The following is a 60948-nucleotide window of genomic DNA, read 5'->3' as shown; positions in this document are numbered from 1 at the left end:
CAAATACCCTTAAAAGGCAAATAAATGAAAGGCAAGACCATAGCCATAGTCGTGTTAGTTGAGTTAATTGACTTTACACGCACGCACATTGATGTTATTTAACCAATCAACAACCTTGATCCACGAAGACGCATATTCCTTGCATTGTTAGTCAATGTATACCTTTGGATAATCAATTTATTCTCCTTGAAAGCAGATAATTTTAAAAGGAGTTTCCTCATCTAAAAACAGGGATAATTACAAAAACTTTCTTATAATTTAATATAAATTTCACTTTCTCTATGTATTTATATCTTTTATTATTATTATTATTAACGTAAGTATGCGGCCAGCTTACGTGCACCTCGACTAATCCCATGAATCCTGAAATTAACAACCATGTAAGCCTCCAATGATCATTATATTAACAACCACATGGTTCGAATTTGAGATTATAGAGGAGCAAACCTCTTGGTCTCAAATTTTTATCACTGGACCACCTACTAAACGATTATTTAATTCGGAATGTAAAATATAATTTATAAAAATACAGAGAGAAAATAAATTAATGTTAAATTATTAGAGAGAGTTTTTGTAATTGTCCAATAAAAATATCATTTACACCTTGACAATTGATGCTCCACTAATTTATAAATCCACACCAACTATATAGGCCCCCGTAATGGAGCATATATTGACTAACAAAGCAATTTGCAATTCTATTTCCCCGAGAGATTAATTAAATTTCATGTATGGCGTTTGCTTTATTGGATACCTAAGGTGTCAAATCCTCTATCCATCCTAATAAATTTAATAATTATACATTGGAATCTCTTGTTTGCAGGAGGGCAGGCGGTGGAGGTGACATTAACATCTTTTCCAACCCTCCATTTAACTCTAATTATGTGTTGTAAGTTGCGACAAGTAGATTGGCACTAGCATGTTTAAAAATGTGATAGTAGTAGTTTTTTATGCTGAAAATAATAAAAATATATTTTTGATATTTAAAATTAAAATAATAAAAAAATATAAAAAATTAATTTTAAATAAATGTTTTCAAATTTTACCCTATCCTGCCTGATTGGAAGTGTGGTTGCGGTTACCTTTCAAGGTGCTTTTCGTGCCGAAATGCATCAAAATAATATTTTTTTATTTTTTAAAAATTATTTTTGAGATCAGTACATTACAACAATCCAAAATATATAAAAAAATTAAATTTTTTTTTTTGATTTTTAAAAATATTTTTGAAAAAAATTAAAATTTTGTTTTATTTTTTTTTGTTTCAAATTAGTATTTTTTTAGTGTTTTCAGATTATTTTGATGTGCTGATGTTAAAAATAATTTTTAAAAAATAAAAAAATATTATTTTAATATATTTTTTAATAAAAAATATTTTAAAAAACAACCATAAACGTACAAGAAACCATTACCACTCGTATCAATGGGAAATTGCCCTTTTATCACACCACATAGTTTTCTTTTATAATGATTTAGAAATAGAAAACGGACAATGCCGTGGAGATAGTCGCACTCCTAATTATTATAATCTCTTGTCTAGATGACACAAGCATCTAATATTCCAACATATTTTTCAGTTTCTTCAAGACAAAATCCAATTCACTCATCACGTTATTTCTCAACTCACCTGCATGATCGAAAAGCACAAATTGAGTGATATGAAATAAACATCGTGACCTCAACATCCACGCAAAACCCGATCCGGCTTATAACTCGGTTTAAAAACCAAGTTACGAATTAAATAGATTAATTCAAATTATTATTATTTATTTGTTTTAAAAAATTAAAACAATACTTTTTTTTATAAAAAAACTAAACAAGGTTTAGACTTATTTAAAAATTAATTCGTCAAGCTAATTCCGAGTCGGTCCAACCATGGAGCCGAATTTAGTAATAGCGGTGCAAGCATGTCAAAACCGATATAAAAGAGTGTTTTTATATATAAAAGCGAAACCGCCCACGCAATGTAAAATTTACGCCGCCCAAGCAATAAATAAGTTTGTAAGAAAAACATGAGCGCAATAAAACAACATCCTCAACAGCATCATAATAATAAACTAACAACGGCAACATATGCAGTCAAACAGAGCCCATGGAGCATGTTAGCCCTACAACATGGAGTATCTACTTTTGACACGCCCCCCCCCCTCTCTCTCTCTCTCTCTTCTCTCTCTTCTCTCTCACGTGACTTGAAAATTTTTGCCCACAAAGGAAAGAAAAATTATTATTATAATAGACACATTTCTTCACTCATGTTGCTGGTTGGTACTGTAGTTTAATTATGTTTTTTTTTTAATTATTATTTTTAAAAATAATTTGTTAATATTATTAGTTTATTTATAATGGGGTGATATAAAAAATAAATTTTAAAAAATAAAAAAATTATTTTAATATAAAAAATACTTTAAACCTGTTTGAAATTACGACAACAATGATGGTTTAAAGTGTTTTTCATTTAAAAATATATCAAAAATAATTTAAAAACCATCATCGCTGCCACAATCTCAAACAGGCTTAAAGTATTTTTTATATTAAAATAATTTTTTTATTTTTTAAAAATTATTTTTAATATTAAAACATTAAAACAATTTAAAAACATAAATCTTTTTATTTTAAATAAATTTAAAATTTTTTAAGAATATGTTACCAAACTCACTCCTAAATAAGACCCTAACCAAAACGCCGTGTTTTGTGGTCCCCATCAATCAGGAATGGGAGGGAAAACAGTGTGGAAGACTGTAGCTATCATGGGAACCAGCTCATTTTTCCTTTTCTTCCTTCTTTCTTTCCTTCTATGAACAGAACAAGAGGTCCTTATCCAGGACGTTGTCTGCTACTCAATTTAATATAATGGCCCAAAAAATATTGCAAAAGAAGAGAGAAAGAAATTGGGTCCTACACTAGAAATTGCAAACACCATAATGGGTCCTACACGTAACCATGGATTTTGGGGGACTGTCTGAAAATTCATTAAGAAACGTGGCTTACATCCACATTTCAATGTTAAGCTCTCTTACTAACTTGTTTTAGTTAAGTTTCTCATTTTTTCTCCCTCTAAAAACTGTTAACGACACAGCACGTCTTTTGTTTCTTTTTAGTTTAAAGGGAAACATATCATGTCTAGAACCATTTATTAGTGTCAGTGGTTAAGTTTCCTTCTCCTTTTGTGTGTTCTTTACGTGTTTCTTTGGGTGCTAGATAAGCTAAAAAATCTAAGCTCTTGGCTTTCTTGGGAACCAGAGTGTGATTGAACTGGGTTTTGGTTCTTGGATCCGTTTCTTCTGGTAAGCAACAAAAGCTGGCCTCTTGCTTCATATGTGTTTTTCTTTTACCACCATATATACACACCACTAGTTAAAGCTTGCTACTTTATTGGTGTTTGCTTATGCATTTCTTTTAAGTTACTACTTTGATTGCTGGATTTGTGATTTTGATAGCTTATGGGGTTGTGGATTTGTTCCTGGAAAGGTGGTACAAGAAGAGAAATATTAGTTTTTTTTATTCTGGTTCTAGTGATTTCCTTTCAACCATTTTAAGGTTTTCTTTCCATGTTAAAATTTGGAGTAAGGTTAAATTAAAAGGAAAAAGGAAAAAAAAAAAAGAGTTGGGCTGAGAATAGTAGAGTTGAAATGAAGTTAGTTGGGTTGATAGAGCGGGCCTTGTGTGCAATTACACCTTTTATTGAATTTGAGCAACCCCATAATTGTTCCTGAACATGTATGTGATTTGTGAACTTGTTCTTCCTCTCTTTATCACTCTGTTGGATCCATGTTCAATTGATTTCATGTGACATTGCGGAAGATGCAGTTCGAATGTTTTTTCTCCTTATATTTCGCACTCTCCCATCATTTCTTTATTTTTTGATGTAATTCCCATTTGCAAATTGCAGTCTTGGTTTTCTTTTTCCTTAAGAACCAATATCATAATTATGGAGTCTTAAAGAAAACTAATTGTTTACTGTTATAACTCTTGTATTGATTGCTACCTTGACATGGTTAATTTAATTGTCACAAGAATCTGGTTTTGCCTCAATTTCCTGTTTGACGTAAGAAACAAAGTAAAGTGACATCAAGAAAGGAAAGTACTTTGATATTGGCATTTTGGCAGAAAAGTGAAAGCTTCAAGATTTACTCAATTACATGCAATATATTCGAGCCAGCATGGATGCCCATGGTTCAAGTTTTTGACAACCAATATTGATTTTGATTTTTTACTTTTTATTTCTTTTTTCCTAATAATTGTAATTTTTTCAGAGATTCTGATGTGAAATGTATGAATATTAGCTTTCTTCTCTTGGATGCTTCGTTTTGCAATGTGCTGATGGTAGCCGTTCAAATTGCTTTTTTCAGATTCCTTTGGGATACGACTTTGGCAATAAGAGGCTTATCTGATATGCTGGAGCTTTCCAATTTATATCAAATACTTGGAGACAGAAGATGAAAACAAAGTTGTCTGCCATTACTGTGCTTTGTTAGATTGGAGGCTCAAGATGGATGATACATTTGCCAATGCTCAAAAAGATGGCCTGGGCAAAGAGGATTCATTGCATAGCTTAAGCCATGATAGAGAATTATCTGGTGACCACGAGCTGGATTGTTCCCAATCAAAATCTAGTAGGCTGACAAGAAGGGTAAATTCACATCATTATCTGCATTTAAAAGCTAAGCAACTGCAACGCAGTAAAAGTTGCATCAAAGATTCGTTCCTTCGAAGCATTCATGTCTTAGACAATTGGATTCCAAAGCATATAATAACAATCGATGAGAAATATCTTCGTCGTTGCCTAGAATTCATACATGCCAGTACTTCTCAAGCGGCTCCATGCAACGCCTCTATGTACTTGGATTGGGGAAACATGGGTTTTTTCTCTGATGGCCTGAATATAGCTAAAATTGGGAATCAAAATACATGTAGTTCGGCTGGGTTTGATTTTGACTGTCCATTGGCTGGGACCGGGAGTGTAGTCATTAGCCCTGCAGAACAGTGGATTGCTGGTTCAATCATGGGTAGCAAGAGCATGGTGAATATACTGAAGAGTCCTTTATTGCGCAGATATGGTGCATATGATGGTGATGCCAATTTTGAGAAAGTGACTTCCAGCGATGTTAAAGGATCAATATGTTACGATTTTATGAACTCTCCTGGTGGATTAAGTAGTTATTCACCACACAAGCTCGATAATGGAGCACTAACTCCAGGAAGCCATAAATATGAATCAGAGAGTTTGCACAAAAGGTTTGTTTCTATGTCGAGTACAAACTCTACTTGTTCTGATCAGTCCTCTTCTTCTCTCCCTGCTGCTGTTACTCAGGGGACGCTCCAATGCACGTGGAAGGGGGGAAACCCACATTTCATCTTCTCCTTAGACGATCAGAAGGTGGTCTACGTGGCCAACTTTTATAATGTTAATTCAGCAGATGATAAGGCTCTAGAGTACGTGTATTTATTCCATTCTAGAAAAGGTGGCCAAAGGGAACATATGATTCATGATAAAGAGTCTCGCCTTGTAGGTCAGATGAACGTATCAACTTCTTTTTCTCTTTGCCCAAACAATTGTAGAATCATGGAGAGAGAATTTGTTTTGTTCGGTTGTTATGAAAATTTAGTGGGAGAGTTGCAAAGTTCAAGCCATGACCTCAGGAAGAACAAGGGATTGTCAAGCAGGGTGGTGGAAGTGTTCAGGACCAACAACTCATTCAAGAAGAGAACTAACTCCAGATTTGATGGATCTGGTGCTATACTGGAGAATTCTTCTTGGGAGCCTTTCCAAGAGAGAGAATACAACATGGACGCACTTGGTGGGGCCAATCTCTTAGAAAATCATCTTCCACCAAATCTTGAATTGGGGGCCATTTTGGTGAAAAATCATCTTCCCGAGAAGCGTCCAGAGAAGACTGGAGGTTGGGGTTTGAATTTTCTCAAGAACACGGCTGTAACGCAAGCCAAAAATACAATGAAATCCTCAGTACTTTCTGCCTGTTGTGCCCGAGATACCGGTGATTGCTCAACAAGCATTGATATTCTCATTCCAGCTGGTCTTCATGGAGGTCCAAGGACCAGAAATGGTGGTCCTTCCAGTCTTATTGATAGATGGAGATCAGGTGGGTGCTGTGATTGTGGTGGCTGGGACCTAGGGTGTCCGTTAACAGTACTCAAAAGCAGATCAGCCAACAAGGAGTTTTCATCCTCAGCAGATATGCAGGGGGAGTGCAAGTTAATTAATTTGTTCATACAGGTGAGCCACACTCCATGCAAGCTTTATCCATTAATTCTTAAGGTGGCCATCGTTAGTGCTGTCTCAATGGACAGAAAGAACAGCAACGGATATAATTTGCTTTTTTTCTTGTTCCTTTCCTTTCATTTCCTTTCAAAATTTGTAGTTTCTCCATTTCTTCACCGCAATTTTGTAGATTCTTATATGAGTATTAATGTAAGCATGACTCAACTCTTATTTTGCAGGGTTCAGAGAATGGTGCTCCCCCCTTGAGGATGGTGAACGTCCATGATGGCATGTATTCTGTGCATTTTCAGTCAACATTGTCAGCTCTGCAGGCTTTCTCAATAGCAGTGGCATTTATCCATAGCCAAAAAGTCCTGCACTCCAACCAGAATATGTACAGGAGTTAAAGTAGGAAGATTCATGTCTCAGCTTGATGTAGTTGTAACTCTCTTACTGTACCGCAGCGCTTCGTAAGTCAAAATTTACAGTAATTATACATGAAGTAGATTGTTAATTTTGTAAGTTTTTGTTTTCTTTTTGCTAGTGTTTTAGTGTTGGATTTTTTTCAAAAGTTTGTTTGTTCTTGCTGGCGACTGGGATTGGTTATCCTTTGATTTTCCGACAAGAATATCATGTAATCTCTATGCTATGATTGATTGTACAATTGTTTCTATGAAAGATGTATGAATTTTTGTAAGAAGAATTATAACTACACGCCCATCAGCATATGGATTACAATTTATGTAATGCACTGCAAATCAGTGGGAACTCGAATTTAAGCATAAGAAGAATTAATATGAAATTTGTTTTCTGTGACGAAGATCTTACATTTGTAGTTTGAAGAGGATAGGGTTGTGATTATTTTCCTTTTCTTTCTAATTTAGTTCTCTACGCGACATGGTACCTTAAAGATAATAGAAAGTGAACATTCTATTGGGTGTGCACTTAATGGCTGATTGGGTATGGAACACTAAATATTGGTTTCACTGTAGTTCAATACTATACTGTATTGATAATCTGAAAGGATTTTGGTGCATTTGGCTATCACATGCACATCTCAAGGGTAGATGGAGGGCATGTGCTTCTTAAATGGCTGAAGTCACGTTGCTCCACAAGAGCGCAAGTTAAGCAGTCAAAGTTATCGATTTTCAAGTGGAAATAGCTGGGATCTTTTTGTGGCTCATGATGCTTTATATTATTGCATGGTTCCCAATCATGAATCTAAACCTGTCAATGTGCGGATTGCAGGCCTCTTTCATTTGCACTTTGGAGGTAATGTGAACTCCAGCTGTTGCTATTTTGCACTGGTTATTTTAGATAAGAGTTTTTCTCTGCTTAATCATATACACACATTAAATGCATGTCCTAAGGGGCTAATTGTAATTTTTCTTGGTATATGAATAACTCCCACTATGGTGGTAGATACTGCAGTTTCCATTGAGCTTTGTTATAGTTACTTTGAGTTTATTTATGTAGCCTTACTGTGCTAACATACAAGAGTAGCTTTTGAAACTGTGTCCTTTGGGGACTCTTTACTTTTTTCAAAAATTCTATATCTTATTCTTTACATTTTAAGCAGCACATTTTGAACAATAACATGTTTAGCATGCAGTATCACCCATCAGGCACATGATCACGTTCAAGAGTCATTTTTCTGTAAAAGTTTTAGATATAGATTGTAAAGATCAATTCTGGCATTTCCTGGCATGACATGATATTGAATTCCCACAAGCATACCCTCGTGTTTCCTTTTCTAAGATATTCTTCTCACTGTTAAGTATGAGCAGCTCATTCTAAAACCCACGTTGTTTTGAGAGAACTGGGATAGTTAAGTTCCAACTTTTCTTATATCTGTGCAGTGTATGTTTATGCTGCTGGTTCATCTTCAACCAGGCTTTGTTTTTATGTAGCCTTGGGTTGGTTGACGTGGTCAGTTCTGCTTTGAAGGTTCAATATCTCAAGGTAAGCTTAAACTCTTCCTGCTTTTTCTTTCACAGTTCTTATTTTTTTAGTATTATCAAGTCTAGTCCATGTAATCAAAAGATAACAGGAAGCATGTTTCATCATATATAATGGAAAATGTGAAATATAGTATCCTTTGCTTCAGATGTTTCCAGGGCAAACTTGAGGAGCTAATGGCTGGGCTGATCTCAAAAGCTGGTGGGAAGTGGCACATGGTTAAAGCCTAAAGATTCTATTTCACTCGTTTAATGATCTTCTATTATTATATCTATGCAGTGTACTCTTTTTTCTGAACGATCTAGGCAGTGTATCTCTGTGCATATTTTGTTGTTTCTCTGTGGACGCAAGTGAGACTTGTTTCTCTGCTTCTATAACGTGGCAGGTGATTTTTGACACGTTCCATGGTCCTTCAGTGCCTCAAGTTGAATTTATTGGTTGTCCACTAAAGAACTGGACAAGTTCTTGCTTTTGTTGACCATCACATGCACACACATATTTGAGCGCGCGCGCACTTAAAATACGATACACCCTGCTGTGTTATAATTTAGGAATAGTTTTTTCTAGCAACATTTTTTCCTTTGCACAGACACCCTATAATGGACCACGGTGACATTCTGTGTCTTTTAGCATTGAAAGCAGCTCCCCTGACCTTTTCATCTCCCCTTGGTAGCTTCTGGAAAAGAAGGTAGCGCTTGGAACTAGGAAAGAAAGTAGTAGGTAGGAGATTTTGGAGCTGCTTATCCATTAATTAACCATTTTAACTGTTATGCTTAACATGAGTTGACTTCTTTCCTCTCTCTCTTTTTTTTCATTTGTTTCATACACCATTATAGATAAACTGCACAACATTATATGATAAATAACTTGAAATTGTTCCATGAAGCTGAGTTGATCATGAGTGAGCTGTGCACAAGCGAACACACATTGGTTACTGGAACAATGGAACTGTTTGAGGTATTTGTTATGATCTCTGATCTTGATGATATATATGGTTTTTGAATCCCTTATAGGTCATCATTAAGTAGCGATGCTTTGTATTCAGCCAAACGTTGAGGATTTTGTAGCTAGCATGGATGTTCTGCCAGGCTATTCTCAAGGTTGTCTTTAACTCTTGTCCACTGGAACGATTTTATTTTGGTGCAGGGGAAATTACACTGCAAATCTTCACAATCAAGGCTCCTTCTGGGCAGTTGGCATTGAAACAGGGAAAATAAACCTATTGTGATCAGGCTTCCTCAAAATTGATGTCCATTGTCTCAGGCACAGAACCATCGTGTATGCAATATTGTCATGACATTGCATGCATCTAAGCTTGCTATAATCATATCTCATATGGTCCTGGCCTCTTGCTAGAGTTTGTCGGAGAAGAAGGGAAACGATCATATCCAAAGGCAGAGAACTGCTACATATTATATTTGCAAGTGTCTTTTATCGGTCGTGGTAAAATGGCCCCAGAAATTGCTGTCTAGAATTTAGGTTCAAGTATTCGAAATTGCTACCAGCGAGCATTGCTCGGTCACTGTGTGGAGTTCAAGTCCGTGTTCCTGCACAGCTTGCTAGATCATCCATTCCGCTGCGTGCATCTTATGACTAGTTAAAACACAAATCATTTAAAGCTAGATCATTCTTTCCACAGCATGAGCTATAGATTGACCAATCCATTTTCCATCGGTTTTTGCTGGTCCTTGAGTGATTGCCCCTGCATCTGACAAGATGTATTTGTGTCTTCCAAGATCATGCCGCCTCAGGCTAAACAATGTTATACAAATCATAAAGAAGGTTCCGAGTATTCGAATGCTGGGCATGTCAAGGCATTGGGGTCAAATTTCATGTATTGAAAGAAAAAGAGAAAGGACTTGTGATCTACTAGGCTTTTCCAGTCATCTTCGTAGTTCTCACGTGTATGCAAGTTTCGTGTTAGAGGCTTTAGGTCCACCTTTTCACCTGGTCTCGTCGTCTTCCCATTACTCTTCAACTCTACGCTCTATCTATTAGAGATGATAATTTGTATCTGCTTTTTGGGTATTTTTATATCTATATTTTATTTATTATTCATTGAATAAAAAATTTAGATATTTATAAATTAGTACTTGGGTTTTGAGTAGTGTTTGTGTGTGTGTGTGTATAAATGATAAAATGATAAATATTGTCCATATATGTGTTTTATGTCAATATTTAAGTATGTGTATATCATACTGTATTAAAAAAATTTAAATATTCTATAAATTTATTTATATAATATAAATATATGTTGGGTTAGGATCGGGTGGGTTTTAGGTAGAATTGATAACATTCATATTTTATCTATTATTTATTAAGTTTTTTAAAAATACTTATTTATTCAGGTCAGATGCGTTGTTAATATCTATTGAATTCAGATTAAATTTTTATTGTTTTTAAAACAGTTTAAAAGCACAATTGCTTTTAATAATTTTTAAATTAAAAATGATGTTTGGTTTATATTTTGTTTTTGCAACAAAACATGATTGAGAGTTATCTGATATTTCTACGTGTAATTATCAAGTTTAAAAATATTAAGTAAAGAAGTAAAATAGGTTGATAATACACAACCACATGTATGTCATTTTAATAAAATAAATAATATATAATTTTTTTTGAAATAGAGTTACATAAAATACTGGTAAATTTTCCATGTATAATTAAAAAAATTAATGAAGAAAATTTTTATTTTAATTAAAAAATGGATTCTACAATAAATTAGTTGTGCTTTTAGCTGGTATTTTATTAATTGATTGAGTTTTTATGAGAATAAAGTGTTGAATTATTAAAAAAATCTATTTGTTTCATTTGAGGTTTCTGTTTTTAAATTTATGAACATAGAAATTAAAAAATATTTTGTTTTGTGCAAAAAAATAAAAACAAAATCAAGACCAACAATAACAAACATAAATTTCTTAAAACCACATTGTTTATTAGTTTTTAAATTATTTTATAATAAATATCTAATATTCACATTTTTTAAACACAAAAAACAAACAAGTTTTTTATTTTTATTTTCGAAATTTGCTTTTAAAAAGGAAAACGAAAATGATATCAAAACAGTTAAGTTAATGGGCTTTATTTGGACAGGGCTTGGTTTGCAAATTACAAGTTTGGGTATGACTCGGTGTTTCGTGAGGAGTGGTGGCAGAAAAAGGATGCTGGGCCCATTGCGTCTGGCCCATGCTTCCGAAATCGGGAATATAAAATTTCACGAGGCCCCTTGTACAATCTCGGTATTAAGCGAAAACGAGAAGGATATAACCGGAAATATGAAAAACACCAAAACAAAAACCCTAGACTTAGAGAGCCATCTATATAAGGCCCCCAAACCCTAAATCCACTCTGTGTTCCACCAGCAGTCGAAAATGTCGAAGCGAGGTCAGCTCTCTCTCGTCTCCTTACATATTTATTTCTTCATAATTTCCTCTGCGATCTCTTAGAAAATGAAATAAAACAATTTAAAATCATCACAAATCTCTTGTTTTGTGTCTGCTAACACTTAGATTCTTAACACCGCTACTGATGTTGTTGGTTTGAATAAAAATACAGGACGTGGAGGATCAGCTGGTAACAAGTTCAGGATGTCACTGGGTCTGCCAGTGGCAGCAACAGTGAACTGTGCTGATAACACTGGTGCTAAGAACCTTTACATCATCTCCGTGAAGGGAATCAAGGGTCGTTTGAACCGTTTACCTTCTGCTTGCGTTGGTGATATGGTTATGGCCACTGTCAAGAAGGGGAAGCCTGATCTCAGGAAGAAGGTTATGCCTGCTGTCATTGTTAGGCAGCGTAAGCCTTGGCGCCGAAAGGACGGTGTTTTCATGTACTTTGAAGGTCATTCTTTCCCTCTGTTATTCTATTTTGATGTTTCACCATTTCTAGCTGTGTTTGTTTACCTGTCAGGTGTTTATTTACTGCCTTCTATGTTTATCTTTTTCGTATTAATAGGTTGTTTGTCGCTAGTGTATCATCTCTTGATTTATGTTGTTATAATCATCTCTCTTACTAGAGATCCAACTTCCACTGTTTTGAAATTGCTTGTAAAAGTGCATCTCCTTTTTTGATTTCGGCGTGTTTTCTGATATTATGCTTCCTAAGACCAGCTATATTGAACTAGATGGTCAAATATTTATCGAGTATGATTTCTCTAATGTAGAATCACTTTATTTTGCAATTCGATAAACTCTTTAACTCAGCTCTGTATTTGGAAGTGTTTCCCAGTGCCTACCTTAGATGTGCTTAAGGTGTTTGTATGATTTATATCTGGTGATGTGGTGTTGAGAATTTTCGTATTGCAGTTTCTTTGCACCTCCCATACCCAGCAAGATTATATGTACTCCCCTTATCCCAATGCGGATGGTAATTTTGTTTTGTCATCCCTATCAAGGTTGAGACATGCATAATGTGTTTGGTTTAGTTAGAGGTATATCCTTTATTGCATTGATATATTTTTTGTTCATCAATTTCCTAAACGAGCCTGAACACATTGGTTTTTAATTTTGCAATTCTGTGAATAACATAGCATAATACATTCAGGTGCTAGTATGCAAACGTGACATGTTACCAGACATAAGTCAAGTATCCTCCTGAAAATTTCTGTGGTTGATACAGTTACACGTCTGGTAAATTGACAGAGTCCCTCGTTACAGATTTGCTGTCTCTTTTAATTTGCATATCTGCTCCATTTGGACCCAACATTTGTATTTTAAAATGATTTTTTTTTATGTTTTAAATTTGTTTTGGTTGTTACTTGGAATATATTCAATATGATTGGTTGTTGAAACAAGGGCACTTTTATTGATCGTCATTTGGAGTATCTTCAATTTGTTTTGTTGTGTATCTATTTTGTGATATGAGGTTATTTTGCATTGCATGTCAGTGAAATTCACTCTTGCCATGTCTCTTTTGTTTGATAACAACAGGAGACAATTCTTATGGCTATCAAGAGGAGACAATTCTTATGGCTGTTTGCTTGATAAATAACAAACTTGTAAATGTTTATTTGTTTGTTCCTGAATTGGAACTCCTTTTCTTTTATCTGCAGATAATGCTGGTGTCATCGTGAACCCTAAAGGAGAAATGAAAGGTACTGCCTAATACTTGTAACCTCTGGGTCCCCATGGCTGCCACCATTCTTCCAGTGTTTTGAGATGTACAACTTAACTTGTCCGATTTCTTGCACGTTCTTATTTCTTGTTACTTTTGCTTCCAGGCTCTGCAATTACTGGTCCAATTGGAAAGGAGTGCGCTGATCTTTGGCCAAGGATTGCAAGTGCAGCCAATGCCATCGTTTAAGAGGCTTTAATTAGTCTCTTCATTTCATTTGGAACATACTGTCGTTAGTCCTGATTGTTTTTGTAGGGATAATCTTAGTTGTTTATGAAAGCTTGACTGAATTTTGTTTGTGAGCATGTAGTTTGTGCAAGAAAGATGATATAATTTTGTTGTTGATTTCAAATTTTATGGAAACCCTTCATCTAAATTTCTAGCTTTATTAAAAATATTTATTCCCTATTTGTTTTTGTTTCAAAAGCATTTTTAAAAAGAATTAATATTTTTCTTTGTTTTCTTGAGATGAAATTAAAAATAATTTTTAAAAAATAAAAAAATATTATTTTACTATATTTTCACATAAAAAAACATTTAAAAAAGCATCCAGACTCCTGAACACAACTTCAGTCCTCCGTAAAGGTGTTAGCTGTTAAGCGTTTGATAACATAAAAACCATGCTTACTGTTCATGTGGGGCCGGCTATAGTAAATAAAAACCGCACGTTTGCGGAAAGCAGCTCTCTGCTGCTTTTCGCAAACATGCGGAACGCAGTGAAGAGTTTTCACTCTCTACTGTTCTTGTTACTGTTCTAGACTGTCTGGTTCGGTTCAAAGTTAAATATATTAAACCGGATCTGATCTGGTTAAAAAAAATTTAATTTTTATTTTTTTAATTATGTTTTATTCAAAGAAAATTGTTTAATGACGTAGTATTTGTAGAATATAATTGTAATTTTAATTTTGTTCATGCTGAGTCCAATCCAGTTAAAAAAAATTCAGTTTTTATTTTTATTTTTATTTGTGTTTTATTTTAAAAATTAGAAGGAGATCGTTTGATGATGTAGCATTTGCAGAATTTGATTGCAATCTCAATTTTGTTCTTGCCGGGTCCGATTCAGTTAAAAAAAATTTAGTTTTTAATTTATATTTTTATTTGTGTTTTATTCAAAAAATTAGAAGGAGATCGTTTGATGACGTAGCATTTACAGAATTTGATTGCAATCTCAATTTTTTTTTGATGATATTTTTACCCGATGTTGTGCGTTTAATAAACCATGAAAAATGTACTTCTTATTGGATAGATTTCGAACGTGATGAAATTGCTCGTAATTTAATGAAATAATAAAAAAATATTTAATATCAATATTATTTATTTCATGATATAATAACAGTAGTTAAATCTATAATATTTAAATTAAAAACCATCAATATTAATATATATATATATATTTTAATTATTTTATAATTTTAATTTGAAAAATATTTTTTTTAACCAAACACATTAAATTATTTTTTATCCAACCTTAATTTCAATCATAATTTTAATTAAATATATATTTTTTTAAACCAACTTCAACTAAAAATATTTTTTACGTGCCACCGGATATTTTTGCTTTTACCAGCAATTTCATCACACCAATTATTTGGCAACGGGATCATCGAAATTGTTTGTGGCTGAGAAGTTGCTTGTTGTTTCCATGGGGTTAGAAAACCCTACAAGTGGTGGTGCTGTTGCTGTATTAGAAACCTCCCCGTTTTGATGAAGTAAGATTTTGCCTATCGCCCACTGTCTGTTTTGAAGAACATGTTTTTGACGAGCACTGTCACGATATGTGCGAGCAGGTATTCCCTGCATTTGCTTGAAAGAATCATGTACTCTCTCAACGTGCTATTGTTTAAGAAGAAAATCAATATCAATCAACAGTTGACGACGCTCCCGGGCATTTTCTTGATGATTAATGGTGATCATCTTATCAATGATCAACCGTTGCAATGCACTTATGGTCAAACAGTTTTTTTTTTCTTTTTATAGAAAATAAAGCTGTGAATGATACTCTGTGATTGATTTGGTGTTTTGCAACTGGATCGTGCTGTCGCGTGGAATTGTCAGACCTTACGGAATTAAAACCTTTGTTTTTCTATCAATCAATTTTCTTTAATTTAGGGTGCTTGCCACCTCGGCCAGCATGTGAAGCTGGGATCGAGTTAGTGGCCTGCGACAACTTCCCAAAAATCATGTGACCAAGTCACTGTTTCTTGATCCATCTCCCTGTAAATATGTTGTTGCCTCCTCGTAACATTACGCTCGAGTCCTCTTGTGAAGAAAAGGATGGGGAGGCTTCTCGGATTCTTGTTGTGTTTCTCGAGTTTCTTCATCAGTGCAACGCTTGCAGACTGGAATATCCTGAATCAAAGAACAAAGAGTGGGCTAAAGATTAGCCTGAAAAGTTATTGTGAAAGCTGGAGAATAAATGTTGAGCTGCATAACATCCAAGACTTCACAGTTGTGCCGGAAGAATGCGTGTCCTACATTGGCAAATATGTTGCATCAAGCCAGTACCATGTAGACTCCGAGAGGACAATTGAAGAATGCAGATTATATCTCAGCACCAGCTGCCCTTTGAAGAAAGATGGCAGAGACGCTTGGCTGTTTGATATTGATGATACCCTGTTATCTACTGTGCCTTACTTCAAGAAACATCATTTTGGGTAATCCATTTCTTCTATCTGTTTGTTGCTTACAATATTTGCAGCGAAGGTAAAACTGGTGGTTGCATGCTTGCAAAAAAATCAGGAATCCTGATCTATGACCTCTTTTCCCTTCTTTTTTGAGCTTCTGAGTTGCCATGTAATAGTGATTAAACTTTTTTTCTTTTGAGCAGGGGAGAAAAACTGAACTTGACATCGTTAGAGGGATGGATGAGTAAGGGTAAAGCACCAGCCTTGGAGCACTCACTCAAGTTCTTTGACGAATTGAAATCCACGGGAGTTCAGATTTTTCTGGTTTCTTCAAGAAGAGAACATCTTAGATCAGCCACAATCGACAACCTTGTTGATGTTGGTTATCATGGATGGACTCGTCTTATATTAAGGTAAACTCCCATACTGACCAATTATGTACTCCCCCTCCCTCCCTCCCTCTCTCATGCTTTACGAGAATACTTCTGGCTCGATGCAGGGGCCCAGATGATGAATTGAATGAGGTGCAACAATACAAGGCCAACGTGAGAAAACAATTGATCAGCAATGGGTACCGCATCTGGGGAATAGTTGGAGACCAGTACAGCAGCTTTGAGGGACTCCCAAGTGCGCGAAGGTCATTCAAACTTCCAAATCCGTTGTACTACGTTTCTTGAAGCATCACCTAGGCCAGTACCTTATTCTTTCAATGTCCATTGTGTTTTTGTGGCTCGAAGAAATCTGTATTGAAGCTTGCTTGTTTATTGGTAAACCCTGTTCTTCGGTATTCAAATGATTCTCAGTAATAAGGTTGTCTCAAGACCAAGCTAATCTTGAAACTATCATTAGATTTGCACTTAATTCTCTATGTGGCCAATGTTAGGACTGAAGTCTGGTAGAGGTATAGGCCACCCAGGATGTATCGATGTTTCCATACTATCTGCTAGAAGCACTTGATGATACTCACTCTAGGAACTGAAGAACTTCACCAGCACCATGATGATATTCAAACACGCATGAAGTGACTACATGAGCTTTTATTCAAAAACATACACAACGCTTTGATAGTTGATAAATTATCAGTTCTAGACAAGCACTAGTGTTCATTTTCTGCAGAAAGAAAAGGCCAAGTCTCAATTTATTACACCAGTATTATCAGTTAAACTGAAAACTGTTAGGTTCCTGATATTTGAGTACTTAGCAGTAGAGATCCCTTAGCGCATCTTAGCTTCAGCAACCCTGTTCATTTTGGCGCAATACTCGAATAAACTACCATCAAAACATCGTCTTATAGCTTCTTTAGACAGGAATCCTTCTTCATCCTTTGCAAGAACATAGAGAAGGCCCCATTCTAACTTAGCTCCCATCCTGCAAGCCATTGCTCAATCACGTCAGCTTAGTTTCAAGAAATTCAAGCATATTGAGTAGGAAAACAGAAGGGAGCCTGGAAATAAACCATCCAAATATATCGAAGGCGACCCGTTGTCCCTCGGTCATTTTCCAGAGCTCTCTGAGTGACAACTTGTCTGGCTTTGTATGAGCATACTTGCTGAAAATGCTCTCGAAATTCACTGGTATGTATCTGCATAGGTACTGGGTAATCATGGCAGTATAATTTTAATCTTTAAGCGCGATCTAGATACAGTTCATGTGTTCAAATCCCTACCTTCCTTCTGTGTCATAAGTTCCAGAGTCGCTCCCGTGCTTGGCTTTGTGTATGTTGTGTATGTGTATCGGAAAAAAGGGAGAAGGGAACCATCCCTGAAACGAATTTTATGCTATATGATAAGCAGTTTCCTAACTCCACACTAAAAAGATAAAAAAATTTGCATCGATCTTGAAACAGATTAGAAACTTAAACAGATAATGAGAGCCACAACGTACAAAATATACAATCTTTATTTCGACTCTACAATGTGACATCTGATCCTTCATTGTAAGTGTCTTTAGATGGCAGAAACAAAGTTGAGTTTACTTACGGGAAGAGTAGCATAGCTCAAAGCTCCGTTGATGACAGCAGCCACTATAAGAGAGGCAATTATATTGAAACCAATTGCACGCAATCCTGTGTTTTGTTGGGGATAGGGTGAAGATGATCCAAAGAGAAGGGAAATGTAAGTAAAATGTGAAGAATAATAAACAACAAAGGTATATTTCATGATTCGGCACTGTACAACATAGAAAAATTTTCGTTCTCTTTTCTTTCATTTTCTTTTTTAGGAAACAACAGATGCAGAGTATGAAAATATAATCTGGGATGATTGAAAAAATCAAAATTTTTTACCAGTGTAAGTCTCCCAAGGGTAAACTATTCCATTTTCATCTAGGTCGAAAAAGGCTACATGTTGCTGAAGGACACTCAACCCGCGATGCTGATGTCCCGGTGTTCCATAAGGATTTTCTGTATCGGGAGCTTGCAAACCTCTTGCCATGTCTGTTTTCACACCAAAGGAAAAGATCAAAAGTTTCATCCAGAAACTAAGAATAGTACGTGGAATTACTCCATGGAAGCATAACATTTTCCCCTCCTTATTTCTTCTACCAGTGAATTCAGCTCATAACTTCATCTACACTCCCCATTTTGAGCATCGTTCATTGCCCAAAATTGGCCTCAAATCAGTTATCAGAAAGGGTGAAGATCAAGGAAAGTCAAAGTTAGACATCAATTCTGTAACCAATTTTGTTAACCCTTCCTCTTGATTCTACCATGACATGGCTCACATGTTACTGTCTATGCAAATTTTCTTAGCACAGAGTATGTGATATAAAGCATGTCCCTCGATTATTCAAAATAATTACTATGATAATTTCTTGACGGGAGACAATCAGTCCAAGATACTTCAAATCAAACATACCAGTTTCCAAGACAAGAAAAAAATCTCCCTTTTTTCATTTTTTTATCAAACAATTTTGATTTACTACAACGTAAATAGAGCAAAGATTGATAAAGAAACACAAGCCTTGTTTTTTCCCTTCATGACTGGCAGAATCACAACACACATGTTAGTTAGAAGGCAAATTGCAATAGTGAGAACAACCTGCTACTGTGGCTTTCTTAATTAGTGGTTCTTTCTCTAAGAAATCACTTACTATATATACATAATGAAATTTATCCACAACACATGTTATTAGTGAAGAATGACTTGAAAAAGAAGAAGAAGAAGAGACGACTTACAAGGCTTTGGGATTTTATCATCCAAATCATCACGAACAGGTCTCTCATGAGTAACAGGTGCATAAGGTGCTTCTCTTGCCAGTGAATCCTTCTCGATCTCCCCGTCCATTGATTTCTTGTTTCTGCTGTGTTTGTCCCTTTTGTTTTCCCTCTTTCTTCTAACAAGGGCTCGTTTTCTACTGTTCCTTTCTCTCCGTAATTCAGCCTAGCCGTCGGGTCAATATAAATTGAGCTAGCTAGGCTGCGTGGCAGCCATGCAGAGACAGCTGCTTGCTTGTGGGATGCTATGATTTGGTTCTCAGTGCTCACATATGTTTGTCTACACGGCAGCGGTTACGTTTTGAAGAAACCATTATAAACTACACAAAAGTATGCTTATGGATTTGTGTGGTTTGTTTTTTCTTCCAAAAATATCCAATAATAGAACACTTGGCCCCAGCGTACAGGGTCTGAGGCTCCTTGTTTAGCGGGGGCGGAAGCGAAACTACATGTTTGCTTTTAGGGTCAATGGCACCCTCAAAAGTCTGAACATTGTTCAATTTAACCCTTGAATCTGAGAGTTATTTCATTATAGTCATGCACTAGTTAGGTGGCCCCTGCTGCACTGCGGGTCAACTTTTTATTTTTATAAAAAATATTAAAGAAAATATAAGACTAAAAGTATTAGATTTGACTACAACGTTTGATCCAAAAGTTTCGAGTTTGGCTGCAACACTATATCCAACAATAATATTTATAATATAAATAATAATATTTAATTTATTTGTTTAAATTTTTATATTTTTTAATCTTTGAAAAAACAATTATTTTTTCTTCAATAGTAAAAATAATAATAATATTTTTTTAATTTTACCCTTCAAATCAAATCTAAGGTTGTTTTTTAGTATTGATAATAATTGTTTTTCAAATTTATTAATTATTTTATAAATAATATTTTTTATAATAAAAATAATAATATTTTTTATATTAATACTTTTAATTATAATAAAAATAACAATATTTATAACACAAATAATAATATTTAGAAACATAAGACCTCAGAATCTTGGGTCAGGAGGCAAGACTCAAGCGAAATGGATCTTGATGAATGACTCATCACCCTTGGATCTTGATACATGATCCATCACCCTTAGGTCCTGATGCTCGATCCAAGAAAATTGAATCCTGACACAATACCTAAGCAAAATGGATCTTGAGGCATAATCCATTATCGTTGAGTCCTGACACAGAATTCAAGCGAGTTGGTTTCTAACGCAAGATTCAGTAGCCCTGAGCATGAAGTTGGACCTGAAAAAATTAGGTCCGAATCTAGTACTTTTGGGTCCTGTTGTGCAGCAAGACCCAAAGCTATTTTGGATCTTGCCCCTAATAGACCCAACTCTAATAGGTCTTACTAGGAGCATGACCCAACACATAATTTATTTATATATTTAATAATACATATAATTCAAAACTACTGAATAAAAAATTTAAAGACAATAAAACATTGATAAAACTTTGAATCTCACACACTAATGCTATAAAATTAAAATATCTTCTATTACCCAAAATAATACATGTAATTTTTTTTCAAATAATTTTTGAAACGCAAAAATAAACATGCTTTAATAAGAAAATTCAACACAACCTAAAATGAAAAATATTATGATTACCCAACTTTAAACAATATAAAAAAGCTTCAATCAATTTATTTTCTCTTTATTGTATAAAAAAAATTACATGAGAGGAAAAAAATTTAAAAGCATTGGGTCCTGCTAGGAACAAGACCCACACTGATGGGTCTTGCTCGCAATAAGAGCCAAGGCTGATGGGTCCAGCCACAACAGGACTCAGGACTGATGGGTCTAGTTGCGGCTGGATCTAAAGCTATTTTGGGTTCTTATAAAGGCAAGATTCAACTTAATATATTCTTCTTGATCAATATATTTTTTTTAAAATAAAACAAATACAAAAATATCAAAAATATTAATTTGAAGTAAAGAAAACAATAAAAAAATTTGAAATTTTTTTCAATGTATTTTTAAAATGCAAAAACAAACATTCTTTAATAAGAAAATTCAATCCAACCTGAAATGAAAAAAAATTTCATCATCCAACTTTTGTATAATATAAAAAAATTCATATTAATTTATTTCCTCTTTACAGTATGAAAAAAAAATCAATAAGAGAAAATAAAAAAAATTTCAAGAGGGAAAAAAATAAAATTGGAAATATCTTAAAATATTTTTATAAAAATATATTAAGATAACATGTTTAATTTTTTAAATCTGTTTTTCATATAATCACATCAAAATAATAAAAAAAATCTTAATATGAATTAAGAAAAAAATATAAATTTGAAGTAAAAAAAATTAAAAAATTGTCAAATTTTCTTCAAAGTATGCTTTAATGAGAAAATTTAACCCAGCTTGAAACAAAAAAAATTATAATCACTCAATTTTTGTAGAATATAAAAAAAGTCTAATCAATTTATTTTCTCTTTATTGTATGAAAAATAAATTTAAATTAGAGAAAAGAGCAAAAAATCCCAGATTCAATATCAATGAGTTTGGTTAGGCAACCATACTTAACACCTTTTTGAAGTGACGTTATTACATCTTTTGAAAGTGTTTCGGGTTTAGCTTGGCAGTCAGATCCAACAACGTTTGGTTTAGTTACCAAGTTAGAACCATCAGCTTTTGAGTTTTGATAGAGAAGGCAACGCTTCCAAGAGTGCGGGTTGCAGACTCGTTTGCCTGGGTTTACAATTAGACTCGTTTGTCTAGCCCTACTGCCTAGGGCATAACAACTCCAATGCTAGGTGTCTGCGGCCTTACCTCATTTTCTTCTTAATCATCCTTTCAATTCCAAATGCATTCCAATGAAAAGACAACCCTACCCTTCCCCTACATTCTTTTCAACTCTATGTGGTAAGGGCAATTCTATCAATACACTGCTCTAATTCATAATACTTTGTGTCTACGTAAACAATAACAAGAGTATTGGTTCCTTTTAGTATATTGTATAATAATTTGGACTACTTGTTTTTTCGCTCAAAGATCCTTTCTTGCTTAGTTTTACTCTCAACTTATTTCTTATGCTTTATTTTTCCTCCTCATGCTAAAGAAATCATCTAATGTACCTTCTATCTTATCTTATCTTGATCTTAATCTCAATACAGTAAGTAAAAGCTTGGATGTAATTGTCATAAAGTTTTACTGTGAAGCTATATGTTTAGGAGGCTAAAATACCAGCCAATAATATATCTTCTATTGTCAGGTGAGGTTCAATTAAGACAGCTCCTTCCACTACATGTTTACTGTGTTTTCTTTGCCTTCGGCTCTCTCTGAACCTCTCTATTTATAGATGAAAATGGGGGACAAAATTCCCTATTTTCGAGCACAATTTTTACTAAGAATCTATAATGATTTTAGAGAGGTTTAGAGAGAGTAAAGGGGGCAACAAACGCACTAAACATGTAAGCAGAAGGTGTAAGGTTGTTTTTGTTTGAGAATGTGATTGTAGTTGTTTTTTTATTTAGAAATATATTAAAATTATTTTTTTAAAATTATTTTTAAAATCAGTGCATTAAAATGATCTAAAAATATCAAAAAAATATTAATTTGAAGTAAAAAAAATTAAAAAAATTAAATTTTTTCAAAAACATTTTTAAAATGTAGAAACAAAACGGACCCACTGATATACTGTAAATTTCCTTGGACAATTTACTTTCAAAACTCTTCTCTATTCTAATATCGTATAGGACAACGCCACATATACAAAGAAAAAAATGAATACCTTTTAAAATATCAATATTTTTTTTTAAAATAAAATAATGCAAAATTTTTTAAATGAAAACTCGAAATGAAATTTTGCATATTCTTTAGAAAAAATTAAAAGCTCGTCTCATGAAGTTTAATTTAATATGTTTATTGTATATTTTTCATGTAGGCAAAAAAAGGGAAGCAAACATTTTTAATTTTGAATTAATTCATATCAAGATCCTTTAATTTATTTAAAACTTTATAGTAATGTAGGAGTTTAGTTATATATCACTTGCATCTATATTGTTTCTCAATCAAACCCTTTTTTAAGAAAAATAAAATATTAAGTCATGCAATTTTTGTTATTTATTACAAAATCCAAGAGAAAGTAAGAAGTTTTAAATTAAATACACATGGAAGATGTGAAATTATTTAATATTCATATTATATATTTTTGAGAAAAAATTATTATTTTAGTGAATAAATAACTCTAAAAATATTTAATTTTGATTGAAGAAGCATCCATAATTACAGATAATCGGACAATAAAAAACTGGATCAGCCACATACAAAGCCCACTAGCCCAATAAAAGGGCCGAGCAAGGAACCCAATAAAGCCGCCATCTTTAGTTTATTACAAAGCAGAAAGAGAGATTGGTGTTTGGTAGCTGGTAGCCTGGTAATCTCATCTGAAAGATCATAAGATTAGTAATGGCGGCAGTTACAAATGAAGCAGCAGCAGCAGCAGCAGCAGCAAGTATTGAAGGAAGCGCTACAGAAACAATAGAGAAGCCGCTGCCGCATAAGCTTGAGAGAAAATGGACCTTTTGGTTCGATAACCAATCCAAACCTAATCAAGGCGCCGCCTGGGGCACTTCTCTCCGCAAGATTTACTCTTTTGATACCGTCGAAGAATTCTGGTGGTATGCATTTCCTTTCCCTTTTTTTATTTTAATACTTTCTTATAATCTGTTTGCTGCTCGATCTGCCTCTTATTTATTCAGTTTTCAGACTCTCCTAGGGTTATTTTTTTTTTCTAGACAGACGGGGTATTGCTTAGTGATTAGTTAAATAATTATTAATTGAAAATTGGAGTTATTTATCCCTTTATTTTGGGCGCAGTTTGTATGAGCAGATATTCAAGCCAAGCAAGCTGCCTGGAAATGCTGATTTCCATTTATTTAGAGCTGGGATTGAACCCAAATGGGAAGATCCAGTCTGTGCTACTGGAGGCAAATGGTCTGTTACCTCCAGCGGAAAGGCCAACTTGGACACCATGTGGCTTGAAACTGTAATCATCTTACTCTCTCTTCATTTTTTTATGCTCTGGATGCCTTTGTTGGTGTATTGGCATAATCTTTGTTCATGTGCCAATGAATAAATAATTGGACAGTTGATGGCATTGATCGGGGAGCAATTCGATGAAGCTGATGAGATTTGTGGCGTGGTTGCAAGTGTGCGCCGCCAGAGGCAGGATAAACTTGCTTTGTGGACTAAAACTGCCGCAAATGAGGCTGTGCAGGTTGTCATTATTTCTTTCAGTCAAAGCATATACTTGGCACTTGTGAATTTAGATGACATTTTTCAGTGTTTCAATTCTTTGTGGTGTCCCTTAAGCATCAATTCCATCCAAAGAACCTGCCCTTAGACATCATAAGCATTTCATCTAAGGGTGTGCTTGGCTTCCTTTGCCGACAGTGAAGTGGGAATTTTTTCTGCAACCTCAGGTTCCCATACCAAGGCTCATGTCTTGTTTGGCTTCTCATGTTTTAATGACTGGGAAGAGAAACATGTGATTATTTCTCTTGTTGGGCATAACAAAGAATGAGGCTCACCACCATCTCTCTCCCCAGGAGGGAATGCTTGAGACTAAATACCACTCCGATTTGATATTTCTAATTGATTAGACCTTGCATGTGAATGGGGATCATGTGTATCTTGGTGGCAGAGGTTATATGATATTCTTGTGTTGACAAAAATTAATAAATGTTCGCCTCACGAGGGCTCTGTTGGCGGTGACAATAGCTGATTTTATGATTGCAGACCTTGTAACTAGCCAATGGGTGACTAGCGATCATTTAGGGTTGTTCATTAGTCGCAGTAATGTTGTAGCACCTGTGAGTGACTGTTTACCATTTCTAAGCTGTCATTTGGTCTGCACATACTCATTAGAAGAATTCTGAGTACTTATGAGGAGATAGATACTGTCACTAAGAGCACAGGGATGCTTGGTTGATCCAGTTTAACATGCCTATACTCGGATATTTTATCCCCCAACAGAAAAAAAAGTGCTTAGATTGCTGACTTCTGTTAGAATCTGATGTATCTTTTGCTTTTGCTCACATATATAGCATATATGTGTTTTCTGGTAGATTCATAATTTAGGTTTATACAACAAGCTGACTAGGTAAAGCTATTTAGTTAGGCAGTGATCGGATGGCAGTTAGGTCATACACAATAAACTTTTCTCCATTTTGTTTTATTTGATGCATAACAGTTCTTGGAATCCGTTCCTCACTCTATTTCTGTGGCCCTTTTCAAAATGTCAAATTTTAAACAGCAATGTGTCTTCCTTGCTTGTGGGCTGTGGCATTGTGCATGCAGTTCATGTTCTTGCATGCTGACATGCGTTTGCTATCCACCATATCTGATATATTGATTTGATGATTTTCATCTGAACTCAACTTTAGCCTCTACATGAAATAACTATGGATCTGTTACTGTTTAGCTCAAACAACAATATATGGGATTCTTGGCTGTTTTCATTGTAAAAAAAAGGGTTTCCATGTTGACATTTCTTTTAGGTAGAGCATAATACAACATTTGAATGGAAACTTCTAGTTGGGTTTTAATACATTGGTTCATTAAGCTCTAGTGGCAACTAGTTCCCACCGGCATGCTGTTCTTCTTTGACTTGGTTGTTTAAGTTTGTTCTCTCCCTAAATGCTTCATGTTTATTAGTTAGTATTCCCTTTGATTGTTTCAAGTCTAACGATGTTATGGCATTCGAATTTTGTTTTGTAGATGAGCATTGGCAGGAAGTGGAAGGAGGTCATTGATGTCACTAATAAGATCACCTACAGCTTCCATGTAATCTTTTTTTTTGTGGTCCTATCTGAGTTTAAGGAAATTTACTTCTCAAATCTTACTATTTTGGTAACTGCAGGATGATTCCAAGAGAGAAAGAAATGCCAAAAGCCGTTACAATGTGTAAGCACTCCATGACGGTGGTTTTTTTAGCTTGGTTCCACACCGAGAAGTGAAATGTATTTTTGATCTGATAAGTCCTTAATGGATGTATCATGATGATGCTCCTTTAATTTTGGTATTAGATAAGATTGAGCTTGTGAAAGTATTGTAGTTTCTACCACCAGCAGTCTGTACTGTTGAGATATATTATTGTTCCCAATACACTTGGCCGGAAAAAAAGTCACTTCTACAGTTCTACTCCTTTTTTTGTGCTTGGATTTTGATATTCCTCAAAGAGATTGATTAAGTTTTTGAAAACATGATCGTTGTGTTTATCAACTACAATTAGCTATAATGGTGGCAGCATAACGGGTGCACAGATTAGAAAAAAGGAAAAAAACAAGAAGAAATTCCTGCATGGAAGGCCGGTATCATCGAATCACGGTGTTATTTCTGCGCGCTCTTTATTTCCTCACCGCACGGGAGGCTTTACCAGAGCTATTGATCAAGGATAATTTGCGGTTGGAGAATGTTTCACATCCTGGTGGTGCTTCAACCCAATCGAGGTGGCATTCTTTTAACGCTGCCGGCGCTGCAATCATTTCTAACTTGACGGATTAATCAACAAATAGGCTCGTGGGAAATGGCTGCGTGGCTCCCGATGTTAGAAGCTTGATCGAACGCTAATCCAGAGTTTAGACCATTCTAATTAATATTCGAGGACACACAAGCGGCAATGAAAACATAATCTGGTGGTTGAATAAAGCTTAACTTAGTCCTAATTCCATCACCGCCGATTTATTTAAAAGAACTTAAGCTTAATATAGTGTTGATTCAGCTCCCGGATTCCTTGGAGGCCAGTTGAGCCACTCAAGGAACAGCTGGTTTTTTGGCCCCCAGGTCACCCTTGCCGCGAGCCAGGTAATTAACGAATCTTTAAAGAAGCTTTACTTTAATAATCTCAAGACAAAGTAGTACAGGTAAAATGAAGAGTGAAGTAGCCATACAGTGTCGTTAACATGATGATTCCAAGGGCCCCAGATGAAGAGAGGTATTTACATCTGATAGCCCTCAAATGAACTGTGGACTAGAAAATGCCTGTTACATGAAGATGACCAGAGGCGAAATCCTCTTCTTTTATCAAGCAAGGAACCCGAGTCTCTCTCCATTCTTCTTGGCCAACCTAATCAGTCCCTGCCTTTGTTTTGCATCTGCTCCTATCGATTTGCAGAACTCAGTAATCACCTGTAAACAGTTAACAAATTAGTCATGCAATTGATTAAATTGTTTGCGCTATAATAATTAATCAAGAAACTAATTAAGGAAGAACATCGTCATTCAGATTATCCGAAACTCGCAAATAAAAGGCCAATAATTGTCCAAAAACAAGAAAAAAGCCACTAACCCCTCAACGCATAGCTACTGATACAAATCTAGTAGCAGAGGCAAGAATTATACCTGTGAGTGTAAGGCAATTGCTTTGCCTCTAAGCTGATTGAACCTTTTCTTGCCGATTATTTGACGTGTGATAACAACAACAGGAGCAAAAAGACCCTTTCCTTCATTGACATTCTTCATCATGGGAGGCGATTTCACTGGCTTCGCAACTCTAACATGGCTTGTTACTGGCTTAACCAACATGGCATAGTCTTCGCCAACAATTGAAGTGCCCCAACTTCCCATAAACGCAGTCCCAAAACCTCCCTTAAACCCAGTTGCAGAAATTGAAGAAGCCATTGAAAATTGAACCACCCCTGGAGTTCTTTCTAGCTCTTGATGTTCTCTTCGAAATTAATTTGGATAGTGTTTCATCTGCTTTACAAGGAAGTCTGTGATGTATGTGTTTTCTAGGTTTTTCTGCCCCTGGAGGATATTTTTTTGGTGTAAAATACGAGAGCCTCTGGTTTTTTATTAAAGGGTGGTGGGAGAGAGATCTTCATGGGGCATTGAGAACCACACATGCTTGGTGGCTTGGATTTTTGTTTAGATTTCAGACCAAACACGTATATCACTAGTACTTGTCCTGTTATTACTTACGATCCAAATTTTTGGAGGAGAAAATCTTGATCTAGAATTTTAGTGGTTCTTTGTTCAAGGATGGGCCCTCATTCTACCATTTCTTCACGCGTCAGAGCTTCCATGGGATCATTCTGGACGTTAATTTCTCTTTTCAAGATGGAAAAAAAGAGTTCGGAGAAGCTGTGGTTTCTTACCTAACCAAAAGACCATTGAAATTGGGTACCAAACTCACTTTGTAATATTTTCCATTCCTCAGTTCTTGGATGCTACGCATCACAGGCTCCTGTGTTCCTTTTGTTTTTTTTTGAAAAAATTATTATTTTTATTTTAAATTAATATTTTTTTTATATTTTAGGTTGATTTGATATGTTAATGTCAAAAATATTTTTTTAAAAAATAAAAAAAAATAGTTTTAAAAAACCTTTAAAAAATAACCGTTTTTATACTCAAAAACATAATATTAATTGTTAGAAAATAATATCTTGTCACTACAATTTTCTCATCAAGATAGATGAAATTAATTGAATGAATTGAGGTAAGAAGAAAAATAATTACACAAGATATCGAAAAGGATTATAATATAAATAATGATTAGATTGTTTAGAATTGGTTTGAAATCTTTCAATTGTGCATGCTATTTGTTTCTTCAAAAATTAATAATTTATAACATCATATATAAATTTATGGATTGCTCAATTTTCTTGAAGAACTCAGTGGCTGATACAGCCCTTGCTTCCTAGATTTCTGAGTGCTCTGATCTGCATCATGGTATAATTGAGTGAGTGGTAAAAATTTAAATAAATGATTAGGCACTTTCAAGTATTGTGTTTTATCTGTATTTTTTAATTTTTTCTTAGTTTTAAATTATTTTTATTAATATTTTTGAATTATTTTAATATGCTGATATTAAAAATAAATTTTAAAAATTTTCTAAAAAAAAAACTTTGAAAGTAACATTTATCATATTTATAATCAGACCCTAAACTTTAAAAGTTGTGTGGTATAAGAGTGCAAGTGCTAAAAAAGAGTTTTATTTAATGACTGAGATGTGGGTAAAAGTTGCTTTTTAATTTTTTTTAATATATCAAAATAATTTATATATATTAAATTTATTTTTAATATTAACATATAAAAATGATATAAAAATACAAAAATATAATTTAAAACTAAATTTAAAAAAAAACAAGTTCAATCGTAATACCAAACAAATAATCAATAAAATGCAAAACTTCTCTCACAAATTGCTATGAGATTGATCACGCACCACATCATCCATGTTTAGACATATTTATTTAAGTTAGATAAAGAAAATAGATATTTTTAGATCAAATTGCTTCAACTTGTTAGAAAGGCTAAATAAGCAATAATTGTGCACTTTTTTTTAATGTATTTTATCTTAATATTTTTTTTAATTTTTATTTTGAAGTATTTTTTTAAAATTAAACTATATTTTTATGGTTATTTAAGTTATTTTTAAACTTGTAAAATTAACTGGTTCATGGAAAATTAGCGGCTATATTTTTTAATTAAAATTTCAAATTAAAAAAGAGTCAGATAATTTTTTTAAAAATTAACTCCCTTGTCCGAATTTAATAACACTGTTAGCATTTCTTTTACATTTTAAAAAAGGTGGTCTAACCTATGGCAACGTGCGGAGCAGTGTACGAGTAAATTCTAAAGAGAAGGAATAGACGGGTGTTGACCCGTTATAACACGGGTCTATCCTTGCACCGTTCATAGCCTTGTAACAGGCGAAGCTCATTATTATTCCTACAATTACTTAATTAATTTCTATAGACAAATCGAGCATATTCAAACAAATCTGAATATCTGCTGTCCTGCTTTGCCCTTCCTCGTAAGATGTGGGCTGGATTCTTACATCCAAGTTTGGTTTTTTTTGAGGTCTCCTGCCTCCATTTTGTGTGTGTTAGGAACTGTTTTTGATATTTTTAAATTATTTTGATGTAATGATCTTAACACTCCTAAACACGCCATTACTAGACAAGAGAATACTGCCATACAAACTCACGTCTGCACATATGTGCTTGCAATGGAAGATACCCGCTCACAGGTGATGATTGCTCTGGCAATAGAGCAGAGGATGTTAAGCCCACGGTTGGGATGGACGGTCACAGCCTTCTGTTAGCTGTGAGTTTTTATGGGGATTTTGGTCTTGTGGAACTACGCAAGTTCATGATTATAATCAACAACTTCCACACATATGCAGGAGCTCACCTCGCAGAAAAACATGTATTCAAGTTATCTTGGTAGATATCTGAGCCTGGGTTTCTGCTGGGGCTGAAGTGGTTCTTCAGTGGGGTCGAGGATTCATGTGCTTGGCATTTTGCAGATTTTCATCTACTCTTCATTCACTCATTGTTTCCAAATTTATTCCTCTTCTCCAATGGTCTTGACAGTCCCAGCTTCTGCAGGAGCTAACTAGGCCATTGACATATAAATGTTTGTCAGGACAGTGGCATCCTATTTTTTTGGAGAGGAAGAAACAGGATGCGCAGGGTTACAAAGGGTCAGTTGCTTCAGGCTTGAAATGTGATGAATGGACTGGGGGCAATATATATCTTCAGGCAACCCCATCACTTTTTGGGATCAATCCACCTATTTGCAGGCGGTTTGGATCTTCTTGGAGTAGCTGAGCATGGAAGTTTCAGTGACCAAAATGGGGGTGTGTGATCAGCTTTTGTTCATTAGAGGACAGCTTGAGATCTGTGACCCAGTCTCTTACCTCATCTTCTATCACAACAACTTGCTCAGCATGGTTGTTCCATTGACCTTCTCTAATCCTGCACTGACTTTTGTTGTCAGCAATAATCCATGTTAATTTGTTTTCATATAGCACAGCCAAATGGATATATGTAACTACAAGTTTTCCAATTCGTGGTCACAAGTCAAATTTAAGTAAAAATTTTCAGAATATAATCGCTCGTTTTGTTTTTAACCCTAGCCCTCTTTGGGATTGCACTCAAATATCAAAATTGGATTTATTTTTTTAATATTTTTGGATGATTTTAATGTTAAAAATAAAAAATATTATTTTCATATATATATATATATATATATTTTTTTTTTTAAAAAAAATTTTAAATAACAATCCTCATCCACACTTTACAAATAGATTTAATTAACTCTCGAATATCAAAACTAAATTCACAGTTTTGATCGATTAAAAAATAAAATATTTACACTTGACCTACATAATTAAATCCATGAAAGTTTTGCTTTTGATAACATAATAATATGATATGAGATTTAGAATTTTAGATATGATAGCCAACCTAATTTTAGGAGCATTTGGCTACAACGTAAGGGAAGGAGAAGAAGGCAGTAAAAACCATCTAGGTGGTGGCCTAGTGGTAAGAACTTGGGACTAAGGGGTTTGCTCCCTCTTAGGTCTCAGGTTCAAACCCTATGGCTGCTCATATGATGGCCACTGGAGGCTTACATGGTCGTTAACTTCAGGGCCCGTGGGATTAGTCGAGGTGCGCGCAAGCTGGCCCGGACACCCACGATAATCAAAAAAAAAAAAAAAAAAAAGAGAAGAAGGCAGTAAAGAGTTAAATTCACTGGAAAATTGTTTTAAAATATATTTGTTTGATGGATTTGTCCTAATCCTTCGAGTCAAACAACTAATGTATTTTCTGCAAACTGTGTCTTCTATCTTAAAACAAGGTAAGCCATGTTGAAGTGCCCACATGAAATCTGACTGCCCCTGCCATTTGCAACCGAAAAAAACTGAAACCGGCCTCAAAACAGAAGGACAAGTTGGAAGACGATCAATCGAACATAGGAAAAACGAGGAAGAAAAAAATGGCATCACTTGTAACCCATTTGTGCGTCACTCTTCTCCTTCTCCCTATAGGCATCCGCCGTCTCTTTTGCTCGTCTTCTCTTTACCTCAAGAACCCATCTCTTTTTAGATCCAAAACATGGTACCTCTCTGATCCCAAATGGAAAAATCTTGATTTGTACGTCCTCACCGTAGCCCTCCCTATTGCTTCTTTTTCTTTAATCTTTCTTTTCCTCTCCATTACTACTGGTCACACAACTTACCGTTTCTCCTTCTTGCATGAATCATTGCTTCTTTTTCTTTACTGGGTTTTGGCAATTTTGTTCGTTTTACGTGATGCCATTGACCCTGTAGTCATTCTTGATAATTTCTTGTTTGTGTTTGGTGGGATTTTGTTTTTCGTAGAGTACTCTTTTATTGGTGAGGGAACTTCTGGTCTTGTTGTCGAGGTTGTTTATGGTTTGTGTGGTGATTTGAGTCTTGTTTGTGGGTTTTGTTGTTTGTATTTGGCTATTAGGCCTGGTGCATTTTTTGCTGAGTTTTGTTTCTGTTGTGGGTTGGTTTTGAAAGGGACTTGGTTTTTGCAAGCTGGGTTGTGTTTGTATACTGATGTTTTTGGTTTTAAAGGGTGTCATGAGATTGAGATTTTGCCTGGAAGTGGAAATGTTGAGTTGAAGTGTGATCTTGAGGAGGATGGGTTGAGGGGTGTGGCATTGGTGAATTTGATGTTTGTTGGGCATGCAATCGTGGTCTTTCTTGTGAGTTTGGGGTTGTTTGGATTGTTGTCAAGTAATAGGGATTTGAGGCATGGTGAAGCAAGTGGACCTTTGCTGGCAGGGCTTGATTCTGAGAGTGCTTTGATGCGGGCGCTTCCTGAATTTGAAGTGGAATGAAGTGTATGTTCTTCTTTTTTTATTTTCTTGCCTTTTTCCCTGTATTGATAGTACACAATTTTGTTGTTTAATGGAATTGAATCGATTGTTTATTTATACATACAAGGCAATGGTGTTCTTTTCCTGACAAGCCTTTGCTGTTTACACACAGAAATTGGATACTAGATTGTCCTTTTATTGTCGAATTACCTTTTATCAGTGCATGAATATGTTTTTTTTTTTTAATTTATTGTTTTCATTTATTTAATAGCGCTGGCAATACAATCAGAACTTATAAGACTAATTAAGGTGGATAGACTTGCTTTCATACTTGTGTATTTGATTAGAGGCCATAACGTAATCATGCAAATAGCCAAATACAGCTTCAATTCTGTAGGAAAATGAAAGCAGTGTTCAGACGAAATGTCATATATTATCATGTGCAGAATCGGTTGGAATTTTTTTATTTCCTTTTTGTTTAGCAGGACATGCTTCTAAAGTTAAGTTCCTCTATTCTTGCATTTAGGTACAGTAAAAAAATACATTTCGGAATCTAATAAAGAGTACAAACATGGATGAATTGCCAAACATTGAAGCAATTTGAGCTCTTGTTTTGTTGTATTCTGTATCTAAAGTTTAGATCACTTGCATACAGAATGAATTTCAAACATATTACCATTTGCTGATATGATATATTGGAAACAATCTCAGAATCATATACATGCGCGCTTGCGCACACACACATGTTATGAAATGTATGTGATATAGAAAAAATGCCTTGATCCTTATAATGCCTTACTAACATGTGCTTGCGTAGATTACCCTGACATGAGTATCATTTTCTGCCTCCTTCAATGGGCAGGGGCAGCAAAGGATTTAGGGATTGAGGGGCCAAAAAGAATGTGTGTATATATTTGGGAAGGGCTTCTAGATCTGTTCCTGCTTGTGGGTAAAGGCTGTTACTTTGTAATGCTGCAAGTAACCAGTAAATAGTTCTAGGAAACGGTTGCTGGAGTTGCCTATTGGCATCAGTAACATTTGTAGCAGAGTGTGGGCCTCCAAATTGCAGGAAATAGATAGCTTGTTACTGCTTTGTGCTCCTCCCAAATGCATTGGTTCATGTTGTTGTTATGAATGATCACATTTGATTAACTCTAGTAATTCAACTGGATGATAATGGCCACAGATTCTTTACACCTCTGAAGTGATCAAGTGTTAAAGTTCAACACTTTAGACAGGTGGGTTTTGATTTTTCTTTCATATGGAAGTAAATACCTACAAGCTTTACAAATTTTCAGTTCTGCAGTGACTAAGATTTCATCTCATGACAGTATGTAGTAGAAACACAGTATCTTTCAATGAAATTTTGGATTCTAGGCAGAAATATCATGGGATCTTTGATAATGATGGTTGGATTTTTTATATTCCTTTGTGTCACTATCTTTCAAGTTGAAGAAATTGTTGTTTTTGTGGATCAAATGCATGAAGTGGAGCCGTTACTTAATGATTTTTATTTCTTCAATATGTCTTTGGAGACAATTAGAAGGTCTTGAGAATTTGACTTCAGATTTTGAACATGGTAAAACGTAAGGACTTTTATGGTGACTTGAATTCACTGACAGACCATGGCCTTACCAATTCATGTGTTCATAACTGTTGAACTCAGGTGCTAATGCTTTGCTGGAGAGCTTCTTTTCTCATTCTCCCATTCCACTCCTCACAAAACCGTAATCTTTGATTATCATGGAACCTTTATTTAATATATTTGTTGTATGAAGCTGAAATTTATCCCCCCCTCCCAATTTTTTCCATCGAAGTGTGCAAAGAAATGGAATGTGATTGTCCTTCCAGTGATCTGCTTGCAAGATGCTTTATTGAAAAACTAGCTGTTGGAGCATGAGAAGGATCTGGCATTCAGAAGAGGAAGAAGTGATGCAGGAGCAACATCTGAGTCATATGTTAAATTTGGTTGGTGCTATAGCATGCTACTGAAGAAAGACTTATCTGAATGTGCCCCTGGATAAAAGAAGAAATGAGTCGGAGAATAGATGTGATTCAAATCAAGATGTTTCTAGTATCCTGTAAGCAAAATTGCATAACTTTTCTAAAAATACAGTTTTAGATGATGAGTTTTTCTCGGGTTCTAATGTCCGTTTTGTGCTAACAAATGAGTACTTTCTACATGTTATACTTTTGTTGCCATCTCTCTCTGTCCCACAGACACACGCACTCAAGCATACCCATGCAGGCTTGTGTGCGCACACACTTTTTACCTTTTCTAGTTCAGTTTTCATCCACATTTATCAGTAAACACACAAGTCAAATTGGAAATTATATTATCACTTTTGAGAATTCTCAGCAGCAAATGATGTTGTTGGCTTTTGACCTTTAAGGTACCAGATGCTTGTCTTCTGGTTTAGTATTTTAATGTTCAGTTAAGTCCTCAATTACTGATCTACCTTGGAGGTTTCTTCCTCTCGTTTACCAAACTGGAACTGTTGCAACTGCGTCCTATATTAAAGGAACATAGGAGGTTTTTCTTTTTCAAAAATATTACCATTTCTTGGTAGTTGACTTCCCTTGTTAAAATTTTTGACATTGTGATTTTCATGTATATTTATATACCTATTCCTCAACTATCATTCTGCTTATCAGTCTGGTTTGTTTACCTCATTCATGATTTTGCCTATCCATTTTGCCTGTCCGCATGTTCCACTTCAGAAGGTGAAGCAAATAGAAAAGTCTTAGGGCCTTATTGTACAACTAAGGTTGCTTGAAGAAATTTAGACAACCTGGTTTTTCCTTTTTCACCAAGGTGGAGGTATAGCTGATTAAGAAAAATAAAATAGGGAAGGTTGTTGGAGAGGTCCTATATAGCATGTGCGCGCGCTGTGGTGAGGAAGAGTGATTGTACTGTAGAAGGGATGAGGGTATAACTATGGATGTCAGGATGTGTAAATAAACAAGTCAAGTCTGTATAAGAAACATGTACATAATTGGGATGGTGGGGGTGACTCCTGTTGAAGGGAAGTTAAAGGAGAAATTAGGATGATCTACTCTCATCCAACATCAAAATCTAAATGAACTGATGAGGAATGTGATCACGTTAAGTATTAGGACAGACAAGGGGGGTGGATGGAAAAAATGCCATGGGTTAGAGTGATAAATAATGGTTTATCATTGTAACAATTTATGAAGAATCTTACCTAAAATAGATCTGGATGGAAATTCATGGAATTGAACCTAAATAGTTTAAGATTGAGGGTTATTGAGCCAAGACAATAACAAATAAACCGAAAATGTCTTGAGTTGAAGTTGCAAAGAAAGAATAAAAACAAGAAATTGTAGCTTTAAACAGACTGGAATGAAGGGAGGGATTTAGTATTCTTTAAGTGGCCCTGCATATGAGAAATCCTATCTATCATCTTTTAAGTGGATATAGTGGAATCATACATCATTAGCTTCAGTTCTTTTGGTGATCTAGGTAGTGTACCTATTGGAGTCATTTTCAATGTAAATGTTCTGATGTTTTTCTAGTTGGGGCACGCAGTAGTAAGCTGAAGAGAAGTTCAACTACATAGGTTCATCTGAAATTCATGGTTCTACTGCCCTGAAAAGCAGGTTTTGCTTGCTATCTAATGATAATTACCTTTCCTTCTTACAGGTGTCTTCATAGAAGGTTTGATGACAAGGGTGTGCTTATGAGGAAGGAGATAGCAGCCGAAACTTTAACAAGTAGTAAGAACTAGAATTGTGTGCAAAGCATAGTATATGTATGCTGGCTATGATAGATTCCAGTTTATTATCCACAGAAATAATGCTTCAACTGCTATTTGTTGCTGTGTTACAAGGTTCAGCAAAAGAAGGAAATTTATAAAAGTCTTCGTTCAAGACTTTCAGAAAAGCAATGACTGGCTGAAAATTTCTAGTAAGTTTCTCTGACCTCTTTATATAGTTTAATATGTAAATCAGATTTTGAATTCTAGTTATAAACACATTAATATGCATGTCACATTAGAGGAAGTTTCATGAGTTTAACTAATCTTGCTTTTCTTTTTCCTGTTTGTGTATGAACTGATATGAACTTCAAACTTCTCATTACAGTGTCATTGTCAATATGGTTAGATACATTTAAAGATAGGCCTGATGGCTCTTGAAGTTTCTATATTGCTATTGTCACAACCTTAGTAGATTAGAGTAACATGCAGCTTTGATGTACTTCTACAAGACAAACCCAAGTTATGATAGAAGTTCACATATGGCACAAAAGTACATCTGATAACTGAAAATAAGAATATATAACACGGAGTTTAAATTATTCTAGTTTAGTATATCCCAGTGGAGAAGAGAACTTTGGGATTGTAAACCAACGTCTATGAAAATGCCGAAATCCATGGATTTTAATCCGAAAACGAATTTGCATGATCTTCCTGGTTAAATCACGACATCTTCTTTTGAAGTTTTTTGGTTTTGATAATCTTACCAGTTTTCCACCATACCTGCTTTCTGCATGTGCTGGAAAACAAAAAAAACATGAATTTTAGCTAAAAGTAAAAGGAAACCTATTTGCCACTTCTTTCTTAACCCGCACTCTTGTCATCATTCTGTGTGATTTCTCTAAGTCTCATATATATGATGGGATGTCTTGTGGATTAGTTAAGTGTTTTTGAGCTCGGCATTCATCAAAATATAGAGACCATCCGGTGCCTCTATGTGAAGCAAAAGAGAACTCTCCCTTGTTCTTTTCTTTAATTTTCTCTCTGATAACATAAATGACCTGAACACTTTACCTTTGACCTTCTTAACATTTCCATTTTCTTCCAATTTTTCCTCGTGCAGGACCTGCAAGTTGCAGCAAGAAAATTAGTCTTGCTGTCCTCTTGTTGAGGGCAGATGTATTATTGACTCACGATTGCTTTTCTTGCAACGCGGAGTTGCTAGGTTAGATCCTAAATTACCTTTTGGAGTGCAGGGGAAGAAAAATAAAAATTGAAATGCAACAGTTAATTGTTCAATAACAAGAGAGGAAAAATGTAGTGCTTTTTGGTTATCTGAATAAAGTTTACTAAGAATATGATGCTACTTCTGTTAGGTTTTGTCAGCACCTCAACCAAACTTTCCAAACGCTTTTGCATCCTTCTTTGTATGAAACCTCTGGTGCACTATAAGAAAAAATCTTGTCAGCAAAGGACGTATGCACCATTAACTCCCGTGCTTAACACCCCTCATGCCCAAAGAACATCAGAAATAAATAAAAGAAAAAACCTTGATAGAAAGCATTACCTTAACATGGTTTTTCACGTAGGCATAGAAGTTTAATAGACTCCATACAGTTTTGTCTAGTTTTTTACCTTCAACATGGCGTGAAGAGATATCTGGCAATATGGCAGCAAATACGTTAGCTTAAACATGCTCAAGGAAAACAAATGCTTATTAATAGCCAAATGAAAAGTTTCATGATCAATGAATTTCGTTTCTATATTTTGTGTATCAAAATTATAACTAGTTGTCAAGCAATTTTGTATTTTCAATGATAATTATTGCAAAATGATGGAATTGTTGTTTAAGCCACTTTATGCATGGTTTTGTGTTCAGTTATGAGCAAGGGGATACCAAAAGAGACAAACCCTCCATTGGTGCTTAAATCTTCTAAAGGTTCTCCTCTCAGTTCTGGTGGAGGAATGGGTGACCAGGTGCAAGGTGGAGCTTTAGCCCATTTTTCTAAGCTGCCCACATCCATGAGTTCCTAATCCCAAAAGGAAAAGGATGAAAGGTAATAAAGATACCATCATTTCTAAATACCAACAAGAGAACTTCGGGACCAAAAATCAGTTAATGTCTCTGATGTTAGAGTTTTGCAAACCTGAAAGAAGGCTGTCGCAATAATCACATCTGAGTGCTCTCTAAAACGCATTGGGAATACTGCTGTGATTTTTTGTGGCTGTTAAACAAAAAAATTACTTTAATTTAGTAAACTGGAGTCAAATATGTGTGGTAGTCAAAATTTGGTAGTGGTGCTGTTGCCAATTCTAAATAGTGATCTACTTCAGCTTTTATTATATCAAATAAGTGAAGAGGGTGGCTTTTAGCGGATATGAACTTAATCAAACATGTCCATCTCTTAGCATATTATGTTTTGATATCTTTATTTACCTTGCTGTTTTGTGGAGATTTTCATAAAGGATATAAAAGGTTGGATTTAGCTGAAAACTAAGTTGTTTGATCATTTAAAATGGCTTGAAATGTGACTGAAATGCCAGAACTGTTTCAAGTGTAAAACTTGGCCAGATTCCGAGCAAGGCTAGACTGCCAAATTGGTAATGAGTTTATTTACCTTACAAGTTTCTGGCCAGACTGTATTTAAGCATTTCTAGAAAGATTTTACAAAACTCAGAAATCTTGAAATCAAAATCTGGCACCCTGTCATTGGAAGTTATTAGTAGACTGACAAAATTGTTATCAAAATCAGTCTTTCACTATGATAATACTTTATCAAGTCTAATATTGTCCCTTGGGGATTGAGACCTTAATTAGAAGAAGATGGTGATTGCATGAGCGGTAATACCTGTCTGATGACATAGAAGGGTTCTCTTGGGTGATAGACAAGTTTAATTGGCTTATTCATTCCTTGGGATGTATCCTGGGAGTTGACATTTCTCAACATTTCTTTCAGCTGGGAACTTAGTATAACTGCTTGCACTGACGAAATTTGTGTAATCACTTTTTCAGAGTCTGGAAAAGGAAAATATGTATCAGCATGGTTATGAAGTGTGGAAATTTGATAGCCTGGTATGAAAATAGACAAAAAATAAGCATCTCCTATTAGGATTTTGTTCTTTCCTCTTTCATTCCTTACAAAATGCTTAGATAATTTTTCAAGCACCAACAGAACCCGAGGTGGCCCTTGTTTCAAAGCAAAGATCAAGATGTTAATTTCATGCTTCAAAATTTTGAAGATTGCACTGGCTATAATGACAAGTCATTTAGCATAAAGTTTCTTTAGCGCTAATTCTAATTAGTTTTATGATCTTGACTTGAATGCTATGTCTATATTTAGTACAAGCCATATGTTCAAATCCTTTTGTTCAACTCTATTATTATTTCAACTCCCACCTAAACATGTGATACTATTTTCTGAGGAGTTGACTTCTTTTCAGGAGTATTATCAGGTAATCTTTTTATTTCCTACATTCAAGTGTCATGGAAAACCCTGTATGGATGTCTTCAAATCCTGAGATTGTGAATGGTGGTACTTGGCTGAATCAGGAATTCTGTTATTTAAGAGGAAATCTATTTCAGTGCTACATTTTAGTTGATCAAAATGGTTGGTGTTGTTTGTCTAGTTTGGGTGGTTAAACTTTTCTTTGTACTGTTAATCTGTCTTTGCTATAAACCCTGAACTCAGATTTACTGCATACAGTTCTTGTATTTCTTGTTTGTGTTAAGAAATTGCACAATCTTCTCATTCAAGCTCCAGCTTATTTTCTTTTTTCAAGGTAGCCTCCTATCAGAAATTTAACATATTTCTCCTTTCATGTGTGCAGTTCAGTCTTCTTTTGTAGATGGAGATTTTGAAACTTTTTTTTTCTCTGTAAACTCCGTACTGATACTATAGTATACTGAAAGCTATTCTTAAATTTTTTGGTGAATAGAAGGAATAACATGCTTAAATGCAAGATAGTACTATTATGTGTCACAAAGCACCAAGATTTTTTTTTTTTAAATATTGGTGTTGATTTGAAGAAGTAGCAAACCTTTTCCAATTGGAACCTTAGCAAAATTTAGCTTTAGGGTTAGCTGATATCCTTCTTTTGCAGGTTCAACAATCTCCACAGCATCCGAGCAAACTTGTTTTACCATCTGCATGGTGTATGATGACAACCCGTATGATAGCAGGGCTCCTTGGGACAGTAGTGGAGTTGATATTGACAAGTAGTTATGTTGTAGATCAGCTGCTGAAGACTGTGAATATTACAGGATGATTATCAGAATAGTTCTCAACATTTTGTTGACAGCCTATATATATGTTGACAGGTAGTGGGCATGTGGTTTTTGAGTATGCACTCAGCATTTAATCACAATCATTTCTAGAATTCTTGCATATTTCTCGATGCTGAGTCATTCCAACTACTTTTCAAGTCAATTACTTGGACATTCTAATGTGGTGTCAACTACAATCGGTTGCATCAAGTAGAAAGTGAATGTTGACACAAGTTATCTGTAATAAATTAAACTTTATCATGCTAAGAATGCAATAGACTAACCTGAACATGGTATTCCACAGACCCAAATTCATACAAGTGATGGTCAATCTCCACAGGCTTCTCAGCGCTATCATGAAAGGAAGCACATCAATTTTCAACATAGTTTTTTGTTAATCATCCTTGCAACTTGAGATACAGTATTTGCTACTTGGGATGTGAAGGAGAAGAAAGAAACTTCAAATTCGTCCAGAGCAATGAAAGCCTACTACTTTCAAGGGTAGCATTTTCCGAGTTTCCTTTTCCTTTCCTCTACTACTAGAGAATGGATATCTAGAATGGCTTCCGTTTTCTATTTTTGTATAAATATGCTGAAATGGTTCCACAGACTTTGGGGACCTTTTACATTAGAAGTCCATGAGATACCTTAGCAGAACTTAACATACATTTATTTTTTAATTTCCTGCCTTTTATTTCGGGTAAGCCAATGATAAATCATCTTGTACGGAGAATTTATCTTAAAGGGAAGAAATTTAATCAATTGAGACATGCGATTTGTGGAATTTAGATAAATAGTTCAGTGCTTGGCTTTGTTTCGCATGAAAGGTCATGTTGAGTTCTCAACTGTTTTGCTTTCTTCAGTGATATGATGTCATCAATCATAGATCATGGTTTGATCTCAGCCATGAAGCTGGGAGAAGCATTTCATATTTTATTATGTTGCATGCTCACTCATTTATTTGGCAAACCTAAAAGAAACAGCCCATCACAAGCTGTTTCCACTTGAGGGAGCTGTTCAGCTTTACCCCACCCACCAACTATTGCGTTTCATTGCTTATCTACCTGGAAACCACAGTCTATTTTATCCACCAGACAATTATAGAGTCATCATTCAAGAGAAAGCTACCTTCACCCTCCCTGTTTAGCCACAAAATCTTATGTTTAATATCTTGGTAATATACATTCTTATGTCTAGATTCAATATTCCAGGTAATAAATCCTTGAAAACCTACATTTGAAAAAAAGAAAAAAGCTAGAAGAGGTGAGAGGCATCCCAGAAAGACTTACCGGTATAGCTTGAGCAGGATCTCCCTGAGCGCGGGCGACACCCTATCAAAGCATGCCATGTTGAAGAAACCTCTCTCAAGCCCTGCCTCACATGGTGGTGGAAATGAACTGAGATGTTCAACTTTAAATCCAAATGGTTTTGTCCATATCTATGAAGTTTGAGTAGAAAGCAAGTTGAAGTCCTGCCATCATTGTTTAGCAACCCTTGAAGCAAGTACCTACCATCGTCACTTCCCTCTCATTTCTCCATCCTTCTGCTTTGTTGTTTGTAAAGTACGCATAATGGATCACCTGTCCACACCCTCCCACTGTAATCTTTTCTTTGAGGATTGTATATCATTAATAAGTCTAATAATACTTGCATGAGCCATGAGCTTCGCTTGTGAAAGCACATATACTCAATTTGCGTGGGTTGTTTGCGAGTCACACAATTTCAGATTAGAAAATTCTTCTCACGTACCCACTGGATTTTCTCCACTGATTTTTCCTAGCTCCATCCATAATATAATATCATTTCTTTTGCTGGTTGTCCTTGCAGTAATTTAGGGACTGGATTATTATTTACTCCTTTTCTTTTGAACTGAGGAAGCTTTGCATCAGCTTGATGATCATTTATGGCACTGTTTAATCTATCAATGAAAGTGCCAGAAAAAAAAAAACAATTGTAAGATTATATGATGTTTCATTTCTTATTTTGTTTTCCCCAAAACATTTCATGTAAATATATATAAAAAACTGTTAAAAACAAAGTCAATAGATAGGGAAAGATGAAACAAATGCATGCTTTGACTCAAATAAATATAAATGCATTCTACAATGAATCTAAAAAGAAAGAAAAAACCCTCATAAAACTATAAATTACTAACAATTATGAGAATAACACCGATCTAAAAGTTAATTAAAAAAATAAAATAAATTACAATACACAGGACTAACAATTGATGAGCTATAATTAATTCAACTCACTGTAAAAACAAAAATTTATCTCCAAGAATCATATAGTAGGTAATTCAACGATAAAAACTTAAGACTAAAAGGTTTATTTTTCTTGTGATCTCAGGTTCGAGTTATATGGTTATTAATATAATAACTACTGGAGGCTTATATAGTCGTTAGTTTTAGAACCCGTGAAATTAATCAAGATACATGTAAACTGACTCGAACATCCACGTTAATAAAAAAAATTTAACTTCCAAGCAAATATATATATATAAAAAGAAAAGAAAAAGAAGAACAAAATTGGAATTGGTCTCAGGGTCTCACCAAAGCCAAAGGCCACTTGTATCAGAATAATCAACATTCAAGGCGAAGCAAAGAACCCCACATTGAAATTGTCTCCTCTTCCACTGACAGCTATGTACCACCAACTTTCCATAGCATGTAGGTTTTTGAAGTTGTGGGAAGTAGGAACAATTATTTTTTAAAAATATTTATTTATTAAAAAAATATTTATTTATTTTTTAAAATATTTTTTTTAATATTAATAATCTAAAAATATTAATTTAAAATAAAAAAAATATAGTTTTTATTTTTTAAACTAACGTACACCATCAACCGCACTTTAATCACCGCCAGCCGTTGTATCTTCTCCCCTCTCCTCTCCACCACTTACAAAAAAAAAAAAAATAATAATAATAATAATAATAATAATACTGAAGAATTAATTAAGAAGAAAACAAAGGCTCATGCCGAATTTATGTACATTGTGATACAAAAATTACTACAAAACAACTCTCTGTTATGTTTTCTATCTTTATGGGTTCCTCAAAAAATCAATCTTCGGTTTTTCTTTTTTATTAAATTAAAATTAAATGGTTTCATTTCGTCACTTGTTTGATCTCCTTTTCTGTACGATTAATCTTATTTTCTCTGCCTTAACGTTCATTTCCTTTTTCATTCATCTATCAATTAGCTAAAACGAAACTCTCTTCTTCTTCTTCTTCTTCTTCTTCTTTTCTTTTCAAAGCTCCTGTTTTTTCTCACTTTCTTGGGAAAGTAATGTTATTCCCTCCTCCTCTCAATAACTTCTCTTTTTTACGCCCCTTTTCTTTTAGATTTCTTGATTTTGTATTTTATTAATCTCGTTCAGAGTTCGATCATGTCAAAAACAAGCGTTGACCTTGTATTTTGATCGTCAAAACCCTATCAAAACAGCCTTGACCACACAAAAAGTTTGGGTTTTGGGGTCAAGGTTTGTTGATTCTTGACGTTTAGAAATCTGGGTTGGTGTTATTTTGGTTAAATATGTTTTTTTGATTGATAGAATTGGGTTTTTTTAGCTTTGCTTTTCTTTCTTTTTTAGGATTGTGGGTGTATATTTAGTAGTCAATGGACAAGCATGTTAATAAGGATGCTAATGGATTAAAAAACGAGCCTTTAATTATGACTCTAGACTCTCCAAAAGCTGAGGAGGATGTTGAAGGGAATGGAGAAGATTATAGTGAGTTCAAGGCTTTGTTGCCTCCTAGGAAAGGTGGGATGTCAAGAAATTCAGACAAAGTCAGGAGAAAAGTTCAGTGGAATGATAATAATGGGAATAAGCTGGTGGAGGTTTTAGAATTCGAACCCAGGTAATTTTATAGTTTTTTTCGGAATTTTGGCTTTTTTACTTTTCTGGCTATGGTTTTGTTATTATCTGATATTTGGTTCACAAGTTGAGCTGTGAGTTTTTAGTTTTGGAAACTAGTTATGACTTAATTATCAAAAAGAAAAGTTGGCGTACACGTGCAGGGCATATAATCTGGCTGTGCTTGATCATCTATGAGCAGATTAGCTTCAGATTAATTGATAGATCTGGGTGGGGTAATCCTGGTGGTTTTTAAGTTATTTGCAAGCATTTTGATGACTTGTTTTGGCTTTGAATTCTCAATTTGAGTAGAAGTGAATCTGTATGAAATACAAATATTATGCAAGTTCCATGCATACCATGCAATTGTTTCTGGAATGAACTTTAATTAAAGATCAGGCTGAAGTGAGTCAAAGTGTTTGTGGTATAAGCAGAGCTTGACCCTCTTGAGTTCGCATTCCGTTTTTTAGATTCTTGATCAGTCCCGTTTACAGAAATATCTGGCTGTAAGAGCTAGAACTGACAGGGCTTGTTCCATTGATGGTCATTACATAACAAATTACGTTGTATTCATTTGATAGTCTTAAACCCAGTCCTGTTTCTATTTAGTTTGGAAGCCTTATGACATAAGTTACCACTTACAAAGCCTATTTTCTTCTAATCTTTGAACTACCATTGTTGTGTTTTTCCATGGATACATTGCCAATGTTCTTGCCAAGCGGTTATTCATCTAGAATCAAAAGGAGAAGCCCATTCAACATTATCTAACAATAATTGTGGGGCTTAATCATCCTTTTGGAGAAATGAATATTATCATTATAATGTTTGAAACTTCCTGAAAAATTATTTAACTTTTGCTGGGGTTACCTATTTAAGTTGGATGTGTAAGTACTTGATTTTTATTTTCTGATCTGTTTGTCATCCTGTGTTTAAGAAATTTCAACAGCTTCAGTTACTGCCTTTAGTGTTATTGAAATTTGGACATTAAGTGACCTCTGTTTCTGATGAAAGGAGAGGTTTGTTTATTATTTGGAACCACAGGTTATGACAATATAAAGTAATGATCAAAAAAGGGAGAAATAAAGATTACACTGAAGTTTTAAAGAACAGTTGCTTTTCAGTTGGCTTTTGTTTGTATTTAGTGTACCCATATATGCCATCAGATTATTATTATTTTGTGGATCTTGTTAGTAATCTTGTGTCAGATTTTTCATTCTCTCTTTCTAGTATCCTCTCAAGGTTCTATCAGGAAACAAAATTTTCTTCTAGGATTATTTATTACTCTTTTATCTTTCTCAGTACCAAATTTCTCTCCATTGCTTCATGAAAAAAAGAAGGCTAATAGTAGTAATCTGGTGGATTTTTATCAGATCCCTTGTTTCAGCTGCTTCAGTGCAGTTCAAGTGTGGATGTTGAAATCTACATTTGGTCTTTGTCAACCACACTGATCTGAACTTATCCTTCACATCTCATTTAGAGAATTTAGTATTACCCGGTGCAAGTCCACTAACTCATATTATGACAGCCTCACCCAACATTAAAATGGGCCTTCAAAAAGGAACGAGCTGTTGTTGCAATATGCCTCCCCAAAATTGAGGGCTGCAAGGAGGATATGAGTAAATTGAAAGTTAAGATAAGAAAATAATCCAAAAAAAGAAAAAAACAGATGTAATTTATTCCCTCCAGAACAAGACCCTGTTATACTGGTAATGTTTCTCATTGTTATGTCATTTGGAGCTTCAAAAATTGACCTGCTCTCTACTGTGATATTAATGCGGGTGGAAGATCCTGGTGTTTTGTTCAAAACAACCATAACTAGCACACATGCAATCATTTTGATGAACTAGTGAAACACTCAACTAATTCAATCTGTGGTCAGTGCAAAGCATTAGGTGACCTTTTCAGCTCTTCAATTCTACTACGTCCCTGTCATAATTAATTGAAAACTTAAAAATCTACATGTGTCCACAAGAAACTCTTGAGCATGTGATGTGTTTTATCTGAGCATTGAATCACTTCTGTTCATAGATTTCATGTTAGTTGACGATTATTGTACCCCTCACTCCAGTTTTCCATTTGTGGCTGCAGCGACGTTAGTGATTCTGACGAAGAGGATACAGATTCCTGCTTATGTACGATAATGTAGATATGTCAGTACATCAATTTGTAGATATCTGCTGGACAAGCTAGAAGGGCATTCTTTCCAGCTACGGCATGATAATTGTGTGAAGGACTGGTTTCAACTTCTTGTTGTAATTGAGGCACCTGCAATCCCTGTCAACATTTTGGCGCTGCTTGCCGAAGGGAAATATAATTAGAGCTCTTAGATGGTTTTTGTGGTGAGATTTCAAACAAGCAGCTTCATATTGGTGGGACCTCATCCTGGGAAATGAAGCAGACTGAAATAACGATGATCAAGCTTACACCATGTGGCATAGGATATCAAGTAAAACTGAACATTTTTGCTTTTCCACATGATTATATATGAAGAGATGAACAAAGCTCAGATTATTTTCAATGACGATTTCATGAAGTTTCATTTACTTCGACTTTATGAGCACTCCATTATTCCTATCATGCCACATTTGGTTTTGCAGGCTGCTGGATGTATACAGATCAAGTCTGGAATAATGAACACAGTGATCATGAGTTAATGCCAGGCGTATTATGCATGATGTGTGCATTGATGGGTGGGGGTGAGTGGGCTCTTATTGTGTTCCTTTCCCTTCTTAGGAAAGGCTGTGTTTGTTTCCGTGGCTGTTTTGTTTAAAATTATTTTTTTAATGTTTTTGAATTTAATATAAAAAATAAATAAATAAAATATATATTATTTTGATATATTTTTAATTAAAAAATATTTTAAAAAACAATCACTTTTAAATTACCAAACATTACTTTTGTTTTTGTTTATGCCACATTATGACGGGGATGTCTAAGAACTATTTAGAAATAGAATAATACATTAAATGTTTTTATAAAATTAGAGCCAAGAAAAAGAAAAAACAACAATTTCATGTTTAAATATAATATTTCTTTATTCATAAATCTAAAAACTAATTTTTCAGTTTTTTAAGTTTGTGCTGGGTTTGAAAAACATTTTTTAGGAGTATTTCATAGATTTTTTTTACAACTTGTTCATTGTTTTTTAAATGAAGTAAAGACATGAATAAAATAATTTTTTATATATATAGATACTTTTTTAGTAATGTAAAAGATAATTTTTTTATTTATATTAGTGTTACAAATTTATTTTTTATTAGAAATTTAATATAGGTATTTTTAGTTAACAACATAATTTTTTCACGATAATTTTTAATCTGAATAAAATAAAATTAATATTCTATAATTATAAATTTATGGTTTTGATTGTAATTTTGATGTGAAAACTTGATATAAATAAATATGCTTGTCACTTTTTATTGGAAAATAAAAAGTGAAAAGGGAAGAAAAAAAACTAGAAATAAAAAACAAAAATAGTTTTATTTCAGGGAATATAACCTTAATTTCAACAACTTCCCTTCTACTCTTTCTTAATTAACTATCGAAACTTTGCGGCCCTGCAGGCTAATACAGGAATCTCAATTTAAACAGTTTTTTTAAAGTAATAGTCTTTGGTTTGAACATTCGTCTCCATTTAGCCAGTGTTGGAAGGAGGACATAATTTCATTGTAAGACATTACTGACCAGTGTTGGTCTTCTACCATAAATGAAACTAGAGAGTATTCTGCATGTTGTGCTTCTTTTACCACTGTTTTTGTCTTCGGATTAACGTGGAAAGTGATTCTCCGGAGACTAATCTTGGCTCTGAAATGTTTAATGATTGAGAATGATAATTCTCCAGAAACTAGATAGTATTCTGCTTGTTGAGCTTCATTTACCACTGTTTTTGTCTTCGGATTAACGTCGAAAGTGATTCTCCGGAGACTAATCTTGGCTCTGAAATGTTTACTGATTGAGAATGATGATTCTCCAGAAACTAGAAAGTATTCTGCATGTTGTGCTTCATTTACCACTGCTTTTGTCTTCGGATTAACGTGGAAAGTGATTCTCCATAGACTAATCTTGGCTCTTGTAATGTTTAGTGATTGAGAATAATGATTCTCCGAAACTAGAAAGTATTCTGCATGTTGTGCATCATTTATCACTGTTTTTGTCTTCGGATTGGCGTGGAAAGTGATTCTCCAGCGACTAATTTTGGCTCTGAAATGTTTAATAATTGAGAATGATGATATTTGAAATTGAGTAGTTCTGCTTAGTTCTGATTCTGAGACAAACAGCAAACCTCGAAGGGGAGGGAGATTTAAATAATAAAGTAATGATGGTGAGAAATAAGATACTTAAAAGCCCACTTTGTCTATACCAAAACAACGTCAAGAAGTGGATCAAAAAATCAGAAAAAGACACAAATGCATCACCCCAGATCGTTTCACACTTGCCCAGAATGGGCTACAGAAAATAACAAGAGCAACCTCAGCTGTATTTCTATCCACAGATTCATCCCAACCTCATATGAGAACAACCGTTCTCACTTTCTTGCCTGTGGTAGATTTCCATGAAATTGGTCTTTAGTTTGAATCCTTATCTTTGTTTTTTTTTTTTCTCTTAATCGAATCGTCACTATCTTGAAGAAGACAACGGAAAACGGCGACAATGGAATTTTCTTATCAGGCCTCCAAGTTGATAATGTCTAAAATGGGCATATCTTCTCTATTTCTCCATGAATATGTACTGTCTGTCAAACAAGCATTCTTTGATGGCGCCTTGGTCTCAACATCATTGGATGCAGTTATCTTCTGGTAAGAATCAGGAGGAACCACCCAGTTTGAGAGGCTGGCATCAACTGCAATTTCTTGCATGAGAGGTGTGGAGTGACTGATATTCGAGATTGAACTAAGGGGTTTCAGTGGGTGTTCCTCAAGGGCTACATTTTCTTTCATCTGTTGCTTAGGTGGTTGCGTTCCTCTTGCCTTCACTACTTTCCATTGATTGAGATTTTCCACTGGTTTCAGCACAGAATGAACATATTGACGCGATCTCAATCCTCCCTCATTTGAGTCACCAAGGGACTTCAGATTTTCAGTTGTGTCCTTTCGCAGCTTTGTCAAAGAATTTTTATTCTGTGAACTCGCAGATAGGGAGCTGAATTGCCCAGAAAATTCCTTTTGATTTACTCTCAATTCATCTATATTGCAGCCATTGTTATCATCATCTTCTTCTTCTTCTTCTTCTTCTTCTTCGTCATCGAATTCATCATCATCACCATCCAAATCACTTTCTTCATACGCTATTCCATCCTCTTCATCATAGCTGTCAATGCAGTTTCTATATCTATAATTTGGTGGATAAGACGCCATTTTGGACGCGATTGAATCCGCTTCAGAGAGAGAAGAAGATTGCGTTTGTTTTGCAGCATCTTTGCTAGTCTCTTCCTCATCACTTCCCCAGTAATCACTCGTGCTTTCCTCTTTCGGAATTGGCTCATAAGTCTGAACATTCAAATTGAAGCTCACCTTCTTTCTAACTTTACAGTTCAAGGAATCCTTGGGTCTTTTGCTGTCAATAAAAAAAACACACACCAAAGAACATAACTTGAGCACAGATTAACTACAAAGAGAGAGGCCCAAAACAACGAAACATACAACAGCAAATTAAATGATTGAAAAATAGGGTAAATAAAGTGAGGGACCTGAGTTCAGCTTCAGAGGTTACGGGCTTCCCTGTAATGGGAAGGTTTGTAGAAACAGAATCTAGAGGTTCATAACTACAAAGTTTCTGCTACATCAAAAAAAATAGTAAAAAAGAAGAAGAAGAAGAAGATTGGTGATTAATTCAAATGAATGTTGGAAATATATAAGCAAGCTTACATGGTCTCTATAACCCGGTTTTCTACGCTTTCTCTTTGAAGACAAGCCAAAACAGCCAAGAAAGCAACCCATCAGGCAGAGACCGACCAACCTCGAGGATTAGAGGATGTTGTTAATGGCGAGATTGACTAAAAATAGAGAGAGAGAAGGAGGGTTTGAGTGAAGTGTGGTGTGGATTTGAAAACCATTTCTGGCTCCAACGGGTTTTGAAAATAGGAACGTTAGGCTTTAATGATTGTATGAGTGGTGGTGGGTCGGGACCAGGACAAGGACGATGTCAATGTGTGTGCACCAATTTATTATTAATTATTCAAAGATCCAGAAAAAAGGGGCAGATAATAGATTATAAAACCTTGTCCCGATCTAACTTTGCGGCTCTCTGTTTTTTTTTTTTCTTAATTATTATTATTATCATCGTTATCGTTATCGTTTTATTTTAATTTTCAATCAAATTTTATAATGGGAGTGAGAAAAATAAATAAAAAAATCAAATTGAAAAAAAATTGAATTAATTAATTAAACCAATTACTAAACCTAAAAAAATTATAAATTTAGTTTTGATTTTAAAAATCTAAAATTAATTCAACCAACAACTAAACTCTAAACTAACATGTATAAAAATAACCTTAAAAATATTATTTTTTTTCAGTCCTCACAAACTCACCTTCTCTTTTCCAAATCACAACCGCCCTCTCCTTTCTCTTTACTCCCTCATTCTTTCTCAATCTCTAGTTTTTCCCTTGAATCCAACAAAACCATACATAATTAGAAAGCTCTCTCTATTGATTTACTAATTTAAATTTGTTTTTTTTACATGATTTTTCTTCTTTTATAGTTTTTTACTTTTAAGCCATGATTTTACTTTTATTGGTTGATTTTGCTATTAATACTGTTATTTTCATTTCAACAGGAGTTAGGAGTGATCATTTTCGGTTTAGTTTGATTTTTATCTATAAAAATAACTAAATTAAAATTTTATAAAATATAAAAAATAAAATCAAAACTGAACTAAAACCAGTTCCAACCAACATGTTTTGGTTTGGTTTGATTATTTTATTTTAAAAATTGAAACTCAACCCACTGTTTTCAGTTTGGTTTGGTTATTTTATATTAAAAACTAAAAACTATATTGTCATGCACCCTAAAATCAAATTATAAGGGATGAAATTGAAAAAAAAATCAAAAAATAATTCAAAACAAATAAAAAACAATTAAAAAATAAGGGTCACAATTGAAATAAAAAGAAAATGGAGGACAACCTTTAATTTTGGTTGAGTCAACATGTTTTCCGAGGGAAAGAGAGAAGGAGAGAGAGAGAGAGAGAGAGGAGAGGGGGGGCTTACCGCTTAACCACCGCAAAACACCTTATATAATTTGTCCCATTGAATGCGCTGCCACATGATTCATCAAAAGAGACGAAAATTGGCCTTTTAAGGCTTCAGGACGTGCCGAACAAAGCACTCAGACGCCTTCCACAAGCTCCACGCTCCAATAACTCTTCTCTTTTTTTTTTCCATTTAATTCATAAAAAGATCTAAGTGTCCCTGACCACACATAATATTAATAAAAAAACCATAACAAAAAAGACCAAAAAGCTCCTTAACCTAAGCTATAGTTTTTTTTGCTTTTAAACGTACCTTAGTAATTTCAATATGCTGACAAGGATAGAAAACTAAAAATACCTCAACCTAAACAGTTAAGCAAATTAGACTCTAAAAGGTATTTTAATAATGATAATGTGCAAATAAAAGGTTAAAAGACCATTCTAACTCTCATTCAATCTAGTAATGATAAATAGGTCCCGTGAAAAAAATGATTTTATCTCTAGAAACAAGTTATATGGTTTTCAATAAGGAAAGCAAAATGGGTATTTTACCATGGAAATCCACAATTAAAACTAGCCTTCCTCCTGTATTTTTCTCAAATCTAATAGCAAGATCTCTTTTTTGTTTACAAAGACACATATTTTTAATCACAATCCAACTACATCTTCTTTGAAGAGGCAACAAAAAAACATCATCTCGCACTCATCTCCTTATTAATGGCAGATCAAACTTATAAACCCAAAAAAGTAACCAATCGATCTCCTCAAAACATCATTCTATCTTGATCAAATTAACAAAACATGGTTATTATATTTTTAGATTTGGAAAACCATTAAAGCAAGCAACATCAGCAGAGTCACCCTTCTCATGGTAATTTTTTTATATATATTTTTCATATCCAAGTTCTAGATTACAAAATTATTGCTTTTTTTTTCAAACACCAAAAGAACAACAAAGTTTTAATCCAATGTCCATCATGGATTCAGACACCGTTTGTTTTTGCAGTGCAAAAGTGCTTTTAAAAAAATTGATTTTTTTCTTAAAAGTAAATTTTTTAAAATAAATTTTTGAGTGTTTTTAGATCATTTTGATGTGTTGATATCAATAATGAATTTTAAAAAATAAAATTATTTTGATGCATTTCCAAATAAAAAAACATTTTGAAAGATACTCGATACCACAATGTCAAACAAGCTCTCAATGTCAGACAAGATGACTTTTTTATCGTGCAAAGAATTTGTACATCATTATTTTCTTTTACTTATTTTTCTCCATGTTGTATATAGTTATTCTGAGATTTTTTAGAAAAACAACATAGAGAATTTTATGAGATCTTATATGTTAATATTTAGATTAATTAGATTTAGATGTAAGATTGCATGAAGATAAAGATTAAAGTTGCTTAATTCTATTAGTTATGTATTTTTAGCATACAGACTAGAGAGAAATACTAAAGGTTGGTTTAAGCAATTTGCCTAAAACTGCTTTAGCACAAACATAAACATAAAAATTGCACAACAGCTTTATAAGTTTAAGGATTAAAATTAGTTTTTTAGATAAAGCATGTATAAAACAAACATATAGAGAATATCTTAAATATAATATTGAATATACTTACATATTAAAACACTTAGAAAAAAAAAGAGCAAATTACAATATTATTATGAATGATTTCATCATTTATATAAAGATTTTATTAATCATCAATTGATACAAATAATTTATTGCAATTAGCCTCTTAGGATTCCAACACCACCATTTTTATTAGTTGCATTCCTAAACAAGCTTCACAAACTAGAAAAACTAACTAAGAAATATATATATATATGAAATACTTGAATTTAAACTCTAGAATGATAGAAGAAGAAAATGAGAAGAAAAGTTGGAAAAAATAAAGGAGAGAAGGCTGAATAAATATTGCTTAGTGTGCAAAACATTTCACCTTCAACCATTTTTTATACCAAGTTCTAAAACTAAAACTAATATTTAATTAATTATATTGATTACCATAATTAATTTTGATATTTTTTCTTAATTACCCATCATAAAAAATAAATAAAGAACCTGATAATTTTTTGCCTTAAAAACTTTACTCAAAATTTATTTGACAATAAAGCTAAGCCTAGGGGCCATGCTTATCTGAGTACATGTTGGTTAAGACTTAATGATATATGAAAAAACTACATAGTAATATTAATTATTGGGCCGAGTCTAATTGGGTTAACATGGTATTTTATATAATGTACATATTTCTATAAATGTCCTAGATATTTATCTTAATAAAAAATATATAAATAGATCTCTTTAGAAGAATAAAGAAAGAGGCCAAAAGGCCAAAGCTCATCTTTCTAGACTTAAAGCCTAACACAATACATGTCTAATACAAGACTTCAACAAAGCCTAAAATACATTTAAGCAACTGAATTCTCATTCTCCTTATCACATGTACAAACACTATACTGACTTAAGCATCATAATGTTGTTCTTGTAAATGTTGTTGAGCTCGCCTAGTATTTTGGGTCCAATTTTATCATCCTATGAAAAGCACCCCTAATCTTTCTCTTGAGAATTTTTGTCAGCCTCATCTTTGGTGTTGTATGTGGAAATGAACAAAAAGTCAGTTCATTCTTATTTCTTAAAAGCTCTTTTCATAGATGATGAAACCTCAACGCAGTGGTGGATATGCCAACAATTATGTCTATGGATATGCCAATGAAATGTTAGAGTTTAAGCCAACGATTATGCCTAGGTTACGTTAGTGGCTATACATAACAACACCCACAATTATGTCTATGACTACACCAACAGTGACATCCACAATTATGTCTACGACTATGCATACCTCTACGCCCATGACTACACTCAATGGCTACGCCATCAAACAACTTTTATGGCATTTTGTACACACAAAAGATGTTATTGGGACTTGAGGGGGCTTTGATGATAAATAAAAGATAATAATACCCATTGTAAGTATTCCCCCCCCCCCCATTTTTGCTAGATAAAGTATTCCAAACACATTTGTTTGCAAGACTTCAAAGGCTTTGATGATACATGAAAAAACTATACAATAGTATTAATCATTGGTTTGAGTCCAATTAGGCCTACATAGTGTTTTTTACAATAAACATATCTCTATAAATTATAACTTAGGGGGCTTGTAACACTTTTAATTTTGATTTGATTCTTGTCAAAAACAAATTGTAGAAATTACCCCTAATCATACTTCTTGGATTTGATTTGATGGGACAAATTAAAATTTTAATAATTTATGACTTAGATCAAAGCAAATTTCTAGTTGAAATATTCAAAACCCTGATGAAAATTTGGTGATGAACTCTTTTAGGTTTTAAAAAAGGATATACATGTTAATTGTAACCTTATAAATTACTTTAAATTGAATTTCATTCTAAAAAATAATTTAAATGGATGATTCTTTATTTTTTAAATATCTCAAAAAATTTATTTGAATAATGAATTTAAATTTTTTTTTAGAAAATTTGGAATTTCTCATTGTTTTGCTAAAACCTATAAAATTAGTTCATAGACTCTATTATTTACTTACATAGATTCAAAATCAAATCTATAAAATATTGTTATGCTATTTTGCACTTTATTCTTTTCCTACTTTAATTCACAATCACATCTAAAAATATAAACAACATATTTTCACTTTAAATAAACCTATTTGAAATCAAAATTTTCCTTATTTCTTCTTGAATGGTCGAATACATAAACCATTCTCCATTTCTCCACATAGAAAAATTGCTTTCATCAAATACAAGAGTAGTTACCTATTAAATACAATATAAATAAATGTCTGGAAAATCATATTATCAAGTAGAAAAAGGTAGTATAGATGCACAATTTAAAGTAAAGAAAAGTTTTTGTTGAAGCAAAGAAAGAGAGTATTTTTGGAATAGTATTTTCAATGTTAATTTTAAAATGAATTGATTTGCAAATAAGATAATTTCTCTTTTGATTTACTTTTATCTATTTTTTATGATTTGAATTCGATTTGGAATTTAAATCAATATCCTCAAAAGAATTTCAAACATAAGAATTGATTTAACCCTTGGAAACAACCTGTTAAAAATATATATTGAAATTCTAGTCCTGTACTTATTTTGATCAATTTAGAATAAATTGCTAAAAATCTATCATATACCTACTAAGCTTTATAATTGTATTTGAAAAATATCAAAATCCAATGTTTTTAAAATTAGACTCAAACACACAATTTCTATTTCTTTATAAAAGCATTGAAAAACTCTTATCTTTGTTTTAGAAGTTTCCTTTTAAAAATTTATTATCAAACCTATAATATACCTACTTAATAAATTTATAATTATATCTGAAAAATATCAAAATTGTATATTTTGAATACTAATGTGTTAAATTAATAATATCTCTTACGTGCATATTTTCTTAAATGTTATAGCACTTATATTTTTCTTCTCATTGAGAATTTTTAAATAATTAAATAATTATTTTTCATCTTTTGATGCAAAATATATATATATATATATATATATATATATATATATATATATATATATATATTTATATGTTGTTCCTCGTTGTTGTGCCACGGGCCTATCCAATTTTTTTTAATGTAAAAAAAGTTGTTCAGACGATGGGAGTATTTTGAAAGAAGCAAGAAAAATCTAAGACACGATTCATTGATTTGACTGGAATTAATATGCTCGGTTTAATTTAATAATATAATTAAAAAAAAGACATAAATAGTAAATAGAGCAAACAAAAAAATAACAATAATTAAATATAAAAATTAAGTTGCCAATATTATATTGAGAGGAGAAGAAAGAAAAACCCATTGGAGACTTTTCGTCATTTCACTATGAACACTACCCCACCACCAGAAAGAGTTTACCAAGACGGTTCTCACACCACTTCAAAACAGTGCACAATGACGTTGAAAGAAGCCGCACACGGTGTTAGAGCAACGACCTGGAAAGCAAACTAAACAAAATATCATGAAGTGAACATCTCATACTTACATTTAATCAATTAATTTCATTTAATTTAATTCAAAAATAAAATTTATTTTAAAAAGCTAAATCTAACAATGAACGACAAATAAAAAGAACTGAGATAACTTGGTTCATTTTTAAAAGTAGTGAAAAATCCTATAGAAAGTAGAAAAAAAAATAACAGAGTTAATCTTTAATTAAATAAATGCTGAAGGATGAAACTTAAAAAATATAAGTTAAAAAAAGCAAAAAAAAAAAATCAAACCTGGGCAAATCTCTCAAACCTGAGTTAATTTTTCAAATGAAGTCCTAGACTCGAACTTAGTTAAGAAGCGAATTTCATAACCAATTTAACATTGAAAGATGAAATTGAAAAAAAAATTAATTTTAAAAATTTTGCCCTGCAAACCCAAACAAATCTCCTAAATCTGGATTAATTTTTCAAATTTACAACCCGTTAAATCATAAACTTGGACTCAATTAAGAAACTCAATTTCTAGTCAATTTAATATTGAAGGATGAAATAAAAAAATATCAATTTAAAATTTTTTTCAAAGTTAAAAAATAACAATAAAAAGAATAATGATCAAATCTAATAGAAAAAAAACTGAAAGAGGATAAAATCATTAGAAGAATTTAATTTTAAGAATTATCTCAAATAAAAACAAATAGAAATCAATAAAATGAAGACCAAATCTAACAGATAAGAAACTAAAGGAGGATGAAATTAAAAAATCTAAATTTATAAATTATTTTAAATAAAAAATAGTAGTAAAAAGAAAATGGACCAAATTTGAAAGAAAAACAAACTGACAGGCTGCGTTGAAAATTTGGAGAGTAAAATGCAAAAATTGAGGAGGAAAGAGAAAGTAAAAAGAAAATATCATCGACGCAAAATCAAAGATCCATTGACCACACGTGCCGCCTAGGCATGGAGGGGCAGCCGAGATGATTTGAACGCTGCCCTAAAAGCCAGCTTTTGAACGTTGCATGACCCCTCACATACAGCCTAAAGGGCACGGGGGTAAGACACGTGCTGGCGGGTGTGTTGCACGCGCCAACCATTTTTGTTTTTCAAATAATATTTTATATTTATTAAAATACTAAATTTTTCCTTATTCAAACTAATTATAACTAAAAATCTAAGATGAAAATACAAAAAAACCCCTAGAAACCATTTTTTTAATATAATTTTTTATAGGTAATTGAGTTATTTTACTATGCTTAAAGAGTGAAAATATGAAAAAACTCTTTAGATACCAATTCAAATATTTTTGCTTTCAAGAGTGTTTAAGTCATTATACCGTGCTAAAAATATGTAATGGCTTTTTTGTTTCCATTCAAATTTAAAATGACTAATGGGCTATGCGAAAAAGATCATATTACCCTCGTGAACAAATTGAATGATTTTTCTTGGATAAGCAAAATTATCATTTTATTGTTTCAATCCACGGTAACTTATGTCTCGATATACAATGAAAAACCAAGTATTTGTTTTTATATATATAAATGTGTGTGTATTATTAGCTTATTTGTAGCATAGTTATCATATCCAATTCCAAGGTTTGACCCGATTTAGGGTTGAGATTATTTGATTAATAAGTCAATTTAAATTTATTATTTTTATTTAAAAAAATATAATTTTTATTTTTTTTAATGTTTTTCTGATTTTAACATTATAAGTTGGGCCAAATCAACCTATAAAATTACCTAAATTTAACTAGGTTGATATGTAAAAATTTCAAAATAAAACCCAATATAGATTTCGATTTACCTAGCCGACCAGTAGTGATCAATTCAAATATTTTATTGGTAGACTTTATTGATTTGTATTTTCGAGACTCAATTGTATTTAAAAACTCCTTTTAAATAAATGTATACCTTAATTTCTCTATATTTGTATCGTGCTGCCGTGTTATTTATCGTACCTTTTATATCTATAGTATACTTTCCTGACAGGCTCTTACTCATACAGTAAATTCTCATTGTTTGTTTTTTTGGACGGTCAAGATATCCTCGTACCATCATTGAGACAGTGACATCAAGATTTATATTCGTAAAATTAATGAAGAGAACAAACCTCATTATTACCTACCCTCCCAAACTCTGTAAATTGTGTTTATAGAATTAAAAGATTATTTGGAAACGTGAGCCAATATTATAAAAAAATTAATTTTTTATATATTTTAAATCATTTTAATATAATTATCTTAAAAATAAATTTTAAAAACAAATAAAAAAATATTATTTTAATATATTTTAGTATGAAAACACTTTAAAAAATACACTTTCAAACGAGTGAAATTAATTTCTCTTTATAACTTTGAATCCATTTTTTTCTGCAGATGTATTGTTCGATCTGCTAAACCAATTTCTTGCCGAATCCAATTCTTTTCTTCCTCTAAGTTCTCTACCTTTCTCTCTTTTAATTTTTCTTAAGATATACAAATATTTAAATTGATATTTTTTTTAGTTTTAAATTAATATTATTTTAATTTTATATTAATTTAATATAGGTTGATGTTAAAAATAAATTTTAAATATAAATTAAGTTTTTTTTAAAATAATTTCTGCCGGACTTTAAAATCGAGTTTTAATTATAGAGAGAAGAAAAGCAAGCTCCAAAAATGACACAAGGTTACACCTAAAAAAAAAAAACACCACATCAAATCACAGCCGTCCATACAAATCTAAACAAATCCGGACCCTCCAAATTGCATAATCTCCACATTAGTATCCCAAGATTCCCTCCCCGCTCTCTCTCTCTAACGATAAAAATTCTCCCTCAAAGGGTCGCCTCAAAACGAAACCCTCATTTTTTTTTCTTCCCTGAAAATCCCCAAACCCCTCAAAACCCCTCCAAAATTAAAAATCCCCAAATTTCAGAATCCAGAATCCCTAACTCAGAGAGAGAGAGAGAGATTTATAGCTCAAATCTAGACAATATTATTATAAGCAATGGATTCAGATCAGGGAAAGCTATTTATTGGAGGGATTTCATGGGAGACATCAGAGGAGAAGCTCAGAGACTACTTTGGGCAATACGGAGACGTTTTGCAGGCTGTCGTTATGAAAGATAAGACTACTGGTAGACCTAGAGGCTTTGGCTTTGTCGTCTTTGCAGATCCTGCCGTGCTTGATATGGTTCTTCAAGATAAGCACACCATTGATGGTAGAATGGTGAGTTAAAAACCTTTTTCATGGTTTGTGTGGTTTTCGTTAATGTTTTTTTTTGGGTTTACTTTTGTTTGCATCTTCATTATATTCGGAATTGGTAGTTATTGCTATTGTTGAATGATTTTAGGGTTCTTGAGCTCTTGTTTTATGATAACAATATTATTGAGTGTTGGTGATGGTGTTGCTGGCCGTTGGTTTCGGGTATTCTTTTATTTTTGTGAATGATTGGTTTGTATTAATTTAGTTGAATTTTTTTGAATGGTTTATGATATACATGCTGCTATTGAGTTGCTCAACTGGGATAATTAAAGGAAATAGAAAAAAAAAACTGTGGAGAGCATCTTGTAATTGTTCTTCCTCTAAGGTTGTAATCTATGTGGCATGAAACAGAGAAATTGACTTTTGTGAATTGTTGGATTGGAATGCTCTTTTTGATTTTCAAAATAAGTGAGGGTTTTCCCTTTTCATTTGTGATTCGGGCAAACTACAAATGTGTGAAATATAATGGCCTGTTTGGTTTTTGAACAGTTTGTGACCTCTTTGAATGAGTTTCACTTATCGAATTTTCACTTCTCTTATGGATTTTTCAATGCAGCACAGCTTGAAATGTCTTCAAATATTAGTCAACCATAATAAACATATCCCAAATATGAGCCTGGCTTTGGATCTGTATTTGTAATATATTTTTTTTTATTCAAGTGAGGTAAACCTCCAGTCTTGTCTGCAGCTCAGACATTGGTAGTGAGTCCATATGATATATTTCAGTATTTTTCAAAGGAGTGGGTTTGTGCCGTTTAATTCTGTTAAAAGGACCTACAAGTCAAAATCCACTTATTTAGTTAATTAACTGAATAAATCAATAAATTACTTAGACAGTTTCTTGTTGTTAGGTAGCTTTTCAGTGAGTACAAATTGTTTGCAGGGTGTTACATGTGCTTATAGTTACATGTTTCTAGTTGATCAACTATAGAGGTTTATCATTGAAGCTATTCATCTGTATTTGGTGGGGTTCAAATTTTATTGTTGCATTACTCATTC

At 33.6% G+C, this 60948-nt stretch overlaps 11 protein-coding genes across 28 annotated transcripts in view; 7 read left to right on the top strand and 4 right to left on the bottom strand.

The window, feature by feature from the left end:
- The first annotated feature begins 2986 nt into the window (after positions 1-2986).
- On the top strand, positions 2987-10265 carry LOC133697473 (uncharacterized). Of its 14 annotated transcripts, XR_009842883.1 has the most exons (9): positions 2987-3281; positions 4347-6232; positions 6457-6691; positions 7285-7489; positions 8128-8179; positions 8325-8377; positions 8850-8896; positions 9063-9133; positions 9323-10265. XR_009842883.1 is itself a non-coding variant. In XM_062120045.1 (3 exons), exons 2-3 carry the CDS (start codon positions 4487-4489, stop codon positions 6622-6624), a joined length of 1914 nt encoding a protein of 637 aa, XP_061976029.1. In that variant the 5' UTR covers positions 2987-3281; positions 4347-4486; the 3' UTR covers positions 6625-6920. The 14 variants fall into 14 exon arrangements, 1 of the variants encoding a protein (XP_061976029.1); XR_009842885.1 differs by lacking the exon at positions 8850-8896; XR_009842882.1 differs by having other exon boundaries at positions 8850-9133.
- A 1139-nt stretch (positions 10266-11404) lies between these two features.
- Positions 11405-13664, top strand: LOC133697936 (large ribosomal subunit protein uL14). The gene is made up of 4 exons (XM_062120770.1): positions 11405-11560; positions 11732-12016; positions 13227-13268; positions 13395-13664. The coding sequence occupies exons 1-4, from the start codon at positions 11548-11550 to the stop codon at positions 13475-13477; spliced, it is 423 nt and encodes a 140-aa protein (XP_061976754.1). The 5' UTR covers positions 11405-11547; the 3' UTR covers positions 13478-13664.
- Positions 13665-15457: 1793 nt separating this feature from the next.
- Positions 15458-16773, top strand: LOC133696159 (acid phosphatase 1-like). The gene is made up of 3 exons (XM_062118229.1): positions 15458-15942; positions 16116-16325; positions 16412-16773. Exons 1-3 carry the CDS (start codon positions 15563-15565, stop codon positions 16587-16589), a joined length of 768 nt encoding a protein of 255 aa, XP_061974213.1. The 5' UTR covers positions 15458-15562; the 3' UTR covers positions 16590-16773.
- Positions 16774-16912: 139 nt separating this feature from the next.
- On the bottom strand, positions 16913-19418 carry LOC133696160 (peroxygenase 1). Its single transcript, XM_062118230.1, has 6 exons — positions 19088-19418; positions 18197-18346; positions 17892-17977; positions 17579-17673; positions 17369-17494; positions 16913-17280 (listed from the first exon to the last, which is right to left on the bottom strand). Exons 1-6 carry the CDS (start codon positions 19194-19196, stop codon positions 17127-17129), a joined length of 720 nt encoding a protein of 239 aa, XP_061974214.1. The 5' UTR covers positions 19197-19418; the 3' UTR covers positions 16913-17126.
- Positions 19419-23470: 4052 nt separating this feature from the next.
- Positions 23471-26281, top strand: LOC133697507 (eukaryotic translation initiation factor-like). Its single transcript, XM_062120117.1, has 5 exons — positions 23471-23753; positions 23953-24121; positions 24224-24352; positions 25855-25920; positions 25997-26281. The coding sequence occupies exons 1-5, from the start codon at positions 23542-23544 to the stop codon at positions 26042-26044; spliced, it is 624 nt and encodes a 207-aa protein (XP_061976101.1). The 5' UTR covers positions 23471-23541; the 3' UTR covers positions 26045-26281.
- Positions 26282-26944: 663 nt separating this feature from the next.
- Positions 26945-27914, bottom strand: LOC133697508 (protein PROTON GRADIENT REGULATION 5, chloroplastic). Its single transcript, XM_062120118.1, has 2 exons — positions 27478-27914; positions 26945-27264 (listed from the first exon to the last, which is right to left on the bottom strand). Exons 1-2 carry the CDS (start codon positions 27754-27756, stop codon positions 27160-27162), a joined length of 384 nt encoding a protein of 127 aa, XP_061976102.1. The 5' UTR covers positions 27757-27914; the 3' UTR covers positions 26945-27159.
- A 3679-nt stretch (positions 27915-31593) lies between these two features.
- On the top strand, positions 31594-41465 carry LOC133697124 (uncharacterized). 3 transcript variants are annotated; one of them, XM_062119497.1, is made up of 8 exons: positions 31594-32739; positions 33578-34796; positions 36380-36453; positions 36567-36643; positions 38311-38488; positions 39445-39504; positions 40533-40749; positions 41000-41465. In XM_062119497.1, the coding sequence occupies exon 1, from the start codon at positions 31864-31866 to the stop codon at positions 32734-32736; it is 873 nt and encodes a 290-aa protein (XP_061975481.1). In that variant the 5' UTR covers positions 31594-31863; the 3' UTR covers positions 32737-32739; positions 33578-34796; positions 36380-36453; positions 36567-36643; positions 38311-38488; positions 39445-39504; positions 40533-40749; positions 41000-41465. The 3 variants fall into 3 exon arrangements, with proteins under 3 accessions (XP_061975481.1, XP_061975483.1, XP_061975482.1); XM_062119499.1 differs by lacking the exon at positions 33578-34796; XM_062119498.1 differs by lacking the exon at positions 39445-39504.
- On the bottom strand, positions 36791-42141 carry LOC133697123 (actin-related protein 2/3 complex subunit 2B-like). The gene is made up of 10 exons (XM_062119496.1): positions 41985-42141; positions 40980-41046; positions 40470-40677; positions 39281-39447; positions 38579-38656; positions 38329-38461; positions 37999-38090; positions 37821-37877; positions 37506-37557; positions 36791-37230 (listed from the first exon to the last, which is right to left on the bottom strand). Exons 1-10 carry the CDS (start codon positions 42041-42043, stop codon positions 37031-37033), a joined length of 1113 nt encoding a protein of 370 aa, XP_061975480.1. The 5' UTR covers positions 42044-42141; the 3' UTR covers positions 36791-37030.
- Positions 42142-43673: 1532 nt separating this feature from the next.
- LOC133697627 (uncharacterized) lies at positions 43674-47093 on the top strand. Its single transcript, XM_062120318.1, has 2 exons — positions 43674-44554; positions 46639-47093. The coding sequence occupies exons 1-2, from the start codon at positions 44313-44315 to the stop codon at positions 46694-46696; spliced, it is 300 nt and encodes a 99-aa protein (XP_061976302.1). The 5' UTR covers positions 43674-44312; the 3' UTR covers positions 46697-47093.
- A 1729-nt stretch (positions 47094-48822) lies between these two features.
- Positions 48823-50636, bottom strand: LOC133697626 (uncharacterized). 2 transcript variants are annotated; one of them, XM_062120316.1, is made up of 3 exons: positions 50415-50636; positions 50237-50325; positions 48823-50103 (listed from the first exon to the last, which is right to left on the bottom strand). In XM_062120316.1, exons 1-3 carry the CDS (start codon positions 50484-50486, stop codon positions 49215-49217), a joined length of 1050 nt encoding a protein of 349 aa, XP_061976300.1. In that variant the 5' UTR covers positions 50487-50636; the 3' UTR covers positions 48823-49214. The 2 variants fall into 2 exon arrangements, with proteins under 2 accessions (XP_061976300.1, XP_061976301.1); XM_062120317.1 differs by having other exon boundaries at positions 50237-50322.
- An 8843-nt stretch (positions 50637-59479) lies between these two features.
- LOC133697264 (heterogeneous nuclear ribonucleoprotein 1-like) overlaps positions 59480-60948 on the top strand; it is a 4142-nt gene continuing 2673 nt past the window's right edge. For both annotated transcript variants that reach the window (XR_009842850.1, XM_062119728.1), the window contains exon 1: positions 59480-59913. Coding sequence is in view for 1 of the 2 variants with exons in the window: in XM_062119728.1 (XP_061975712.1) it covers positions 59692-59913 (222 nt within the window). In the remaining variant the exon portion in view is untranslated. The remainder of the gene's footprint in view (positions 59914-60948) is intronic.

This window comes from Populus nigra, chromosome 6 (genome assembly GCF_951802175.1).
Source record: "Populus nigra chromosome 6, ddPopNigr1.1, whole genome shotgun sequence".
Classification (NCBI taxonomy): Eukaryota; Viridiplantae; Streptophyta; class Magnoliopsida; order Malpighiales; family Salicaceae; genus Populus; species Populus nigra.
This window is presented reverse-complemented; position numbering and strand designations above follow the sequence as displayed.

What these genes read in the sequence shown, in the direction of transcription:
- LOC133697124 (XM_062119499.1), top strand. Translation starts at nt 31,864, where the DNA reads ATGGCATCACTTGTAACCCATTTGTGCGTCACTCTTCTCCTTCTCCCT.
- LOC133696160 (XM_062118230.1), bottom strand. Translation starts at nt 19,196, where the DNA reads ATGGACGGGGAGATCGAGAAGGATTCACTGGCAAGAGAAGCACCTTAT. An exon ending in TGAGCTATGCTACTCTTCCC is followed by an intron (nt 17,674 to 17,891) that starts GTAAGTAAACTC and finishes AATTCGTTTCAG; the next exon opens with GGATGGTTCCCTTCTCCCTT. An exon ending in ACTTATGACACAGAAGGAAG is followed by an intron (nt 17,495 to 17,578) that starts GTAGGGATTTGA and finishes GTACCTATGCAG; the next exon opens with ATACATACCAGTGAATTTCG.
- LOC133697507 (XM_062120117.1), top strand. Translation starts at nt 23,542, where the DNA reads ATGGCGGCAGTTACAAATGAAGCAGCAGCAGCAGCAGCAGCAGCAAGT. An exon ending in ACACCATGTGGCTTGAAACT is followed by an intron (nt 24,122 to 24,223) that starts GTAATCATCTTA and finishes ATAATTGGACAG; the next exon opens with TTGATGGCATTGATCGGGGA. An exon ending in AGATCACCTACAGCTTCCAT is followed by an intron (nt 25,921 to 25,996) that starts GTAATCTTTTTT and finishes TGGTAACTGCAG; the next exon opens with GATGATTCCAAGAGAGAAAG.
- LOC133697936 (XM_062120770.1), top strand. An exon ending in TGTTTTCATGTACTTTGAAG is followed by an intron (nt 12,017 to 13,226) that starts GTCATTCTTTCC and finishes TTTTATCTGCAG; the next exon opens with ATAATGCTGGTGTCATCGTG. An exon ending in CCCTAAAGGAGAAATGAAAG is followed by an intron (nt 13,269 to 13,394) that starts GTACTGCCTAAT and finishes TTTTGCTTCCAG; the next exon opens with GCTCTGCAATTACTGGTCCA.
- LOC133697508 (XM_062120118.1), bottom strand. Translation starts at nt 27,756, where the DNA reads ATGGCTTCTTCAATTTCTGCAACTGGGTTTAAGGGAGGTTTTGGGACT. An exon ending in CAATTGCCTTACACTCACAG is followed by an intron (nt 27,265 to 27,477) that starts GTATAATTCTTG and finishes AACTGTTTACAG; the next exon opens with GTGATTACTGAGTTCTGCAA.
- LOC133697627 (XM_062120318.1), top strand. Translation starts at nt 44,313, where the DNA reads ATGGACAAGCATGTTAATAAGGATGCTAATGGATTAAAAAACGAGCCT. An exon ending in GTTTTAGAATTCGAACCCAG is followed by an intron (nt 44,555 to 46,638) that starts GTAATTTTATAG and finishes TTGTGGCTGCAG; the next exon opens with CGACGTTAGTGATTCTGACG.
- LOC133697626 (XM_062120316.1), bottom strand. Translation starts at nt 50,486, where the DNA reads ATGGGTTGCTTTCTTGGCTGTTTTGGCTTGTCTTCAAAGAGAAAGCGT. An exon ending in AACCGGGTTATAGAGACCAT is followed by an intron (nt 50,326 to 50,414) that starts GTAAGCTTGCTT and finishes TTTTTGATGTAG; the next exon opens with CAGAAACTTTGTAGTTATGA. An exon ending in ACCTCTGAAGCTGAACTCAG is followed by an intron (nt 50,104 to 50,236) that starts GTCCCTCACTTT and finishes TTTTATTGACAG; the next exon opens with CAAAAGACCCAAGGATTCCT.
- LOC133697123 (XM_062119496.1), bottom strand. Translation starts at nt 42,043, where the DNA reads ATGGCATGCTTTGATAGGGTGTCGCCCGCGCTCAGGGAGATCCTGCTC. An exon ending in TTGCGACAGCCTTCTTTCAG is followed by an intron (nt 38,462 to 38,578) that starts GTTTGCAAAACT and finishes TTTTGGGATTAG; the next exon opens with GAACTCATGGATGTGGGCAG. An exon ending in GTTTGGAAAGTTTGGTTGAG is followed by an intron (nt 37,558 to 37,820) that starts GTGCTGACAAAA and finishes TGCAACTTGCAG; the next exon opens with GTCCTGCACGAGGAAAAATT.
- LOC133696159 (XM_062118229.1), top strand. Translation starts at nt 15,563, where the DNA reads ATGGGGAGGCTTCTCGGATTCTTGTTGTGTTTCTCGAGTTTCTTCATC. An exon ending in TTCAAGAAACATCATTTTGG is followed by an intron (nt 15,943 to 16,115) that starts GTAATCCATTTC and finishes TCTTTTGAGCAG; the next exon opens with GGGAGAAAAACTGAACTTGA. An exon ending in TGGACTCGTCTTATATTAAG is followed by an intron (nt 16,326 to 16,411) that starts GTAAACTCCCAT and finishes GGCTCGATGCAG; the next exon opens with GGGCCCAGATGATGAATTGA.
- LOC133697473 (XM_062120045.1), top strand. Translation starts at nt 4,487, where the DNA reads ATGGATGATACATTTGCCAATGCTCAAAAAGATGGCCTGGGCAAAGAG. An exon ending in TAATTAATTTGTTCATACAG is followed by an intron (nt 6,233 to 6,456) that starts GTGAGCCACACT and finishes CTTATTTTGCAG; the next exon opens with GGTTCAGAGAATGGTGCTCC.